Genomic DNA, 71,216 nt, shown 5'->3' on the forward strand with positions numbered 1-71,216 from the left:
ATAAGGTTTGTTTTTCCGGCGATGGCTAATAATGGATGGTTCCCCACAGTGGAGAAGGGAGACATCATTTTCATCAACCTTACCCAATGGAAGAAATGAAGCATATCTGGGGAAATGACAGAGATTTCTAGGGACCTGAAAGATGGCTTGATGATAATGGGATTTTTAAGCTTCCTGAGAGCCTCTTTCTCAAGCTTCATAGCCTTCTAGGTAAGAAAATTCCTTAAAACTAGTAAAATGATAAACTATTCATTAGTGAAATACTGACTTTCTTTCAGGCCGGTCCAAGAATTTACGGAAAAGACTTTGCTTATAGGCAAAATGAAGATATTTGTTGTTCTTCTCCTATTTCTTCAGCTTCTAAGCTCAGAGATGAGGATAAGGTGGTCAAATATATCCATGATAATTTTCATATTGATTGCGTCTTACATTAATGCTTTTATAGGATAGAGCTGTGGTGAAAATCTGTTTTTCCAGTCTTGTGTTGTTTGAGTATTATCAGCTGGTAATAAGAATTCCTTAATAAAAAAAAAAAATTATAAAAAATCACATGCAAAGGTCTACAAATGCTAAATTAATTATCTACTGTATCTAGAAACTAAAAATAATCTGCCATTGTGAAATAGTCCTCATTATGAAAACTCATTGATGGCCACTTCTAATGCCATTATTGACTCCATTGAAAGATCTATAAAATCAAGCATGGCTAATTCTCCAAATTTTCTTACCATGGAACCAAAAAATAACCACCATTGTGAACAGTCCTTATTATAAATGAAAGTTGATGATTTAGGAACTGATTCCAACCAGAATTGATGTTATATGATCCCCTAAGATCCAAAGCTATTTGTATATATCATAATAAATTCAAGAGGATAATTGGTTTTCATCAAATAGAGTAAACTGAACAAGCATCATATGTGAAGAGCATATTAATCAAGCTCCAAAATGCTGTTTGAGCATTGCAATCCGTAAAGAAGCCACCAGATATATTACTAGCAGAAGTAAGAAAAATCCAAGGAATACACATCACAAATCCAACCACCAAGGAAATCGAGACTGGAAATAGGAAACAATAACAAATTTGTGAACAATAATAGTCTTCTTTGGTTGAATGAATCTTGTATCACATGGCAAGTAAAAACTCGATAAAACTCAATATAAATTAAGTGAACTTCCAGCTAGTGAATAAAGCCTTGTCCAGGCCTGATACCATTTTCTGGTTCCTATAAGTTTCAATTGTTTCTAATCAAAATTGCCCCGTGATACATCCATGTGGAAGCCTTTGTAACTATCTGTGTTGGGAAGTGTAGAGCAATAACCATTGCTGGGCTGCCAACCCAGGGAACTCGTGTTATTAAATGATTAAGACTTTGATCATGATTACTGGGAGACGTGGAGCTTAGGAAATACCTTTGTAAATGAGTAATTTTGGTGGAGCCTGAACAACATTACCAAATTTTATTTCTTCTTTCAAGAGGAAAATCTGTTTCATCATTTGTGTTTGCTTTATGTTTTTCTTTGCTTTGAAGAACCTTCATATATTGTCTACAAATAAGTGAGGTTGAAATGGAAAATGGATATTGTAGAAAAGATTCAAGCGAAAATAGAAAATGGTAATTGATAACTATTGATCAACAAAATTCAGAGTACTTGTGAGAAATATTTGAATCTTCCATCATCCTTACCAAAGCAAAAGAAGCTATAATCCATATAAATCACTCAAAATGTACAAAAATGTCTGGCCATTATTCCACCAGCTATCCGATGCCATGAGAAATCTCACCGAGATGCCGGGTCCCAAGAATCACTCTCTCATAGTTTCCAAGCCAAAAAGTCTTTGTAAAGGGGCGAAAGCGCTGGAATGCTAACGAATGCTGAGAGGTTGCCTGAATAGAGGTCCCATTTCTATGCCCCGCTTGCCATGGCAAGAGGGGATCCCTTTATCTCAGCAATGCCAAGACTAGCGGCCCGCTCAGAGGCTGCTGTGAAGTAAAGGTAATCAGCAATTCAGGTGTCTCCAATGCTCCAAGGAGAAGCTCTGAGAAACTGAAAAGTTAGGTTCAAAACTAAGGCAACCAAAGGGGAAGTTTGCCCGAGAGTTGAGGAAAGGTTGGTTTGCTAACGTTTTTATAGGCACTTAGCAAGGCCCCACCACTCAAATCTTGCGCATGAGGGCCCCTTTGGAAAAATGGTGGATCTTATGGATTTCACATTGCTGACCTCACCATGGACACTTTTGATCCATGCCTGAATGAAATGCAATGCAGAACATCTTGTTTTGAAGGGCCATGCCAGTAAATGGGCCCACCACTCCCAGCCAACCTGTATGGCGACCTATTTTCTAACTGTCAGTCCATGCAAAGCTTCCTGATTGATGCGCCGGCTTTAACCTCCACTACATGACGTAAAAATCTGGGATGCTGAACTGCTGAGAGTGTCACGCCATCTTGGCCGACATTGAAGGTGGATGGATTTTATAACCCCATGACAGAGTAGATTCATGTGATTGTGCTCTAACTGACCTATCACAACCCCAAAGTGAGGGATTCTGGATAGGCAAATGACAGCCATCAAGTGCTCTTGTATTATACTCCACAACGCCTATCAACTTTTTACTTCTTATGGGTGGTGGACATGAAGCAACGATCTTCGCGCCACAAGCACCTCCCAAATGTTATTGCTTGATGTCTCGCCACCCGAGGTCGAGGCGCAAAATGGCGCAGTAGAAATGGCATTGACCAGGATGCTCACTAGGTTGTGCTGCTGCTAACAGTGGTTCAACCAAGGACAGAGATAAGAAGAGCTTGTGGAGGATGTGGGAGTTCAGGCCAAGGATGCTGTATCTTGGGCTGAGAAGGGGACACACGGGACATCGGACATGTAGGTGGTGGCTCTAAGGGTAGTGCCATGCTTATGGCCACGCATCCTCAAATCCTATCCAAGGTCGGGTTAGACCCAGGGCATACCGGGCGGCACTTCATTGAGACAAAAGACGATAATTTTGAGTGGGTACTATACTATAGTCATTTTCATTCTTGATATAAAATTTCAATTAGATGATTGATTACCCAACTTTAATTCAGGCTTATCGAGTATCGAAGGATCTTCGTATATATGCCGATTTGTAATTCTCAACATCAGTCCGTGGCTCATCCCCGGCATAGATCGGCTACATCATCAAAGAAGTCACATTACCATTGTTATTAACCACTTACGCTTACTGGCATGTGCCTGGTTTACCAAGAGGCTACGCCGCAGTTTCTTTGTAGTCTACGGTCATATCCGCGGTATGCAACGAAAATACCGGTGTTAACGGCAAATCTGGCCAAGATCAAATTCTCCGGTGATCCTCTTGGTACCATCCCAGTTGAACACACAAATTTCTGCTCGAGCGACCAAAACGATATAAATTTGAAAGTCAGCTGCTCAAAATGAAACGACTATAAAGATGACATATCCAATCGCTATATTTATCCGACAAAGGGACATGCAAATATCTACTCGTGGAGCATGTGGGTGGATGTCTACATCAAAAAAGAGGAAGGGTAGGTGGCTACCAGATGGCTCCAGCTTGGACTTAGCTCCTAAAATGGAGGAGTTGGACTAGAGGATTTCTCTTGAGAGGCTGCATGATCCGCCCCATCCTTTCAAAACGCAGGAGACAAGTGATGGTAGATGGTCCTCTCTCTTTTCAAATCTTTTAAAGATCGAATGGTTGTTCTTGTTGGTTATATTTTGATAAAGACTAATCTATATTCTCGTGGAACTGTGTATGTATTTCTAATGGAGATAATTTAAACGGGGTGAAGAAGCCATCTATGAACATGTTTACGATGCCTCTTATGAACAAAACAAGAGTATACAGAGATAAAGTATTTCGCTTTGTACCATGTCTGCTTAGGATGGAATGGGGCTTAATAGACAGGATGTCAGGGAGGAATTATTGTAGAATTGTGGGGATTGTCACCTAATGGTCTCCAAACACGCAATCGGCCCAGGCTATCCCTAAACCTTTATGGCTTGGACTGACCATGGTGTAAGGTCGGTTATAAATCTACAAACCCAGAGTAAACTTTGCCAAAGAATTATATACTTATTCATATTCTTAGGACCCCTGGCTCCACATTGAACTCTTCAATGCCGTTCATTCCTGGAATAAGTGCTGTGTTGATGGTCTTTAATCACCATGCTCAAAATCTTGCATGTTTAAAGATTTTATTAAGTCCAATGAGCTCCCTTGAAATTGCTTATAATGGCTCTAATTACAATCTTCCGGTGTAATGGCCAAGCCACCACAAATTAGCTTGGCTCACTTGGACCTTTTTGTGTATACTCTCCTGGCTCGAACTTTTATACTACTTATATGGTTTCTTTATTTGGCTAGAATTGTTCTTCAGATCATACCCTATGCTGTTAGAAGTTAAGGTACATTCTCACACTAAGAGCAAGATCTTCTCGCTTTACAATTATCGCTTGATTATTTAGAGTGTCACAAGACTGTTATGGATGCCTTTAACTCCAAAAATTAGGGCTTCCAATGCATGGGTTTGCTCAACGCTTAGCTAATGCTTAGGACCTTATCTGGAGATAGGCTCTGAGCCTGCTTTGCTACAAGACCTTTAGATGCATAGAGTTTAGGATCCATGCTTTGAATGCAAGAAAACACTGACTATAATAATATTGATTTTTCTTTTGACTTTTAGGAGCCCTCAAAATAGATATAATGCTTTACTTAGAATAATCTTCTGGAAATGGCCCAGATCCCTTTAAATACGGGTTCATAATGGGGACTTTAACCTTTAGAAATTCTTCCATAATCTCTACTAGGAAATCATAGATATAAGAAGTCACTCTTTCCACAGCTTTTATGGATGCTTCTAGGGAGTTTCTATCATGGTAGAGTATAGGGTAAAGGCAACACTCTCATACTAAGAGTTAAGGTCTTTCTAAGCTTGACAATTACCTAATTTGATTATCGGAGTGCCACAAGATTGTTAAGGATGCCTTTTAACTCCAAAAATTAGGGCTTCTTCAATGCACATGGATTTGCTCACTGCTTGGCCATCGCTAGGACCTTACCTTTGGAGATTAACATGTTTGAGTTTTCCAAGCAAGATCTTAGGATGCATAGAGCTTTAGATCCATGCTTTTGGAATGCAAGTGAAAACACTGATCATAATAATATTGATTTTCTTTGATTTTAGAGCCTTTCAAAAGTAATAGAGGTAATGTTTTGACCGGTGTAAATTAGATCCCAATAAGTGTGTTTCTTCTTGGATATTCTCCAAACCAAAAAGGGTACAAATGTTAAGGATCCTTGAAAACAAAAAATATTTTGTCATATTTACGTCTAGTTTTTGAGAACATTCCTATTTCCAAAATTTTCATCTTTGTGGGAAGAAAGAAATAAGCAGGATTTAGTTTCAAGAGGAGAGGGAAACTAGGAAATGTCAACAAAATCAAAGGATTTCATTTTCAATGAGCAACTTTCCAAGTGAAATTACTCTCGTATATTTCGGATTTTTTACTTATTTTAAATGGGACCTGGTGGATTCTCTGCAAGGAATGGGGTTTGATTTATAAAAAATTCTGGTGGGTTTGATAACATGGATCTTCATGAAAATAATTCTCAATGTTTTAAGTAAATGAAAATATAGATTCACCTAACATCAATCCAACTAGCACCCCAAAAATAATACTCATGAATGATTCGATATGCTCTTCTGGGCAAAAGAACCAAAGTTGAGAGAATCTCAATCGATAACTTGCAACATAATCAAGAAAACCCTGCTAAGCAACTCAAATTTGGTGTCTGGAATCTACTCTAAAATAATGATCCTGGATTTACCTACGTAATTTGTAGGCAAAACCAAAGTATGCACTAGGTGTCTCTATATCCATTGGGTTTAACTTTATATCATACAAATAATTATCTCTTTTTTTTTTTCACAAGCCCACACTAATTCTCAAGTATGTGGTAATTCCAAAGAAGATGTAAATGCAGGCTCCAGAATTTGAAAGAAGTGGGGCCTCCCGAGGAGATGAGAGCCTGAGGAAGAATGGGATAATGGAGTTAATGAACCGTCCAAAGGAGAAGAAATGTAGGGTGCAAGTGGGTGTCTATCAGAATTTAAGTCCGAGAGATCCCTGAAGATATAAGGTGATGTTTGGTTGCCAAAGGCTCCCGGAATTTATGGGATCGTGGCCATCAGAGACTTTGCCCGGCTATGTTTCCAACATACCAGGTCTTCTTCCATTGTGAAATTGGATTGTTGGTATTTGGTAAAGAATCTAGACATCAAAACCGGTCAAAATGGTGAGTTGGAAAAGTGTTTTGCTGATGCCCAGTTCCTAAGACAAGTTTGCCCTAAGGTGTGTAGACTGAAAAGTCCCTTACGGTTGAAATAATCTCACGAGCATGGCCAGGCCGTGTTGTTGAGGATATGGGTATTCATAAGCTCAAGCAACTATACTTGTTCTTAGAAGATCAAGGGGGAAGTATAAATTTATTGGTTCATGTAGATGACATTATCTTGATAGGTGATTATACAAAGAGAGATGGCTCCTACAAAATTTTGGGCATGAGTTTGAAATCATATCTGAAGTCCCAAGTACTTCGGTTGATGGAGATAAGGGTTCCAAAGAATAGAAGTAATCAAAGGATACATATTTAGACCTCTTTAGAAGACATCGTACCGAGCAAGCAAACCAAATGAGCAAATTTGTAGTTGATCCCTAATAAAAAGTTGGGAGATAGTAAAGAAGATAGTACATACTTAACAAAGACCTGCTGGCAGACTTTATTCACCTATCTCTGTACACGGCCCGACATTGCCTTTGTTGTGGTTTCAGCTGCTGTCAATTCATGTAATTTCCTCAAGATACACATGGAAGTGAAATTTATGTATTACTCTTCTTTATATCTTTGGGTTCCTCCAGGAAAGGGCCTTCTGTATTGTTCAGAAACAAGAAAGCGGAGTATTGAAGTTCGTGACTTAATGCTGACTGGGCGGGTTCTTAATCACCGAGTAGAAGGTCTACAACTAGCAAATTGCGTTCAGGGAATTGTTACTTAAGGATAAGAAGCAAATTGTTGCTCGTAAGTAGCAGGCGTGAGGCTGAATTTAGAGCTTGCAGAAAAAATGGGATTATATGATTTGATCGGCTACAACGAAATACAGGAGACGAAATTAAAAATAGAAGCTCCAATGAAACTCTATTGCGATAATATGCGTGAATTAGTATCATGACAATCCCTAAGCAAGAATAAAGGATCAACCATGCATGTGTGGAAATAGACTGGATTCTACTGGTGAGAAATTTGAATCAGGTAGCTTTGTTTACTCTTTGTGCCTATTGCCTCAGTCAGATAAAATTACATCTTTACAAAGGGTCTATTTAAACCAAGTTTTGATTTTTTTGTGGACAATGTTGGGTCTTTTGAAAGATATCTCGTAGAACCTAACTTGACGGGAGTCTTGAATTTCTAGCAGATTAAGAAACTATTCCTAGTTTAGATTTTCCTACTTGATAAAATCTTTTAAAAATCTTCCCGGTTTGGATTTTCCCATTTTGGCGCATCTAGTGAATTTGAAAGTTGACAGCTCCCTAGCTAATATACCGCTACCCATTAGGCTGCAAACAGTCAGCCGATTAGATGAATTGAGAGGCATGAGAGACAGGATTAAAGGACTTTGATCCAGATGTACTAATTTAACTGCCTCCCCGACTTTAATGACACTGAGGCTGACTGATTCTGGCGCCCAGATCATACCAGATTAGTCCATAGAAGATAATCATCTGTAAACCAAGACGCCTACTCTTCCCTCGTGCTCTCTTTGATTTCTCATTCAAGCTCAGATCCGTAGTTGCACCTTTGTCACTCATCCTAGGTTCATGCTTGTTCTCAACATCTATAGTTTTAGTCCTTATTCCATTTCTGCAAATAAATTAGAGGTATCTACCTTCAGCATCACAATCCAACAAACCAAACATGTTGCAAGATGATGCCACAAAAATTAAACACCATATCTTTTATAATATGGTAGAATTATAAGCAATCCCTAGTCCCTAACTAATAGGTATTTCTTTATAGTTGCCACTTCGCTTGGCATTATTGCTTACAGTCTAGAATTTGAACATATCTTCGCTTCATATAAGGCATAAATGCCCTCCACCCAATTACATGAATAATGGAAAAGAACACAAAATCAAACAACCAAGTTGATTTTGGAAAACCAGTACCATCTAGATTTGAAGCATTATTCTAACCCAATAAATAAAGTAAGATGTCACCAATATGGGGTTTTTTTAACGATCTTAGGCTATTCTCAAAATCAAGAATATGTATTGCATGCAACATCACAAACCCCATTTACAGTTTTTAAGCAATTCCCATTGATGTTGAACCCACAAATTCAGTTGATTGGCTGACACTAATCTGTATTAAATTAAAGCAAGATAGCTCAATCAACAATACAGATTAAACCAAGTCGCAGATCCAAACTGAATTCACATCAGTGCAACCTCAATCAACCATATTTCATTTCTGGATAACACCGTATCCAAATAAAAGAAGCCGTTAACAGTGCTTCTGAGAAATAATGAAACTGAGAGAGCCCTCACCATTTCAACAGCAGCAGCTGCCTTCCTCTTCTCGGCGGCGCATCCCCAGGACTCTGAACCCGAGCGGAGAGGGACGAGAGAGTAAGCAGATGGATCGAGTACTGAAATGACAAGGAAAAATAAGAGGGAGCTCACCGGCGCCGGAGGGAGGAGGGTTCTTGAACAGCATAAGCTTACGGAGCTTGGAGGAACGGCCTCTGAGCTCCTTAGGGTTGGGAGGGAGGAGGGAAGGCGGCTGGCGCCGCCGTGCTAGCCAGGTAGTTTTTCTCCCTGCCGCTGCTGTCCCCTGCCGCCCATCGCCGACTCTCTTGATTCCCGACGTTCCAAGGGAGGATAGAAGGATAACAATGGACGGCTGCGATTTATGGATCCGTATGGGCTAAATAGATAGTGAAGTACGGAAAAGCCCTCGCATAATTCTGTCTTATTAGATAAACCTCGATTTTCTCATTTATTAAATACTTGCACACCACAACCTACGGAAGTGGTGTAAAAGACAAGTACCACCACTACAGATCGAGCTCAGTTTCCTATAGATGATGTAGATTGGACAAGAGATACACAGGAGTGAAAGCTGTGAATCCGTGAGATCTGGAATCGTGACTATCATTGTAGAGAGTCGAGGTAAAATGTCAAAAACTATTTCACTCAACATGACAATCTAGATTCGATACAAAATCGAGCGATATCGACTTTTTAATTAAAAACAATTGTACATATAACGCTTATTTAAGCACAGCCCCGAGCTTAGAATCGCCATACGTATGAGTGACGCTACTCAAAAGAGAGAATCAATACGATTTTAGCTTTACATTTTTAAAAACATCGCGAATCACCCTCATCATATTACTAGAAAACCCTCTTCTCAATATAAAGCAATCACGATTTTGCTATATGATTTAATACTAAACATTATTTAGTTATACATACATTGTTATAATCCATGAGTACATATTAATATTTGATATTTGATATTTTCAACATTTTAACCTCATTAAAGTATTTAATCAAATACTATCTAGGCAGATATTTATAAAAACGAAGTTTATCATTCATGTTCTATTTATTTCACTCATAAATTTTATACATTCATTCTCATTTTCAATAAAAAATAATATATGATCGAATGATCCAATAATTTAAAAAAATAAATACTAATAAATAATCTAAAATACTCACTAGTCACTCCAAGACTCCAAGTCTCCAACCAACTTACCAAATTACTCTTCAAAATTCAAATCAGTATAAATATGTTTACATGATTACATATGACTTGGCCCAAACCCAAAGAACACAGGCTACTGGGCTGGCCCATAAGCCACAACCCATAGCTTTGAGTCAATAAGTTGGTTGGAGTCAAAAAGCCCAGCTGCATAAGCTTTGAGTCAATAAATCAATTTGCTTTATTTTTTTTCCCAGTTTTCTCCTCCCAAGCTCCCACCACTCCCATCAGGCCATCATCTTCAACCTCAAGACTTCATGAGTCATGACTCATGACCCGCTCCGCTTGTCCAGGGCTACTGGCCGAGAGCGGAGGCGCTGAGGTCCGGGAGGAGGGTCGCAGCTCAGCCGGCTGGGTCTGCCTGTTTTCCACTAGCAAGAAGAACTCCGGTGCTGAGGGCGGCCTCTGCTAGGCTAGCCCCCTCTTGGTTCCGTCCTTGGGTGGGAAGCCGGAGAGCTTAGAGGAGGCCTTGATAAAAAGGGTTGGGGTTTCTAGATGCAAAGAAGAATCTCTTTTATAGTTATATCACATAAATATTTATTTATAAGTTAAATTCATAAAAATTAAATAGTCATGCTTGGCGTCCATTGTGATTTTTATTTTTATTTTATTTATTTTATTTTTGTTGAAAATGTATTTATAATCATATTATTTACTAATAAATTTATAATACCAATTTAATAAATATTATTTTTCCCCATTTATATATACTAATATTTGTTATATTAAAATAAAATTTACGATTAATCTTTTCAATAACTCTATGGGCACCATCTAAATAAAACTTTTTAATTAAAATTTTGTTAAAATAAAATTACTTTTTTTATAAATTATTAATGAATTATGATAAAAGTAAATTTTCAAGTGAAATTATTTATACTATCTATATATATTAGGTATAATACCCAAATTGGTCCCTCTATTTTTCTCTTTCTTCCCTTTTGGTCCCTCTACTCAGAAATGCTCCCAAGTAGTCCCTCTACTTTTGAAAATGGTTTTATTTAGTCCCTTCTACTCTAAAATAGATTAATTATTTGGTTGTATTTTCAAGAGTAGAAGGACTAGATTGGAAGAGATTAAGAGTAGAGGGACTAAATTGGATCATTTTCAAGAGTATAGGGATTAATGGGGCGCATTTTTGAGTAGAGGGACCAAAAGGGAAGAGAGAGAAAAGTAGAGCGACCAATTCAGGTATTATACCTATGTATTATTGAACTAAATTTAACTTCGTTGCTATAGCTAAAATTTTGGCTTTAATTGCTTGAAAGCTCATTGGTAAATTTGAGTAAATCAAAACTTAAACTAAATACTACTCTTGCAATTAAAGAATGCCATTTTATTTCTCTATAAATCAATAGTTGAGCGTTCAAATCCCTTTCAATTCTAAGGTTGAGAGTTAATGGTTTGTTAATGTCTCTAACAGTTCCATCTTGGTTATATGATTTCAAAATTTTTAGTTGAATATTTTATTGAAAAAAAGTAATTTTTTATTTAGTTTTTTATTTTTCATTGAAAATAAAAAATTCTTAAAAACACAACTCATTTTGGAAAAACTATTATAATAAAATATGTTTGACTGCCCTTGCAATAGGGTAATTCATTCCCTTTGATAAAAGTTTTGAGGGTTCAAATCCTACATATCGCTTATCAAATGTAATATCTTGCACATATTTGATAACTGATTAGTGTAATGGACAGGGGCAGAGCTAAGTAAACAATTGTCGGGTCAAATGGCCCTACAAAATTTTAAAAAATATTTATATTATATGGGGTGTATATATATTGGGAAAATTATCAAATTGACCTCATTAAATAAGAAAATTAGGGGCTAATAAGCAATATTAAAAAAAATTATGAGAAGCATGTGGGTCATTATACAAGTAATAAAAGTTTAAAATGACCTTATTATAATACCCATATTTTTTGGTTGTGTTTTTTTAAAAACTTCAGAAAAAATAAAACTAAAACTACTTTTTGTCTTTTCAATATCGATATTTTTCATCTACTTTCCTAATATTTTGTTCAATTAGACAAAAAATCACCATGACACCTCACTCTTAATTAAAAATTAAACTCTTGAAAGTCCAGTTTTTTCTCTTCATTTTTCAAGTTACATTAAAAGCATGCTCGTTAAGCTCTATGATTAGTTTTTAATTTCTAGTTGTTTTTGCAATAGTTTCTTAAGTATAAAATTCTTTTAAAAAAATTCATCCTTATTTTAGTATTTTTCTATTATTTTAACTATTAATTATTATATATATGATATATATTACATTATAGGTAATAATACTACACTTGTATAGACACCTCATCCTTTATAAATTATCCGCTTCACCACCGTGAAGTAGTATAACTCAAGGTTTTAGAGCCTGTTTGGATGCATAATAAATTTTTCCGTAGGAATTTTATTCCATAGGATTCACAAATGATTCATGTGGAATTTATTACAGGAAAAATTTCTACGGAATGGTATTTGGATGCACACAGAAATTTTTCCATAAGAATTTAAGTTTGAAAATAAAATTAGCTGTTAGAGTTAAAAAAAAAACTAATCGTTGGGGGTTTTTTAAAAACTAGCTGTTAACAATTTCCCTCTATTTAAAGCCAACACTCTTTATACAATATATAAACTTATCTCTCTTCATCTCAAATTTTTATGTCTCCAAATTTTTTGTTTTAATATGGATTTGGATCAATAGAGAAAGATTAATGAAGATGATGAAGAATTCATGCTCACCATTTTACCAAGTCTATTTCCTATAAGTTTAGAAACTAGGCCTTGTCATACATCAATATTAACAGGTGCTACATATGTACAAGACATTCGTGAAGGTCATGAGGCACGTTGTAAGAGTGAATTTTGTATGGAGTCTCATATATTTGAAGCACTTGCTAATTATTTAAGAGAAAGATCTCTTCTTCGCAACTCGAAAAGAATTACAATCGAGGAACAACTAGCAATATTTGTGTACACTCTTGCGCACAACGTTAATAATTGTGACGTGCAAGAACATTTTCAACATTTAGCAGAAACGGTTAGCCATTATTTTAATAAAGTGCTTAAAGTTATTACTACTCTTGCGAATACATATATAGAATTGCCACCAACAACTACATCACCCGTTATTCAGAATAGTAGACTTTTTTTTTTCATATTTGAAAGATAGATATCTTTATATTGTCTTTTTATTCATTATTTATTTATTTTTAATTTTCTCTTAACATATGTTATGAGTATTTTATTTTAGGCTTGTATTGGTGTAATTGATGGAACACATATTCTAATCACTATTTCTTTGGCCTTGCAACAAGAAATAGATAACAAACATTATCCCATAACGTTATGGTCGCATGCAATTTTAACCTACATTTTGTATATGTTCGAGCTGGTTGGGAAGGTTTTGCTTCTGATGTTAGAGTATTTCAGCATTCATTCGACCAAGGCTTTCATGTCCCACCCAGTAAATAATACCTAGTGGATACAGGATATGCAAATACTCTAAATTTTATTGCTCCATACCAGGGTGTGCCTTATCACTCATAGGAGCAAGGACGAGCCAGATGTAGACTAAGCAATTACAAAGAACTATTTAATTTGATACATGCTTCATTGCGGAATCATATTGAACACATTATTGGTGTCTTGAAAATGAGATTTACTATACTTAAAGTTACAATCTTTCATCTACTAGATTCTCAAACTGATATAATAGTTGATGCATGTGTCTTGCATAATTCATACGGATACACAATGGCATAGATGAAATTGAGAAAAATCAGTAATGCAGCTGATGAAGTTACCGTCCTAAGTGGAGGTGACACATATGAAAATGATGTCTATGTAATGAACTCTGAACATATTGCAGGTGCTCGCAAAAGAGATGAAATAGCTGTGCAAATGTGGAATGATTACTATAAGTATCGTAGAAATATAATACAAATGATGTGTAAGATTATCAATGTTGCTTTGTTTTGGGGCTACAATTATTATTCATAAAACTCCTTTGTTTATTACGTAAGAGAATATCTGCAAATAATTCAAAAACCTACCTGCAAATTAACAAGTATATCTCAAATAAAAAAATAGATCTCATAAACATAACATCTTATATAAAAGATTCAAGTCATTGTAATAATAATAAGCATCCTCAAACGTAAACTGCATGTAACTAAATATAAAAAACTTAGAACATAACAATGTTTTTAATTAATTATTTGTTGAAGCCACGACACATTCCAATCTTCCTTGAGACTCAATAAGATTTCACGATTATCCTTATCTTTAAACAAAGTTGTAGCTTTAACCATTTCTTCATCTAAAAATAGATCACACATCACATTAAATGCCGCCATGAATTCTCCTATGGTGTACTTCTCCTTTACTTGGTTCATTTTTAGCATCAATATATCTATCAGTCTCAGCTCGACGCATATCTATTTATTGTTCTAAGAATGCATCTTGAACATTTTACCACTTTCGATCCTTTTTCCTTCTCTGCATATATCTCCTAACCTTTGTCGTCTTGCACTACATGAAGTTTATGGTTGTGAAATATATGGTTGACTGCATAGAGGTTCCATTTGTGCAAAATCACGAACCTCTGTCTCTATTTTGGGTGTACACAATGATTGGATGGGATCATTTGGAGCCGGAATGCTTGGAGATGGAGTGTCCATTGGCATGTTTGCACAATAATCTACATCACGAGAGTGTCTTCTTTCTGTATATCTCCCTGTGTAATAAATGTACAAATAATTAGTAAATTTATTACAAATTTTTAAAGCAAACATTAGTAAACAACACTTTTTACCCTTATAAATCTCCCGCAATGCTGTAAAAATATGAAAAGGGTTTTTGATGCCATCTTCTTGCTTCTTTATTTCTTTGTATATTTTGATGAAAATGTTTAAGAAATTATTGCATAAAGTTTGTAAATTATGTGATAAAAATATAAACCTTAAGTAGTGGTGTCCAAACTTCCGGAGGGGTAAGTGTGTAAGGTAAACTCTCAATCTCACAAGAAATTAAACACACACATACAAGAGAAAGAAGACACACAAGTTAGTTACCCAGTTCGGCACAACCTTGCGTACATCTGGGGGGCCAAGCCCGGATAAATAATCCACTAAAAGAGGTGATAAAATAAAGAGTACAACACTCCCTTATTCGCTCAAGACAAAGAATACCCTATTAAGATTGCCCGATGCCCACTCTCTTCAACCCTCACCGAAGGGTCTCTCACTCGTGGCTCATCCTAAATTTTCAAGCAAGATATCTTATATAGACACACCTACGTCTATTAGATCATTTCTCTTTTAGAATTCTCCGCGGCTTCCTAACTTGGACATCTTCCAAAGTTAGATGTTGCAACACTCAGTTGCAATACTGCTCACCTTACTGAACATGACTGAGTTCTGGCCAATTATAACAGAACTTGCGACATCTTCAACCCTCCCGGTTCCTTCAGTTCGCTTCGTAGCGGTTGACTCATCCCGAGCTCCTCCTGCATGCAACCGCTTCCTTTCTTACGTCATTTTAGTAGGTCCCCTCTCTCGAGGGATGCGCCTACCAAGGCACACACAACCATCTCACCAAAGATAGTCACCGAAGATCTCCCGATCTTTTTTTCAAACTTGGTCCAAGTTTGGTCTTCCCATGTGATCTTCATTTGAATCATGGAATATTGTTACTAAACTTGATCTCATCTCATCCAAGTTTAGCTTTAAATATCTTCAAGCATGATCTCCAATCATCCATGCTTGGATCTTCAAATTTCAATCAAATCTCAAGTAATCTTCAATCAATCCTCCATATATGATTTGTCTCCTTGAAGAGCTCCATCCATAATTAGCATTAGATCTTCCTTCAAATTGTATTGCTAATTATGGTCTTGAGAATCATATTGGCTTGCCCTTGCCTTTCTTAGTTTGTGCTTCAAATAGCTTCACACCAAAATAAGCTCCATGTAATCTTCATGATGATATTTTATTCTTGCCAACAATAGATTATTCCTCTCTTTTAAAAATCGATCTCTCATAAAAAGAGTTTATCAAAAATATGATTCATCATCTTGGATCTTACCAAAGATAGATAAAAACATACTTAAGATAAACTTGCTCTTAGAAAGATCATTTTTCCTTGATGCTCTTTCCAAAAATAGTTATTTTTCATATGAACCATCAAGAGGAATTTCTCTAAACATAGTCTCCCATCATGATCTTCTAGCCCTCATATCTTCATATACCATGTCACCATGCGTTAGCCACATCCTTATGCTTGTCATCACTTCTTTTGCCAAGTCATCACTGTCATATCATCTCTCTTTGCCATGTCATCTCTTGGCTTGTCATATAATACCAACTCAAGTCTTCAGACCTAACACCCTGTTTTGTTTCCTAGTCATTCTAGTGGCTCTTTGATAAAAAAAAACAAACAAATAAATAAACAAACAAAAGCATGTACACAAAATGAAATGCAGGTAGCAAGGGTGGATCTATAGTGGGGGCAATTGTCCTCACTCAACTTTGTAAAATTTATTAAGTAATATTTTAAAAATTTTATTTTTTCAATTTACTCCTACTAAAAGTAAGAATTAAAACCTATATAAAAATAATTAAAAAAATTATATGGGGACTTACATAAAAAATCTATTTTAAAAAGTTAATTCCCTTTCCCATCTCTCAATTTAGAACCCTATTATATTCCTCTCATTCAGTTCTCCAATACCGAAGATTGGAGATGTGAATTAAAGAGTAGCCTTCAATCCTCGCAAGTCTCTATTCAGCTGTTGCGATCCAGCAAGTATGTATTTTTTCTACAAGTATGCATTTCAAGAACGTAATAATCAATTTAATGAGGTGAAAATAGAGTTACTTCTTTGCATGACTTCTATAATGTTTTTGTGATTCTTTTACCTCTTTTAATAAGGAAAACTAATTCATCTTGCTCAATTTTATCCATAAGAGTTTTCTAAAATAGAACTTCTTATTATAAACAATCAGTTTGAGACTTATGTTATTTATTTAAGATCTCATGGTGAGTTTAAAATATTAAAAGGTATCAATAACTTTTCTATAAAACTTGTTGCAGCAAAGAAACACATTTTGTACTCGTTGGTGTACTTGTGAAATTAACTTCTATATTGCCCATGTAGTATTTCGAGTTTTTCTTTCTAGTGTAGAGTGGTGTTTTTGGTCTTTCCTTGTGTTGTTTGTTTGATGTCTTAGTTAAGTCCTCCTTGTTTGTAGTCCGGGGCTTGTTGCCGAGGGTTTTGAGATGTTTTTCGGGGTTTAAAATGTGCGTGGACTATGTACGGGCCACACAGAGTGTGTGCGGGCTGTGCATAGGCCACACAACCCTTCTAGGGGCATGTGCGGACACCCTAGGCAGAAGGGTGTGCGGCCTAGTATGCGGGCTGCACACCAAGCCGTACATCCCAGGCAGCGATGTGTGCGGGCACTGCGTCGCACACCAACTTGCACACGTGCGGTTTTGGCCTTTTTTAACCCCATTTTAACTCCTTTTCCCCTCCTTTCTTCTCCCAAAACCCCCTCATCCCCTCTCCCTTTCTTCCTCTACTATTCTTTGGTGTTTAAGGGCTGATTTTCGTTGGATTCGTGGGCTTGTTCTTGGATTATAAAGTTTGATCATCTCTTTACTCAAGATAAGCTTCCATCCTTTCTTGTTTCTTCTTTGTTCCTTGGATGAGTATAGCTAGGGTTTGGTTGTGGACTCAAGTGGGAGCTTGATTCGTGCTCCTTTTTTTCTTCTTTGATGGTAGAGTTTGGGAGAAGTATTTGTATTGATTTTTTTGGCTTTGATCCAGAGTAATCCTTGAATCCTCTCCTTCCTTGATTTCAGATTTACTGTAGCACCTGTGAGTTACCCTTGTTTTCTTGGTTTCTTTGGGTTAGAGAGAAGCTTAAAACCCTTTAGGATCTCATTAGCAACCTCAAGAGTTAGTTTGAGTAAACCTTAGGGCCGATTAGTGTTGTTTGGTAGAGAAACCTAGGGGTTTCTTTGCTTGGCTTTGTGCTAATACTTGTTGTTGTTTGTTGTGCTTTGTCAAGGAGTTGATGATGTGGCTCAAAGTAAAGAGCTAGCCAAGGACCAGTGTTCAAGGAAGAGAAATCGTCAAATTTTGTGAGTGGGACTATTAAGCATAATTCTATTAGAAGAACACCAATAGTGATATATACATATATTTCATTGCATAATTAAAGTTTTATTGGTTTTATAATTGAGTTGCATTACTTTGAATGATGGTTTAATTATTGTTAAAAACTCTTGAATGGTCTCCTTTGGTATTTTAAAACTATACATGGATCATGATTAAGTTTATTCTTTGGGTTTAGAAAGGCATCATATTGGTCTTGAAAACTTTATTATTTAATCATAATTTTCAAAGTGAATGTTTGATACTCTTGATATAATATCAAAAGAGTTTATGTAAACTATTTATCCATCACATTTCGTGTTATTGTTGATGTTATGATTGAAAGGTTTATTCAAGAATTTCTTATCCTAGTTATGCTTGGTTGATGAAAAAAAATATCAATTTGAGATGTTTTGGATCTAACATAAAAATGGTTTTACATTTCCTTCAAATGAAGAGTTACCAATGTGAAAAGTTATTCAAATGTTTTCAACAGTATTTGGAAATTATGTTGAATTGTGATTTGGCTTATTTCAAAGGACTTGATAAAGAACATGTTACTTGTGAAAAGAAACCATATATTTTGGTTATTATGTTTCGAAGAGCATGTTTCATGAAATTTGATATTCTTGTTATGATGTTAGAGTTGTGAAAAACTAAGTTGAAATACATTTTGATGATGTTATACTTGAAATGTATTTTCAAGGATTATTCTCGAATTGATGTTTTCTTGATGAAAAGGGTTTCATTTAAGATGTTATGAACAGCTAACTCACTCTTTGAGTGAAAGTTGTATATGTGAAAATTCGTGATCTCTTGATGAGAATATTGCTATCATATTGATGTAATCACTGAGCCTACAGGTTGGATTGTTATTTAAATATTTTGATGGTGACATGGGGGGATCCCCAGTACTTATGCAGTAAGAAGTGAACGGTTTCCATGGGCCGACCTAGTTGAGGTGGCGTGGAAAACTGTCAAACCGATTATGTCATTTAAGGTAGAAGTGTAGAGCCCTGACTTGGATATTGTTGGGTTGTTCAGAGTCATCACACGAACTTCCCAGCGGCCAACGCCAAGATATGCGCATCTTGCTGGCTCCTAACCTAACTGAGGCCACGGTTAGAGATGGAGGGTTTTGGAGGCTATTTATTATGATGACGGTTATTCGTTTCATTATTCATAAAACTTTGTTTTATCGAGTTATTGAAAAGAATGCATGAGTATGCATTTATACTTGATTTTCAATCATCGATGTGTTACGAAGATAATTATTGGTATAATATTTATGCAAACATGATTTCTTGTTTCACCCATTGTATTCATGATTTCGTTTCTATTGTTGAACTTGTGAAACTTTCAACAAATCAGAATTGTTAAACCTTGTATTTAAATGTTTTCAATATCTATAATTATTTTAAACTATTCGGATTTATTTGCAATATTGCAAAGTTTGCTTGTTGCTTAACTTATTTTATAGCTTGAGCTCGTGTTTGATATTTCGTAAATTTGAGGTTTTACTCTAATCGGAGTAGAAAAGCCTCTTTGTACTATCTATTGTTATATTAGGTTAGAGGTAACTCTTGCATGATGTATATATATATATATATATATAACTATGTTCTAAACTTTTGGTGTTATCGGTGAGGTATTATTTGAATGATTTACATCTTGTATTTTGGTAATCTATACTTATTATTTTAGTATAATTCTGGTGGAGTTGTGCTAACCTCCCCTCACTGAGAAACTTTGGTTGCTCACCCTCCTCTTTCCACTTCCCAAGTGTCAGTTCAACGAAGCGATATGGACGTGGAGTGCATGGCAAGAGTTGGTTTAAGAGTAGTTACTTGAGTTAATTGTGCATGTTCTCAGTATTGGCGTGTAGAGTGTGGAATCCCTTAATATAAGTAACTTGTTAACTTAGATATTCATTTCTGTATCTTTAGAACACTTGAATTAGTTGTGGTCTAAGTGTTGCATTAGAGACCATACTCAGTGTTTGGTTTGTATTAAGATCTTGTATTTTGAAGTGTGAGCACTATGTCCCCTATCTTTAGTTTGTCAAGTTAGTCTTGTGTAGAGAATTGTTACATTTAGTTTATTGTTGAGTTTGTACAACGAACAAGTTAGCTTTACGATGATCCAAGGTTGAGGTGGTGTTTAACCTCCCTTGAATTATCGTGGTGGTATGTCACATGTGAGACCTGCGGGTCGGGGCGTGACATCCCATTTCTATTGCATCAGTTGAAAGAGTTGTTTCCACTATGAAGATTGTAAAAAATCACTTGTGCAACTGAATAGGAGATTCTTGGATAAATGATTGTTTAATTACTTATATAGAAAATGATATATTTTGTAGTATTAATAATAAAAAAATCCTACATTATTTTCAAGCTATGGAAAATACGCAAATAGTAATTGTAATGTGTTATTTTCGTATGACGAAAACTTTTGATGCACTTGTGTTCCATTGTTTTTTTATATGTAATATTAATTTGACCCCTATGAACAAACTCCTGGATCCGTCCTTGGCAGGTAGGTTATAAATGTGCCACATAAGTGTGCACATTTTTTATTTTTTTCTTGACAAAATGTTTAAAAATAAAATATTTTTATTTCCTTGCAAGTTTTAAAAAAATCCAGATTTAATCAATACAGTATTTGGGTCATGTTTGGATGACAATATTGATTCCCCTTTAGAGGGGAACTAGTGCTTGTCCCAATGCATACCCATGTTTGGATATTTGGGTATGCATTGGTGGTTATGATTACCCTTATGAGGATATGCTATTTATTAATACAACAATGTTCATTCTATTATTTGAAAGATAAAAAAAATATTTAATCTTTTCTTTTTACGAAAGGAACAAACACTATATACATAAGGGTGTGTGTATGAGCTGGGAATTAATCGTCCAACCCGTGCACCCTCAGTCGGGGACAAGTGGTTTGGGCTCATATCCACAACGGGTGATTTATTACCATTTATTGCTTCAAACTAGTTTTGAATTTGAAACTTTTTGAATGTCTCATTCTTGTTTACCGCAATAAGACCAAATATCGCTAGGCTATGAGCCCTTTGGTTTTAATCTTTTGATATTATGTTTGATCGCTCAAAATAAAAAAAAAATAGATATATTGATTTCATACAACAATATAATAAGTAGGATATATGACTTTTTTTAGCATATATAGTTTGACCCATTTTAATCTTTAAACTATTGTTGAGAGAGAGATACATTCAAATTATCATGAAGAGAAAAATGAGGTACAATTTTTTTACTATAAAGTTGTTAATCATGTGATGCCTAAACAAAAATATACAAATCAGTTAATTTTTTGTAAATTACTTAACATATACAAGAAAAAGATAAATTGCAGAGTTAGTCAAGGCAATACAGCAAGGATCCCATTCTGAAGCCTGAAGATTTAACCTCCAGATACAAGCCATAAAAGAACTCTTCGCTGAGATAGATAATCCTTCTTTACATTCTATTCCATCGAGCTGAAATCGGCCCCTCTTCTTTAGCTTTTCATCGCCTTAATCATCATGAATTGTCCCTGTTTCACTTTGGTAGGGAGCTCCCCAAGTAGCTGATGAAGAATCTTAGAACTAATGGCTTTGTATGCTAAATGTTTTCTGTTGTTGCTTTGTCTTTGTGTTCTACTACCATTTTCTGTTTTCATTATTCAGTGATTTGTTTGTAATAAAATAGCTCTGTGAACATTTTCTCTAATAAAAAAAAAAAAAAAACCGATGCTAACGCGTGCGTACCAGCGCGGCGCTGGGTTCCTTTTCGCTCATGGCCTCATCCCTCCAATGAACAACAGCAATAGCTCCACTAGATCCCCTGTTTTTATGTCGTCATCTCGCTGTGAAGCCCCTTCCGTCCCACCGACTCACACCATCACCCTCGCCGGTGGACACCACGTCCAGATCGTTGCATCCCCTGGGCTCTCGGAGTCCGATCTCAGGTCCATCCTCTCTCTCCTCACAAGACTTTTTCCATTTTGATCAGAAATTCTTCGATGTTAGCGAACGTAGGATCATGAAATAAACTGGGAAATACAATCAAGCAGATTATAATTTTGAAGGTTTTTTTATTTTTGATTTTTGGGTTGTTACTCTTTCTGGATTGCGTTGATTGTATTAAAACATTGATTCTCCTCGTTAAGCATGATTTGAAGTGCTGCTGCTGCTGTTATTTTCAAATTCAGGAATGCTGTTGATTCGGCTTTGTTCAAAATCTGGTTGAAGAATATGCAAAGTGAAACAGGAATTTTAGCTGGTGGAGAGATAAGTTTGAGACAAGTGCTCATCCAGGTAGATGGAGTGTCCTCTTGATAGCATTGAACACAGTTTAGCAACTTCTGTTTGAGATTAAGCTGTTTATGATCTGTTCACTGAATCTCATGTCAAATAGTCCTTTATGGTATCTTTGATGCTGGAATTACATCTTTGTTGTTGTTGTTGTTGTTGTTGATGGCATTAGTAGAATTGGCTAATACCAAAGCCATGACACTACAAAATTAGTATGCATAAATGCATATCAAATGCCATATTTAAAGGATCCTAAGATATTTAGAATAATAAGCAGGCCTGCTTTCTTGCATGTTCTAACTTTGATAGCTTGGATATAAATATCAACACTGTTGTATTTGCCTGAAAGAATGCAAAATCACTTTTTTTGTTTGATCAAGGCTTTATATGCCAATTTCTGCATTTTCGGTTCTTCTGATTCTGAACTTTAACTGAACTTTAACTTCACCAGGGTGTGGATATGTTTGGAAGAGGTGCTGGATTTTTAAAATTTAAAGCAGATGTCGTCGACAAGGAGACAGGAATGAAGGTATTGATGATTATGAATGATTAGCTATTGCTTTTCTATTTTAAATTTAAGTGCCTGTCGAAGTTTCAGCAAGGAATGATTTTTTTCTCTGTGACAGTTATTCTCTATGAAGCTAAATGCTTTCTCAGTGTTTTGCTGGTTTTTCTTTTCCTTTTGTTATATATTCATCATGTTATTTATTATATTTTCTTATGAAATGCTTGCGCTTTATCACTTTATTTTGAGTTGAGTATACAGTATATATACATTGTGACACCTTTCGCCTTGTGTCTTCTTTGTTATGCCCTATATATTTAGAGGGTTAAAGCTTGGCAAATCAATGTTTAGTTTATTGATATAGGTGAATCCAAATCTACTTTATGGCGTGGAGCCAGAACAGCAGCAAGTGCGATTTAGGGGTTTGAAAATCAAAATTGGTTGGGGAACAATGAGGATAATTTTTATTGACAGGTGTACACCTTGAAGGGGACAATATTTTCACACATGTCTACTGGAGCATAGGGTCTCATTGCATGGCTTACTCTGTCTTTTATTTTTATTTTTTTACTTTTACAATTTTATGCTTTGCAAACCTTATGCTCCTTTTGACTGCTGATGGATATCCACATTCTTATGCATTGGTTCTTGTATGGAGCTACAGACTTCATATTATTGCGGCGAATTAGGTTTTATCATGCACCTCGACATTGAAATTTGTGTTTTTGTAGCATCCATTTCTATTGATATTTATGACAATAGGTTATAAGTTACTTATTGTAACTTCGTGATGGAAAATTGTTTATGTTCTTAGCTTTTCGCCTGTTTCTTTTTTTTTTTCTCGCTTTGGGGACTGGGCTCTTCTACTCCATCTCTTTTTTCTTATTTAGTACTACATTCGAGATGGTAAGATATCCAGTTTGTATTTAAGGTCTTAAACTATGTTTTAGATTCCAGGTATTGTGTTTGCAGTGGCCAATCTGTTGCAGTTCTGGTTATTTTGGAGTCAGGAGGGAAGGATTATGTAGTTCTTACTGAACAGGTTTTATTTTTTGTATTACAAACTTTGTTTTTAATTTATTATATCATCCATGTTTTCTTATGAAGTTATAAATACTAACCAATTTTTTTTCTTTTTATTTTATATTTAATTTCTTACGAGTCCCCTTTCAATATGCAAGGTTAGAGTTCCTGTAGGAAGATTTACTCTGGAATTACCAGCTGGGATGCTGGATGATGACGGAGGTGATGTTGTTGGTGCAGCTGTTCGTGAGGTTCTCTTTATCTCTCACTCACACATAAATGTACATATATGCACAACTCTTAAGTCATTAATAGAACATACAAACCCCATTTCAGTTGATGCAAGAAAATGGTTTTTTGTCGTCTTGTAAAAAAATAGATTAGCATTTTGGATATCAACATGAAATTATAAATCAACTAGCATAATCCTATATAGCTTTACAATAATTTTTAGAACGCAGAATGAATATAAGACCTGTTTTACTAGTTTAATGAGATGGATGAACCCGTAGGATTTATGCCATAGATAATAGATTTCACATGGTTGACATAAAGCAAGTCACCTTTACAGTATTTGCACAATGGAATGTGCCCATTTCTGACCCACTTCTCATGACTAACTTCTTAAGTGAAATGCAACTTTATTTTATTTTTATTTGGAAAGATTGAATATTTACTTTTCTTTAGTTGGTAATTGAGCCCTATATGTGATACAGGAATATGTGATTGCAATATTTTTCCCATGCACCATGGCAGGTTGAAGAGGAGACTGGCATATGCTTGAAACTTGAGGCTATGGTTAATCTGACATCATTTCTTGACCCAAAAACTGGTTGCAAGATCTTTCCTTCTCCGGTAGTTTACTAACTTGATCCCGTTCAACATCTCTCCTTGGTCCTTGCCACACTAGTCCCCATTTTATTGTCCCAAACTATGATATAATTTCATGCACTTGGGATGTTGTCTGTCTATCTTGAAATAATTGATGACATTTGGACTTAAGCAGATTGAAGATGTATATATTTTTCCAAAGCACTCCATATGTTTCACTGCCCATGTTGACAGCTATCAATTAGAAATTTAGCCTGGTCTAATTCTATTGAATCCAGAAATGAGATCTATGTTTTATTGTGTAACTGGTATTCCTTGGTTTGGACTGGACCGAGATATAATTCTTGTGGTTTGCAGGGTGGATGTGATGAAGAACTGAGTCTGTTCCTTTATAGAGGGTGTGTAGAGGAAGAAATTATCAACTCATTGCAGGGAAAGGAGATGGGTCTTCGTGATCATGGTGAGTTGATCAAGGTACATGTAGTTCCTTATGATAAACTTTGGCGTATGACTGCAGATGCGAAGGCCCTCGCCGCTGTTACTTTATATGAAATGGCCCAGAGAAATGGTTTTCTTCCTCTAAGAAGATTGTCATGATGACAGGCTTTATAGCGCTCACTACTTTTTCTTTTGGGGTTGCACACTTCAAAACTTTTTTAGAATTTTATCTGTTTGTTAGGAAGTTTGCTCACAAACAATTTTTGTATCCATTGCCTTGATAGGGTGTGCATACCCACTTCAGTTTGCAACTGTGAAATTGTTGTTTTACCCACTATATATGAACTTCTATGATGTGAACTTAGAAAACATATCAGCAGAGTGCCCAAATTTTATCAGGAATTTTATGGAAGTGTTGTCTCTATTTATGAAGACCATAGGCTATTGAATCTACAAAGAACTCCAGATGCAACAGGTAAAAATTTACTAGGAATTTTTTAGAAGTTCTGTTTCTTTTTATGAAAGACTGCAGGTGATTGGATCTATACGGAACGCCATATAGTAGAACTTAGGTTTTTGGATCTTTTCCTGTCCTTTTTGTGTTTCAACTTCTTTTAAGCATGCATTCCCACATTCCCTGAAGTTCGCCGAATAAGTATTTCGCTGGGAAGTGTTCATTTGTGAAATAATATTTATTTCTTCGTCAGGTGAAGCCAATACTCATAAAAGGTTAAGAATATATCGAACCATAGAAACAGACGTTTATTATGATCAGGGAGATTATAAACCGTAAGGATGAGATAATTTCTAAAATATGAAATATTTGGTAGACAACAGAAATGTCCATTTATTTTCTTCTTTGGTTTAAAAATGCACATTAATTTAAGCCCAGTGATCATTCTTATTTGGTCCAATCATCTTAATAGCTTTCAGGTATAAAAAATAGTATGACTCGTTTGGATTAGTAGTGAGATAAAAAGAGATAGAAATGAGAATGTCGGGGAATGAGAAAACATTGTTTAGTTGAAATGGATGAAAATTGAGAATAGAAAAAAAATTAAATAAATAAACGAGAGATATAGTAAAAGTTTCATTTATGCCCTTTTATGTTAGTAAGATAATTTTGTATAAGATAATGGATTACTAGTAAATAACTTAATATAATTAATTCACATATTTAATTTATATATTTAATTATAACAATTTAAAATTAATAATAATTAATTTTATTATTTTACTCAAGATGTAAACATGTTATTATTATTATTTAATTTATTATAATTAATTATTCAAAATAATAATTTTTAATAACATATTATTAACAAAAATTAAAAATTCTCAATTATAAATAATTTAAATATCATTTTTTTAATTATTATAATTAAACATATTAATTGATTATATTAATAAGGTAATAGAAACTCTATAGGATGGTCCAACCATTTCATCAAAAGAAATGGACTTCCTATTAAAGTCATTACACCAACCCAAACAAGGGTTAACATAGATGGGGGATAACGATTCCTATTCCTTGAGGATCACTACCCCCATCTAAATGGGCCCTACATTCAACTTTTGTATTTCAAATTTTCAATTAATTATAAATTTTGCTTAAGCATAAAACATGGGACACCCTAACCATTTTATTTCAGCCCTTTCTTTCTGAATTTAAAAAATTAAGAAGTTCTCCATAACTAAAAGCATAAGTACAATCACAAATCCATGATATTGTCAAGGACTATACTTTATAAATTACATTGTTAACAACAAAAATCATTTTCTTGAAAGTAAAAAGATGCAAGCTGTGGAGCATTGCAAAAACAAATTTATATATAATAGTAGTAGTAAAATCTATGAAATTTCGTAAAATTTGTGTTTAACATAGAGCAACAATGCAATCTATATTGCTTGACTGTTACAATAAACAATAAAACTTAAGTCAGATGATAGCAAGAATTATAGAATACCATAAAACGAAAAAGTTTATGGGGCAGTTTAAGCAAGGTAACAAAAAGGGGGAAAAAACAAGAGAGCAGGCAAGGCAATCCAAATTGAGCATGTTGCCTTAATTATGCAAATAATGGATATATGAATCACAAAAAAAAAAGGTCAAAAAAGGCACAAAATAAAATTAGAAATGTACCAAATCCTGATGGCCAACAATCCTTCTTTGCAGTCAGATATGTGCCTTGCAAATAAAAAGTTTGAAAGCAAATGAACTAGCAACACAACTAATAACATTAAACCACTAACAACCACTTTATACACTTTGCTTCGTTTGTTGTTGTTGTTTGTTATTTATTTATTTATTTTACTAAAACATTTTTTACACTTTGTTAATTATTACATATGTTAAGGATTTGATATTGAGTTCTATTAAAGTGCAAGTGATCCTATATTGAACAAATTAAAACCCATGTTCAGACATCATCAAGCCACAAATTGCACTTAAAAAAGTTTTAAACATGCGAGCAACAAAAATTTGACATAAGTGACATTGCAACAACTTAAACAAAAAGAGGATCCGCTAGAATAAAAGAAATTTCTACATTTTGTGTAGAGACTAAGTATGGAATCAGATATTCATCTAGCTTGATGGAAATATCCTTTTTCTGTTTCATAATAAAAGTAACTATTGATTCCCGTAATAACAAACATTATATCACAAACAATATAAAGGCATGTGATTTCCATAAAACAAGATTAACCTCAATTTTCAGATATTTTTTAAGAAAACCTCACAGAGCAAAGCATAAGAAACCAATTGCAAAAATACTAATCTAGATAAAACTAAAAACTTTAAAGAGTGAAATATTTCTGTCTTGTACAATAAAGAAGTTCCCCTTTTGTTCATTTTTATAACTGAAAGATTATGAACTACATTGAAGAAAAGTACGAGATCGAGAAGCTTGCAATATTTAACCAAAGTGGTTACATTTATTCCCAAAGAATTAACTACTTAAATGGTGTTACAATAAATAAAGTTCTCTTCAATGTATTTCAACTCAAAGTTACTATATTAAAAAAGCAAATAGACAAGACCTACTAAGTAAGATAGATGACAAATGCCACTTTAGACTACATTTGGTGAAATGGTGCTAGTTCCACATTGTTTAGGAATGAAGGAAAGAAAATCATAAGCACAACTTATAGTATGGGTATAAATGGAATGGCAGAAATAAGTTACAAAAAACAGAAAAGCAAAAAATAAATCTCAATAGAAAACCACTTATCCTACAATTCCCTTAGAAATTTGGTGGTGGGAACAATATGTTGCGGACAAAAAGAACAATATTTCTTTTCAAAAGCCACTTACAATAGAAAACTATGCATATCTCGCTCGTAGACATGAAACAAATTCCAGTTCTATCAAAGCATAAGCACTTGTTGACAATATAAAGAAAAGACTAAATTTTATGGATTATTAGCAATAAACCAAAAGGAGTATGGATCTACAACTTTTCAAGAAAGTCTCTGAGGGTCTAAACAACTTCTACATCTATCTTCCACAAAACATGTCTAATGTTCAAGTATAATGACCAAGAATAAAAGACTTCTAACCAAAACAATCCACCATTGGTTTCTTAAACACAAGACTTCCAATAAATAATAAATATATATATATACATACAACATCAAATATGAGCTTAGGATGGTATAGATAATGAGTAGTTCTAATTTTTCCCAAAAATAGTTTGACACTTTAGTTTTCCAGATGACATGGACCAATCATACATTTGCTAATTAAACTCTTAATGGAGAAGGCTAAGAGTTAGTAGAGAAACTACAGAGATGGTAGAATAGATGTTAATAGACAAGCAACAGATGATATTTTCTAAGCATCACATGTAATATAAAAAAATTACTACAAACACAATTCAATTTCCATTGCTAATAACGCAATATTTCCATTATACTTAAAGAATTGGAACATACAACATTTCCATTATACTTAAAAAATTGGAACGTACCAACAACATTATTTGGTATTTTCATCTTAGTGGTAAAAAGAGTTAATCATGCCAAAATTGAAATTTGATGAGATTCCAAGCCAAAATAGCAAAAGAGAGAAATCACATAGAAGAATAATGGAGACGTATACAAAAATCTATTAGAAAGTCAAAGATTGGGATACAAAACGATGACTAATCAAGAGGGTCATTACTCTCTTGCAGTCATGTAACATCCAAATGCCAGCATGCCTCCCGCATCACTGCCTGTCACATGGGTCTTCAGCCCCTTATTTTCCGCCTAGAATATGTTAGATGTATAGTGATAGAGATGCAAGTGTACATACCAATTGTGTAATAAAGTGCTCAAAAGCGAGGTTTAGATCTACAAGGAAGATTAAGAATACCAGTACTAGTTCCTATCCCAAAAATAATGATGTGTGTAAACAACTTCAAAAGCAATAGCAAGGAAATAAAAGAAGTCGAGAAATCAAGGAAGAAAGGGATGCCCGGGCATAGTATCCCTTTAGGATTTGTTAAGTATAGAACAAAAGTTTTATAAATATGCAATCCTAATTGAACCGAGAGAAATCCTAAATTATACTAAACCCCTCTAGCAAGAGTGAATAGTAACTGATTTAATACATTGCTGATACAAACACTCCACAGTCGCATTGCACTTTATGAAATCTCACTGTAGATTAACAAGAATTTCTAAAGTAGATAATTCTCCTTGTGAAGAGATTATCTTTAATCCCATACAGAATAAAAATGCGATTTCTCCTAAAATCTATTCTCTACGATTACAAAGATCATGGAAATAACTTGTTAATCCACTTGGAAAGATTAAGGGAGGAGAACTCTCAACTCCAAAGTACCCTAATGTTAGGGTTGCTCACAACCTCTCAAATCGCGGCATGTCTATGCTAAGTGGGTATTTCTACTCGTCACAAAGCACATTAAAAATGAAAACTAAGGCTTTCGCTTCGATAGCAATCAAGCCATACAAAATATGCAATTGGATTCAAATAATATGGATTGCAATAAAGAAACAATTAAAGCATTGAGATCCACAACCAATGTCAATAATAATAAAACCTTAAAGTTCAACTATGCCTGAACATCTACAAAATTAGCCCTCTATTAATGTAAGGAAATCATCCAAATGACAAGACACGAAGAGAATAAAACTAGATATGGAAACCTTACTTTCAATCGTGGTGGAAGATGATTGCCGAAAGAACGCCCAAAGACCTTCCACGGATGTCGCCAAGCTAGTCTTGACGGCTACAATCCTTCTTCTCCAAGATGGATGGGTTGAATCTTGTTCAAAAGTCATCTCTAAAGCCATGGAGATACGCCACTATTTTTGCCCCTATGCCTCACCTCCGAATAGAATAAAAAATACCCTAAAAATAGTCATCAAGGTTATTTATACTGTACCGCTTACTAGCATAAAGACATGACTGTAAGAACTAAGGATGATGGATCACGAGCCTTACGGGATCATTTACAGCCGTAAATCCCGTTCGTAAGGTCTTCTGTATTGTGTTACGGTCTAGCTTACGGTTGTAAACATTGGACCGTAAGCTTCTCTATATGCTTCTTATGACCACTCTTACATGTGTATTCTCTACTCGTAAACTCCTCAGGATAATTCTTACAGTCTGACTTACGGGTGTAATCTTGCCCATAAACCCCTCTGTGCAACCTTATGCTTCTTCTTACTGGCATAAGCATGCCTGCAAGGTTCTCTGAAAGAGGCTTACAACGGTAAGCCCAGTCGTAAGATGCCCATAAGAAATCTTGTTTGCCTTGTCCTCCTTCAATTGATGCCGAGAGAGCTTCTTCGTCGTTTTAGCTTTGGAATGCTTCTTTTGGCTTTCTTATCTTCAAGCACTGTCCGAAGGCTGAGAATATAAAACACACCATGTTTAACGTCAAATTCTAAAATATAGCTCTAATACATGTCTAATAAGTGTACAAAATGATATAAAATAATGAACAATTGTACACTCATCATATAGAAGGTATAACATTACTTACTCCTCTTGGATTCACCTTGTCCTCAAGGTGGAATTCTGAAAACTATTGTTGGATTATATCAGCGGACTCTTTAGTGGCTTCAAACGCAAGTAGATTTTCATACTGAATTAACACTTCACGACCATTAACAAAGGGGCACATCCCAAATATTGAAAAGGGCTTAACCACCCAAATTAATTCCACATCCAACATTGATGAAAGTTAACTCACTTTTCAAGTCTAGTGTAGAGAACACTGTTGCACCATTAAATTCAATTATGAGTTTATCAATTGCTATAATGGGGAATCTGTCTGACACCGTTGCACGATTTAAGGCTCGATAATCACCACAATCAACCGTTACTTTTCTTTTTAACAAGTGGCACCTGAGTTGAAAAAGAGTTTGTGGAAGGTTGTATGGTTCCCGTCACACATATTTCTCAAACCAACTGCTAGATTATATTCTTCTGGAAATGTGGATAACAATACAACCTGATAACAATACAACTTAACATTGACCGGTTTCGTTTCTTGCTTAAGACATATGGCATTGGTCAAGTCTTTATCTTTTTCTTTCCAGTTATCCTTTCCTCTAAATGGTATCAGAGCTTTATTTTACTATGTATTTCTAAGTAGATAAGATCTTCAAAGGAAGAAACTTCGGGTTCTACCTTTGCAAAATAATAATAAATGGTAATCTTCAGTAGTTTTATTTTGCATATGTTTTAATTTCTTCTTCTTTATATCGTGTTTGTTTTGGAAATGATCTTAGAAATGGGCTGAGCTATGGCAATAGCACACATAAGAATCTTCGTTTAATTAGAGGTGGCTTGCAATATAGCAGTAATCTTTCCTCAGTTTTCTTCCGTGTTTTTGTTTTAAGGCGGTTTTAGATTTCTATTATATTTTGTTAAGATATTAAGAGAAGGTCTATTGATTGAGTAATTATATAAAGTAGAATGCTTAAAGATTTGAAAGGTGGAGATTCTACAAGGATCGCCTAGTACCAATTCGTATGCGAGTGGTGAAGTAGGGAACGTTTAGTAGGCCCTAAGACGAGTAAGCCTAAAGGATCTGATAAAAATGTGTCTATGGTGAAATATTAGTAGATTTATTCTTTTAATATGTTAATAAACTTTAATAGACTCATTCTAAAGCTTTTCCTTAGCCTTCTTATGATTTTGTATACTTTGTGTGCGTTTTACATAATACCATCAACTTCTTTATTTGGTTTGAGTATCTTGTTCTTGAAAACCTTCTGGAGTATATTTGTACCTAGATTGATAATTTGAACAGAGGTTTATAGTTCAAAAGAAAGTCATTGGTTCGACTTACTATTCGTAAGAGGCCTGACCTGGTCCAACAACTTCTTATTTTCAGTACAGAGAACATTGCACTTTGACTTGGAGAACACGAACCAAAGTTCCTATGTCAAAACCCCTTCCAGTATTTTAGATTTAGAGTTAAAACATATCCAGAGTAAAATTACTCTTGATCACTATAAATATTATTATTTTGCAGAAGGTAAAAATCATAAACATAGGTTCCATTCTGAAGATCATCAATTAAATTTGTTGTGTGATACCTCTCATAATATCCTACCTAATCTACATGTTTGCAAAGAATATTGTCTTAAAACAAGTGAATGCTTTTTAGATCTAAGTATTAAGAAAAATCAAAAACTAAAAGAAATAGATGAAAAGCTTGAATACCTCAAGCAACAGAGAGAGATTAAGTTGCCTAGACAACTACCAACAGCAGAAGATATTCAACAGTTACTAACAGAAAAACAAAAAGTTGAATCTGACATTGTGTTAGTATTAAAAAATTTGGTAAACTACATGTTTAGCAAGGTAGTCAGACCCGGCCCGGACATTGGCCCGGCCAAGTCTAGGGGTCAGGGGTCGATGGGTTTGACCGGGTCGAACCGGGGTTGAACCGGGGTCAATAATAAAATATTAAAAAATATATTATAATAATTAATAATGATAAAAAAAATAATATAACTTATATTTTTAATAATTAAAAAAACACACTTAATTAATATGTTCTTTTAAAATTTTATTTTATATATATTCATTGATTTTAAAAATATTTAAAATATAATTAAATTTAATATTTAAAGTTTTACTTTTATATAAAATATTTAAAAGCTTTAATCGTCTGCCACACTTCTCTCTTGGAACTCACAAAGAAGAAAAAAGAATCCTTCCAACTCTTGGGACTTACAACGAGGGGGGAAAAATTAAAAATATCTTAAGTGCTCTCTCTTTCTCTCTCTCGCGTCTCTCTCTCTCTCATTTCTTCTGGTCTAGCAATCTCCACCGGCATATCTCTCTCTCATTTCTTTCTTGTTCTTCTCCGCTTCTCCCTCGTTTCTCTCACGCTCGCCGCCGTTGGTTAAAGCCACTCGCCATAGAAAATTTTCATTTTTTTTGAAATTTTTAATTCTTTTAACTCGGTAGATCCGGCCGGGTCAACCGGTTTCCGGGTTAACCGGCCGGGTCACCGGTTTTTGGCCGGGTTATCTCAACACCGAGTCAAAGGGGGTAGCCGGACCGGCCTCATGGTCGGTTCCCGGTTTTTCCGGTCGGACCGGCCGGGCCGGTCCGGTTTTGACAACATTGATGTTTAGTCACTAAACTATTCATGTTTTCCTAATCTGATCATTGAACTAAAAAAATTTCAATTGGGTCACTAACATTAGCATTTCCTTCCAATTAAGTCACTCGCTGCAACGTAGTTACCCTGATGCTGAACGACTCCGAAATATATTGATCCTCTGTACAAAGAAGAATTTGTTGAAGAAACTCTTCTACTTGAACTGCTCTGAAATAATAATGATCAAGAACTAGATTCTGAGTATCCAATCATCCATCAGAAGGAGCAAGTTTAAATGAATGAAGCAGAATCTTCAAATAGACCTGCAACAGTTGCACCACAGACAAGAGTTTCAGGAAACCCTTCTTTTGGACCAGCTATCCTTATGCCAACACCTATTGCTCAAATACCAATGATAGTAGGAAATATGAGAGCAACAACCAGAGCATACAGGTATGATTCAGTACCTACGCTTTTATCTGCAAATGTTCATACTGGATCCATGTTGCCAGAAATTGCAAAATGAGAAGAAACAATACAAAGGTAGGAAAGTAATACTATTACTCATGTAGCCACCAAACAGTTTGCAGATAATACTGATAAAGTATTATACATTGAGAATTTATTAGGAGAAACAATAAAACTATATTTTCAGAATTGGAGAACAACATTCCCTAATGAATTCCAAGCCCTAATTGAAGGAGCTGAAGACACCTCAAACATCACATCCCAAATTAGACAGATTATCTTAGGATATGATGAATATCAAGGATAGACAAAAAAATGCAAAATCAAGCCCTCCTAGATCTGGAATTGTTACAAATTAGTAACATGAAAGATATAGAGGTATACTCTACAACATTTTTGGCATTAGCTTCAAAAACAGGCTCAGTCTTTTTAAGCCCAGAAATTAGTGCCAAATATTTTAGAAAATTACCACCTCTTTTCAACACAAGATTACAAGAATTGTTGGATCAAAAATTTCCCAACATGGCAGTCGGTGTCTCTCCAAGAATTGATTTTACTTATAAAGTTTTACAAGAACTTTGTAAGACTAATGAGTTACACAGACAGGCAAAAAGAATGTAGGAATATTGTAGTTCCGGGACAATACTTAAGAAGTCTACATCTCATTAAAAACATTAAGAAGATCTGCCAGATATAAAGGACATAATGCTAGGACTAATCAAATGAGAAAGTTTAGAACATATAAAAAGACTGGCAAACCTAGTAAATGCAGATGATTTATTTGGGGGATCTAGGCCATTTTGCAAAAGGATGTCAAAATAGAAATGCCAATAGACAAAGAATAATGATTTATGAAGAATTAGATTTAGACCCACAATGGGATATTATGAGTTTAAATGATGGAGAAGATCCCTAATGATTCTGATATCTGTTCTTTCTCAGACGATGAAGAAGATCAAAAGGAAATATTATTATTTCTCACATAATCTTTACTTATGATTTTAGCAGGTTTCATGGACTAGAACCTAGAAAGAGCCAATAAAAAGCTCACAGAAGAACAACAACAATGCATACATATTTGGGACCATTATCCAAATGTTGATTATATCAACAACAATTGCTACTTCTGTAGGTTAAAACCTCCCAAAGAGAGCTCGAACTATATGTCTTAATTGTAGGATTTTATTATGTTTATTTTGTGCATAATTGAAACTCAAAATAGAAGTTCCATTAGGACCTAATCTTTTACCAGCTACAAAAATAGACCAAAGGAAACTCATCTTAGAACAAGCACAACACATTATAGAACTGGAACATGAATTAGGTCTCCTCAAAACAGAAAAAGAAAATTTAGAGGCAAAGATCGTAATTGAACGACTGTCAGGATTACAATTAAGAGAAAGATAGTGGAACAGTCCATATGGTCTCCATAGAAGAAGAAGAAGAAGAAGAAGATCATATAAAGTCATTAGCAACCATCCAAAATAATCTTCTTAACTTCATAGCAATAGTAGAAATTAATGAAAAATCTTATCCATTAAGAGCAATATTAGATATAGGAACCTTGCGCTGCTGTGTTAACTATTCTGCCTTACCCTCTTACTAGTATGAACCATTTTCACAGGCCGTAAGTTTACCTGGTCTCAATAATACTGAAGAAACTAAATTATGGGTAAAACCAGGAAATATTATCTTCTACCAAGGAAAATATCCTCTTCTACTTACGTGACTTCAGTAATATCAGGAGAACTACAACTTGTAGTAAGAATGAATTTTGTGCATTCATTTAAAAAAGGAGTTAAATAGAAAGAGGTTCAGTAACCTTCTACAGAAAAGTTGATATCCTTCAAACATCACCAATCGTCAACAAAATCTTTGGTTATGGAAGAAGAAATGACGATCAGTCTAATTACAAAATTTCAGGTACAAGATTATTTGTTTTATAATATTGGTATTCTTACTGATTTTAAACAACAAATAATCCCTATATTCAAAATACTAGAGGAAACCCAAATCATTGGAAATAATCCTCAATAGCATTGGCAGAAAAATAAAATTTTCTGTAAGCTGGACATTATAAATCCTGATATATCCATCCAAGGATAAACCGATAATACCTTCTCCAGAAATGGCAGAAAGAGTATAAAAAAACATATTACATAATTAATAACATTAGGAGTCATAAGGCCATCAAACAGCCGCCATAGAACAACAACATTTATAGTCAACAAACATTCTGAATGAATAAATAAGCCTCCTCCCTCGCATTCACCGCCTGGCCTCCCTTCCGATGCTCCACGAAGCTTGTTTTCCTGTTCTCTGAATTATGTAACTTAAAAGGAGAGAGTTTTTTTTTTCATATTTTTCAGGAGGAATGACATGTTGACCTATGTGAATTTTATTTTTATTTTAGAGAGAGAAACTGGGAAATTATGACAGTTGATCAATGAAAATCTCTTCAGCTTGAATTTAGTTTTTCTCATGATGAAATTATAGTTTCTAATAAATAATAGTCACTAAATATCCCCATATAAAACATTTCTTTTTTTATTTATAATTTAATCTTTATATAAAGTAAGGCGACGGGTGGCATCAGAACTATCGAAAAACTTGTTTTTCAAGGACTACAGTACACTCCAAATTACAGAAGAAAATTTCTCTATATGTTTAATAATTAAATGAATATAAGATAAAAGATTAAGCTTTAACAAATATCAAATTTAAATTCTAATTAAAACATAAAAATCAAATAGAATTTCAACTCCAGATCAATGTACCGAACACAAAAACAGGAGAAGAACAATAAAGAATATAGCAGCTGTACATAATACTAATAGTAATTATAATAAACTCCCAAATACATACTATTAAAAAGTGAAACAGATCATTTACATGTCCATAATAATATCATTTGGATGGAATGATCGTAGATAACAAACAAGAAAAAATATAGGGTTTTTGAAATATATCTACCCCAGGAACCTATAATATTTGATCAACAAACAGATATATAGATCAAGAGCACACTCTTAAACTCTCACTAAGACTTTTGTGACAGCAAAATGACAAAGAAACCTAGGGGGATTATACAGCATCAAGCTGTGTCACTTGGACGGAACTTTGGCCTGGCCCTGACGGAGTTAGTTGATGGTTGTTCTGTCCCCGGGAGCGCCCAACCCCCCGCTGCATGTTCATTCCGTCTGCTGCCGCCACCTACACTTACAACCAAGAAGTCTTACAACCAAGAAGTTCAGATAACAAAGAAAAGCTTAGTAGAAGTAGAGGCATTAGCAAATGGTCGACCGGTGTAAAATGGAGTACATAGCAGAATCCTTGGTCTAGTAAACAGTATATAGTAGATCCTCGGACATGGTATGCAGTATGGTATGCAGGTATGAATGGATTCTATGTAATTATGTTATGCATAAACTATCAGCCTAAATGATTGAATAACCAGAAAGCATTCTGACAACACTCATGTTTGAAAGGCAGGTATGATGAATTCCAACTGAACTAAGAGCATGATTCACTGGGCATGATTCACCAATTGTAGCAGAAGATGCAAGCTCCACGATATTGCAAGTTGAATATGAAACATTTGCAAACATAAAAACGAGAAAATTTGAGGGAAGACAAAGTGGAAGATATTCATAATTACAAGGTGGCAAGAAATGAAGCATCTATAATGACAGCTTCAGTAAACAACATCATTGGAACTGCAACATGCAGCAGAAAGTAACATTATGTTTCTCTATGTATTGTAAAAACGCAACTTAGACTTACCAATATCACCATTGTGAATCATATCAAAACCCTGGTTCCAACCAGGCAGATGCTCTCTAGCACTCCCCTTCCATGCTTCATTAAAACCAGGCAGTTCGTCTGAAGATAAAAATGCATACATGAAAAGTCAACACAGAATGGATTAAAAAAGGGAAAAATAAAAGAAACCATGGAAAACTCTATCTCAACAAACCTTGATTCAAGTTATGCAACATTTGCACTGTCTCCACCCTCCCATCAGAACTAAGTTTCCTTGTAACAGCGTGACCCTGCAGAACCAAATGAGAAGAAAAATTGGTTAAATCAGCCATTTCATAATACTCAAACATATGATGCACAAAATCTGTGGTATGCCAACACCTACATAGACTATTGTTATGAATGCTTTGAATTTAACCCCAATTGACACATAACATAGCCAAAAGGAAAGATGAGGGAAAATTTGAGTGAAGAACAACTAGATGTCCATGGCATGCGAGGAAGGCTTGGGCGGATGACAGTATTAGGATTTGGTGGCTAGAGTTTCGAAGGAAAAGCATCAGAGAAAAGCTGTGAACAACACCTTATCATGAAGTCCTCTAGCGAGCCTGTGCCTAGCCTTGCCTGTGGTAGCATCAGCTTCTTTACTCTCTTCAACAGTTACCTACCCAAAGCCAACCAAGAAGAAGATTAATGTCACATTCATAAAGTGAAAGCAGAAGAACATTTACCAAACATGCAGCTATTTACTCCGTCAGCACCAGTCCTCCTGGTTGTAGATGCAGTATAGTATGCTCCATTGGGGCCACCATAAGTCACAGAAGAACTTGAAAAACTATATGTGTGGGCCTGTGGCTGCATTCTACTTGCACCAATCCTATAATCTGTGTGCTTCATCTTTTTCTCTGTAAGACAACACCTTATTAATTCAGCCGTTGATCTAGTATTTAGTTATTACACCATAAAGCAACCAAGTGACGGAGAAAATATGCATACCTTCAGCTTCTCCATCATCAGGATCTTGAACAAAAGGCTCTTTGCTCAACCTAGAGTGTTTTCGAGGATTTTTCTTGTCCTTATCAACCTCAGGGCTCTCTTCTTCAACATTATTCTCATCATCAGAAAGCTCCCTAATTATCGGGCCCTTAGATTTGCTGGACTGTGGAGCTTGCTGTTCTATAAAGCCACCATGATTCATATCTAAGAAGGCTCTCTCCCCAAACAAGCTGGGCCCAAACATGCTTGGACGCATCATACTCCCAAATGGATGAGTGAAGAAAGGGTCATCAAACGGATCTCTTCCTCCAAAGAAGCTGGGCATCAGACTCCCAGGCCTGCCAAAGCCACCAAAACCAGCAAATGGATCTCCAAATCCAAAGAAATCATCCCTGCCACCTCTACCCCTCTGCATCCTTGCCTTTTTGATTAAAAAAATCTGCAACACTAATTATAAGAAAGCATCCTATTAATCGAATGAAGGTGGCTCCACTTCCACACCGATACCAAGAAATATGGATCAAAATCATCAAGGAAAAAAGTCAATTTTAGATCAAACATCACAGACAAGTGACATACGAATGATCCCCTCTTAGCAAGAACCAACTCAAAAGGAGAAATTCCAAGAACACAATAAAATCCTCAAACTGACTAACAAAAATGTTAGGGATAATCATTTCATTCTTTATTGGCAATTTGCTATATCTAACAAATTGATAACAAACATGGTAGGGATAAATATTTTGTTATCTATTGGAAATTGTCCTATCTAACAAAAATAAAAAATAATGAGAACATTAAGGATAATCATTTTGATCTTTATAGACAATTGCTAAAGAAATGAATCCTCAAACTGATCAAACAAAAACGTTAGAAGCAATCATTTCCTTCTTTATAAGTAATTGTCATATCTAAAGGATGAATCCTCCAACTGACTAACAAAAACATCAGAAGCAATCATTTCCTTCTTTATTAGTGATGGTCATGTCTAAATGAATGAATCCACCAACTGACTAACAAAAATATTAGGAGCAATAATTTCGTTCCTCATAGAAATCTGTTGTATTTAAGTAAATAAATCCTGCAACTTGCCACGAGGAAGAAAGAAACCATTTAATTCTAGATTGGCAATTGTAAAATTTATATCTGAAAATTTTCTAAGATGCTTTAAAAAGACTGCATTGATAAGTCACTTTGTCTTTTAAACTTGTCGAGACAATAACTAAAATATCATCTCGAGCAGAGATATGCATACACTTCATCGTGCAAATTAAAATCATCAACAAAAGCATCACTTGAATAAACACTTGTTCAATAAATATGAATAAACACTTTCCCAAAAAAAGAGGTGAATTACAACATTCTATCCCAAAATCCTCCATTCACCAACAAAATGGGGGTTTTTTTCCAACTCCATAAATCAGCAAATTGGACTGCCGATCAAAAAAAACAAACCTAGAAAAATACAAATAGTTCTAGAGCACAGCATCAAGGACAAACAGAATTGATGATCTAGAGAAAATTATTAGTAACTTTTACTTTCAGAATCGATCAAATTAAATCAGGAAAACGAATTTTCTACAAAGAGAATTTTCTACTAGTTCATTTGCCTTTCCCCTAACAATCCCCCTCAATCAAAAGAACCCTAAATCCCAAACAGAAATCTAAGGTTAATAAAAACACCAAAATCAGCATCAAATCTTCAATCAAAAAATTACAACAAAAACCCATCAATCGGACAAAAAAAAAAAGAGAAAAAGCGATAGAAAACGAGAATATTACCTCAGATCGGATCAAATTAGTGACGGGTTCCGATCAGCGAAACGTGATCTTCGTCGCCGACTACAAAATCGAAAGGAACAAATTGAGGGGTAGTGAGTTTAGGGATTTTATAGTTCTTTTTTAGAGAGAAGGGAAGATACAAAAAGAGAAACGTTGGTGAGGCGGTGATAAGGGAGTGCTCTAGAAACGTGTCATGTGCTAAAGTACACCTGTCAATTTAGGCCAAAGCAAGAGAACCTATGTATTTATTTGTTTATTTGAATGTTATTTTTTAGTACTTGATATTTTCATTTGTTTATTTTTTTAAAGCTATCGTTCATTCTAGGGAAAATAGAGGAAAGTCACAGCTGAAACGTTATTATGATCACTCACATATATACCATCCCTCATACTCTCAACAAGAGAAGTCGCAGCACTTCACCCACTTCACGATCTCTTCAAAAGAAATTATACCCAACATCTATCACGATATTTTTTTCATCTGAAGTGTGGCACGTACGTCAATCTAATATAAAAACTAACTTCTTTTCACTTCTAAATTTTTTTTAAAACTTATAAAACTTCATCCAACAACTAAAATTCTTCGGTTCTATTCTCACTTTCTGATAAATGAACACAGAAGTTCTGGAAGTGATATCACTTCCCCCACTTCAGAGTAGTGGCACTTCCCCCACTTCCTGACTTCCCCTCATTTACAATGAAATGAACGCTCCCTATAATTCCATGAACTTGATTTTGTGGTGGTTGTGACAGAACTGAGATGTGTCTCATCCTCACCGCTATCATATGATTCATATTGCCTTAGTTTAATTATTTTTAAAATAAAAAACAACAATAATTTTCAACATATTCCTATATTATATAAAAAATAAAAAAATAAAATTTATATACTCATAATTAAGAATCAACCATGTTTTGATGTGTGGTAATTACCATGAAACCGAGTACATTGAATTATTTTTTATTTTTTTAATATTTTTATAAAATATTAAATGATTATATGTAAAATATATAAGATAAACCCAATGAATGCCTAGCCTATTTGCATTGGTCTCCTGCATATGGTGTTTGTCCCACTAAAAATATGAATTTAAATTTCAACTCACACAAAGTGAAGGGTACAAGTGTGATAGAACTTTACCTTACCGTATGTGAATTCCTTGACATGTGGCTTCTCCATGTGTAAATATATATAATCTTAAAAAGAATCTCACATATAAAATTATATGTTTATAGAATATCACGTAGATAAACCATTGGTAGTTCAGTAGTAATTCATACAAAATTTGTGAGCTTGTCTAATTGGGGAAAAAGCTACAACTGTAGCTAATATCTTGCTTGTGTAATATTGTTCAATGTGGAAACCCACTATGGATCATGTCTAGAGGGTATATTTGAGCCGAGCCGTTCGTGAGCGTCTCGGTGCTCAGGCTCGATAAAGGCTCGTTTCGTGTTCAGCTCATATTGTAAACGAGCCAAACTTGAACATCATTTTCAAACTTGAATAATAAACGAGCCAAGCTTGAGTAGCTTAAAGCTCGGCTCGTTTTGGCTCGCGAACACAACTCATGAACAAGCTCATGAATAAGCTCGGTTATATATATATATATATATATATATATATATATATATATATATATATTAAGGTGTATATGTGACTATGTCGTTGTTGTCAATTTGAGTCACACGTATAGGGCTCTAAATTACTATTTGAAGTATTAGCTCGTTAAAAGCTCGGATCAGCTAGTTCATTAAGTTAAATGAGCTCGTAAGATAAATGAGCCAAGCTTGAACATTACCAAGTTCGGCTCATTAAATCTTGTGAACAGCTCGTTTATTGTATAATTAAAAGCTCGTTTATAGTATCATTTATAATTATATTTGTCACAATCATTAATATAATTATTTATAGTGTCATGAACAAGATTATTTACCGGATTGTTAATAATATTACAAAAAAATATTTATAGATAGTTACATCACGATGTTGATTTTGTTATTATTGTAATTATTTGTTAACTTATTTAATGAAGATTTTAACAAGCTTGAACTCAAACCGTAATAATTCCATAAACAAGCTTAAATTATTCTTTTACTAAAATGATCCTCAAACTCAAATCGAGTTGAGTCACACTTGATAATGATTCATTAAATAAGTTTTAAATGATACTTTACTAAATAAAAAAATAGAATATAAAAAAAGTAGTCAAGCCTTAATCAAGCTAATGAGCCAAGTCTAAGCTTCGAATTTTCTTAACAAGTTGAGCTCGAGCATGAAGTTCGAAATAAGCTCGGTTAGAGCTCGAACTCGATTAAATAGTAACGAGCCAAGCTTAAACAAGGCACAGTTCGGCTCAGCTCGGCTCGTTTATAGCCCTAATCATGTCCTAGTGTGGAAAGTCATATTTTTATTCCTTTAAAATTGTATAACAATATAATAGATCTACGAGATTATTAAGTTATTATAATTAGTGTATCTTTTTATTTATTTGTTCTTTAACTATGCTTGCAACTTTTGTAAAAAACAAAAAAATCATGCACATTATATTTGTTCTTTAACTATGCTTGCAACTTTTGTAAAAAACAAAAAAATCATGCACATTATATATATATATATATATAGTCAATCTTCACAATTCGTTTTGAAAGGTTTAATAAAATATTTAATACAAAATTAATAAATACAATTAAATTTTTCTATTATTAATGTCATAATAAATAGTAAACAAATATTTAGTTACAATAATATTTTTAAAAATATTTATAATTATTCTTTGAAAATACTATCGGGCAGATTATATATTCATATATACACATATATATTATATGAGTTCTCGTTATCTGCGAATGTTTGTATATTTTGAAATATTTTTTATTTATATTTTTATTTGTATTGTCATTTGGAAACAGTATTAATAATAATTAATGATTTAATTATTATGATATATTACTTGCTCATCAACTTTAATCTATTTTTCCAATTTATTTTGATATGGAGAATAATTAGTAGTTAACTGTAATTTACTAATTTTGTATGGGAATTTAACCCACCGTTCATTTCAATCACCCTAAGTTGTCATGGTTGCTAAATCAAGTTGCCTATGAACGGCAGATGATAATTTTACATTGATTCCTTAATTTTAGTGAATGAGTATTCTATTGTGATGTTTATGATGTCTTCGCTCTAATTGTCTCTAATGTATGTACTTTCCTGGTTCTTGAAAGACAACATTGGCTGCCGGCTAACCTTAATTTTAGTGAATAAGTATTCAATTGTTCCTTTTTTATGAAGATGCATATGAGATTTATTAGGGCCTTGAAAGACAACATTAGCTGATGAAGTCACTGTACAGTGTATGGCCTCAAACAAGCTCGTTAGTAATAGCATTACTGTTGCACACATCAATTTATTTCCTATTGCAGAGGTTGCAGGTTGCAAAGAATTTGCCCTTTGTCAATCAAATTGATAAGATAACGACTCAGCGTTGAGCTCGAGTTCGATTATTCATAGCTTTTTCCCTTAATTTAATTATTAAAAAAAAAAAACTTTGACATTCCACACCAATACACCTAATAAAAAAATGCAATATTACAATGACATCAATAAATATCATCAATAATATACTTAATAGAAAAAACAATGCCGTGATGAGATGGCAAACAAACAATAATATACTTCATATTTCAAGGAATATTCATTAAAAAAAAAATAGATATGGAAACATAATACATGGAAAACAAACAAACAAAAGTTAAGGTTTGTGTTAAGAAGTGTTGCAAATACAAACTACAATGATCAGAGGCATTATCATTGCCTCTTTTATGAATTGAAATACCTAACCACCTGAAGTAATATCCACAAATCTCAGAGAAATTAGGGTTTTACCTAAGATTCTATAATGGCTCATACAATTCTGTACAGCAATAGGGTGAACAACAAAACATAATGCCAGCTAAAATCATATGCAAGCATCATTAACCACACCCCACAGGGCCACAGCACCAACAGTTATGACACATCGATAATGACCATTCATATTTTCGTATCATATGATGAACCATTATCATCAGCCTTTGAATAGTTTTACTTCATATCCTATCTTCAGCCAACCGACCTGAGTTTTCATAGTTGCTCCAATGTGACACTGGATGACATCGATGAGGGTATCAGGGAGCCTTTTAATATGCTCTCACACCATCGGAGTAAGAGGAACACATAATTGCCAATTAAAAATCTTGTGCATCGAAATCAGGTTTTGATGGATACTCAAGGCCCTGTAGTGATGGCATCCTTCTCAAATCCTCATCCGAATATGCTGGGATGAACCAGTATTTCTTGCTGGTGCCGAATACCTGGTCAGGGATGCATCAACAGGGGAAAGACAATGCAAGATCTCAATTACAAGACAATGTTGGGGGAACAAGAACAAACCTGCTCAAAATTTTTTCTTCGGCCCAAATCATACCTCCATTTTGGAGTGGTTTTCTTCTCGTACGCCTAAATTTAAAAGAAGAATTCTTTAGTTTGGAGAAGCATAAAGATGTCGAATTTGTTAGATTAATAAACATTGTCTAATGGCAAAAGACAGAAGCATAAAGCACTTGCCTCGATGGTTGTTGTATTAGCTGCTACTAATGATGCATGCATGATCAAGAAGCCAAGAACACTTAAAGTAAATGCCAAGTTCAGTACTAAAACAAACAAAGAAACAGAAGTCAGCCCACAATTTTTTATGTTAGGAACTGAGTCAATTAGAATAGTTAATAGACTGACCAAATGTGAGAAATGTGGTTGCGAGTGTTCCGGGTGTTCCAGGAATCTCCCCATCACCAAAGAAAGCAATAAATTGTGACAAAAGTGATAGAGTAACAAGAGTTGTCTCAAGAAGTGTGTAGAACTGCCATCATGCAAAAGAAAATGGTTAAATAAGGATATCTGGGTAGCAGGCCAATGTTTGAAAAATGAAATTAAACATCCCACGTAGTGTGCCAAGAATGCCGCCCCTACTTGATAGACTATTATAATGGAATATAACCATTAATGCATTTTTTAACTGTAACTACTTCACCCTCAACCTTTTTGTACAACAAGTTTTATTTAAGTCGCAGGCAAAGAAGTATGCATTTTCCATCCTCCAATTAGCTTGATAATTATTAAGAACTATATTCACCAAAAACTTGCTCAATAAATTGACTGAAGCTACATCTTCTCCTAATCTATTAAAAATAAACACATGTTGTAAATAACACACACTAAATGGACCTCCTTAATAGGTTCCACACTTGAGAAAATTTCAAAATGGTCAAAATGGGTTGAAAGGTGAAAGATATCTAACAAGTTCACAGAAATAGAAATCAATGATATTCTTATAGGCAATTGTTCATAGAACCAGTCAGCCGGAAGATTTTGAAGTCAAGCATCTGTTTCAAATGATTGGGAAGAAAATGTCATCATGCATATCAAAGGAAATCCCTTAATGTTTGTTGGGCAAATGAGATCTTAAAACATACGTAGATTTTTTACGTTAACAAGGGCGAACTTAATCAGTAATAATATATTATATTCCACAAAGACTAATTAGATTCATTGAGAGTTGTAATTACAATTTTAAAGGAGTCTACGATCTCATTTGGTATAATAACCTTAAAAATTCTAACTGATATAGAGATTTAGAACCAATCTCGTTGTGATAACTTAGAGCTCAACTCCAACTCTCATACTGAAATTCTTGCATAAACACACAAAAATATATTAAACCATCCTTATTCCATACATGAAAGCAAAGTTGCCAAATTGTTTTTGCAAATATCAAACGGCCCTCACTCGAAATTCAGCCCAAAAAATAAAGAGTTTTCTTAAAGGCTGGTTGGCAGGAAGAGCAAACTATTTTACTGGCCAAAATGGTTTAGAATGCAAAATTCGTATAGCAAGTATAAAGTCCAATATATTACTTGACAGAAATGAAATGACACAATAGTTAGCATACAAAATCACATGAATATTTGCAAAGGGTTTATTAATCTTCGCATAATCCTCCAAATATGTGACATACATAAACATTCAACTTTGGGAAAGAAAAAAAGATAATGAATGCATGGCACCGTATAGTGAATAATTTGGTGCCAAATGCAACGTTATAAGCATAGACAAGCGTTTTACTATCAAAGATAAAAGAACTACCAAATGAAGAGAACAAATAAATTTATTATGCAAGCCACCAAACAATCTAAGATCCACATTACTGTTAAAGAAGATGACTAAACTATGGAAGTTAATGTACCAGAAAGAGAAGGAAGAACTTGTAGTTCAATGCTCCCACACAATTTACAACCCAGACACAGTGGTGATCCATTTTCAGCACACATCTTCCGCCTGAAACCAAACAACAACAGATTATACAACGGAACAGAGAAGAAGAATCAGCCAAAGATTTTATTCAGAACAACCAAGAAACTTCTAAAAACCAGCAACAGAAAAGAGGGATGGGCTCACAAACAGAACAGTGATGGCAGCGGGGTGGCTTCAGCTGGTTGCACTTCCGGCAGAATCTGATCCTTGGGTGTCCTGCATCAGCAAGTGCTGCAGCTTGCTGCAGACTCAAGATCGGGCCACTAAACTCCGAGGTGGTCAATGGATCATTTTCCCCTAGCTCCTCATCAATGTTAGGCCTCCAATTTGGTGGAACACTGCCAGGGTCTGTCAGGACCACAGAAAGAGTAGCACCAGAGCAACATCACCAGCTGCACAGCGAGAAACAATCTTTGAATACTTAAAAGCCAAATGATACTCCAAGCCCTTGAACCAACACCAACACCATCACCATCACCATTACCATCACCATTTATTGTTTCCTAAAACGCTCCAGAAAGATTCATATGCTTTAAGCGCCACACATTGAAATTTAGGTTAACACAACTAGAACTATCTAATAAATCATCACAAAGTAACAATCTTTCACACGAACAGCACAATTTCACATTCAAAAATCCCGATATAATTATCAAGACTGTGACTTTCAGACCTAAATCCCCCAAGATCAGCCTATGCAGCTTCATTTCTTTTCCACATCAAAAGGTGGCAGCTTTCAAACGCACGCAACTCACCTCAAAGCAACACCGATGTAGATCCTAAAACCCCCATAAATCCATCACAATTCCAACATTTTTCACACCCAAACACTCAAAAATCAATATCAGGACATCAAGAAATATATTAAACCAAGAAAGAACCAATCCAATAGACACCAAGGAATAAGAGAACGTACAAAGAAGTGGAAGAGGAGGAGGACGGCAATGGGGGGTAGAGCGTTGGGGGAGAAACCGGCGGTGAGGAGGGCAGGGCCATAGTTAGCGATGACGACGGCGTAGTAGGTGACGGCGGTGATGGCGAGGACGAGGACGATCATGACGGAGCCGAGAACACGCAGGGCCGTGCAGAACCTGAAGACGTTCCACGCCATCGCCCCCGACCCAGTTCGGCGCATTCCCCAATCCCAATGGCGATGAATCCCTGTTTCCAGATTGAATCGAATGCAAGAGAGTTCCAGCGATTTCAACACTTTAAAACGAAAAAAGCAATCGAAAAAGAGAGAGAACAAGAGAGAGAGAGAGAGAGATCTGATTTGGTGCTGCAGACTTGCAGCTAAAACTTTAGTTTGGGGTTTTATTTATTTATTTATTTGTTTTTCTGATTTGAGTTGTAACTAATTATGGCTATAATTTTGTTTATTTTGCTTAATTATATTATCTTGAGAAGATTATGGTTGAATTATATAATTATTTTTAAAGTATAAATATATTTTTTATTTTATTGTTTTTTATCTTTTAAAAAATCACAACACTATATCTATCAGGACGCGCATATACGTTGAAAATTACTCATCTAATCCAAATGACCTCATTTGGCGATAAAAAGTTTGGACAAGTAATTTATACTCACAATTAGGGACTGGTTACTATTATTACGTCCACCAAAATTTAAATTTCGAGATCTTTTAATCTGTTATTTCACAATATTATTTAACTTTTAAATGCAGATATTCACATATAAATCCAGTACCTTGGTTTATATTATTTAAGATTAAGATATACAATGCGGAGATTTTTAGTTTGAGCATATAAATGATTATTTGTTTTGCATTTATGTTCTTCATAAAAATTTAAAATTAATATAATTTAAATATAGATTTTTCCCCTTATTTAACAATAGTTCTTTTGGCATTTAGAAAAATAATATTTTCTAGTATAGTATGGATATATAAGTCGATAAAAAAATAAAAAAATGTTAGAGAAAGATGATAATTTTTTGGGTCCATTTTACAAGAGATATTCTTTTGACAAATTGGCCTTAATCATTCAACGCGTTAGGTATACAAATTAGTTAGGTATAAACATTAGTAGATAATATGATTGATTTTTATTTTATTTTCAATTCAGCACATTTATTATTTTATGAAATAAATAAACAAATCAAAGTTTGCAAATAAATTATATCCGTTTCATTTTGTGATCATAAATGTAAAAGAAGGACAAAAATACATTTCCTAGCTTAATTGGTCAGCAAATTTTTTAAGACTTCCCATGTTTTGAGAGAAAAGTTTCTAGAATGGTTTAGTTGGGTGATGAAAAAGTTGTTGTGACTTGACCTCTTCTAATTGGTCCAAGTTTCATGTATAATAATAATAATAACAATAATAATAGTGATAATAATAATTAGAAAGGTATTAATATTTTGTATAATAATATAAAAGTTATTAATTACACGGTTTAATATCTTATTTAATTCCCTCTATTATAATCAATTTATTCTTATAGTTCCCCTATATATTATAATTTGTCAGCTGTCAATCTCTTTATTTTTATGTGTAAAAAATGTCAGTCTTCTCTCATATGGTCGTCTCTTTTATCAGTTTTTCTTCTCCTAGAAGCCCTTTGTGACTAGAAGCATCAAAGCCGGTAAATGGCCATGAGATGAAAATGTAAATGGTCTTAGATTAAAACCTGGTAAATTTTAGTAGTTTTGTATATTCTTCTTTCTATGTTTTCATCTCTAGAGGAGAATGCACATGTTTATGCTACCTGAGTCAGCTATTGTGTAGTTGGCTATTACCACTCTTGGTTTTTGGAAGATTCATTAGTTTTAGTTTAGACTTCAGAGCACTATGACTATTAGAATACAAAAGGAAAAGGAGGAGGTTCTCTAGTTTGCATTAGGTTTCTAGTGGCTCTATGAATGCTCTTTTTAATTACGGGTGGTTGTATGAAAATATGTTTTTATCTTTGCAATCCTGCTTAAAAAAAAAAAAAGAGAATAGATTAAAAAACCAAAAAACTATTAAACAAATAATAATAAATAATAAAAAAAATGAAAGATATTGCTTGAGAAAAAAAACAAATAAAAGATATAGGAGGGCAAAATAAATAAATAAATAAAACAAAACAAAACAAAATTTTTCACTTGACAAAAAAATAGAATAGATAAAAAACTAATAATAATAATAATAATAATAGCCTTAATTTTATACATGTTATACAATTAAAAAAATTATCAGGATGTCAGTTTATTGGATGTAAGTTTTCAAACTTCCTACCTGGGTCATACATGATATTGATAAAATTAGGAGAGACTTTCTTTGGAAAGGTCCAGACCTGGGATCTAAGGGGATAAGATTAATTGCTTGGAACAGAATTTGTCGCCCCAAAAGCATGGGTGGCTGGGGCATTCTTAATCTTCAGGAATTCAATAAAGCCTTACTTGGCAAATGGTGGTGGAAATTCATTACTACACCAGATTCATGCTGGTCCATGATCATTAAAGCCAATTACTTATACAGTGATTCCCCAACCTTTCTTTTCTCACAACCCCCAAGAAATAAATCTTTCTTTTGGGCGGGAATTAATACCATACTTCATTCTTTTCGTTCATGCCTAACCAAATCTATTGGCGATGGAGAAAAAACTTTATTCTGGTTTGATAGATGGCTAGAGGGCAGGTCACCTAGAAACTGTTTTGAATCTCTCTTTCTGGACTGTCCTTACCCTTGGATTACCTTAAAACAATTTATTCATATTGTCAACTCCCAGGGTAATCTCTTTAGATCAGCCACTACAAATGATCTTACCAGACTTCTAAATTCTTTACCGGATTGTTCCAATGATCATGATGATTCTTACTCCTGGTCATTAGAAATGAATGGAACTTTCATTGTCAAATCTTTTTACAATTTTCTAATTGATGGAGGACTTCGCAATCAACTTTATCCCAATTTCTGGAAAACTAAGTCTCCTAGCAAAATCACCTTATTCTGTTGGCTTGCCTGGGATAACAAAATTCTAACTCTTGAGAACCTATTCAAAAAAGGGTGCAACCCTTCTGCCACCGACACATGTACCCTTTGCCATAATAACACTGAATCAGTGGACCACCTTTTCTTAAACTGTCTCTACACTGAGCGAATTTGGTCATTCTTCAAATGTTTATTCGATACCGAAACTCTACCCTCCTCAGTATATAACATTTGGACCATTTGGATTCCCTCTATTTACTCTCCCTTCAGAAATATCTGGGACCTCTGTTCCAGAGCCATTTTCTGGAATATCTGGCTGGAACGCAATAACCGTATTTTTAACCAAAAATGTTCACAAACTTATGTTACAATTTATAATACGGCTATTATGATTCTTTCTTGGATTACTGCAGACTCTGACTCCCACATTTTGAATGTCTCGGAGGGTACTCAGAAGATCAAGCGTTCCTTAAACTTCCTCGGCCCGGATCCTCCGTCGACACCGGTGATCCAGCGATCGATCGATCTCGGGGAGTAGTCCGTTACCTTCTCATCCGAAATGGTCCGTGTCTCCATATGGTTGACTTCACGGCTTCGATTGCTCCTCTTTTTTTCTTCCTTTTCGCTTTCCTCGTTCTCTGTTATTCTCATCTCCCAGTGAGGATAGAGACTCGCTCTGCTCCAGGTGTTTATTGTATTTTTATCTGTACTTTGTTGCTTCCAGTTGCTCTTTTTTAATAAATTTGTGGTTTATCCACTTTATTCAAAAAATAATAATAATTATTATCAAGCGACATGTTATACATGTTTACATGTTATACTTGCATAGGGCTCATCTGGGGCAAAAGAGTAATAATAGCTTTCATTTAATCTTTAACATCATTGGCGGATTTAACAGAGCATTATTGTTCTATTCACTCTATTTCTGTGTTTATATACATTGGAAAAGAAAAAGAAAACAATCATAATATATGTTTACCAAGAAAAAGATATTGTTTGAGAATCAAATATAGTAGAAATTTTAATTTGAAAAATAAGGAAATTAATTATCAGTAATTATTTAAAAATTATTTTTTTGATAGAAAATTCAAATGGGTTTTTTTTTACTTACGACATATACATTTATGTTTATGATAAAAAGTTAGGTCGTCTATATATAATATTTATTTAATAATCTATAACATTATAATTTATATATTCATTGTTATCATTATTATTATGATCTTTTGTCTACTGATCTTCTTGAAACTGCATGCCATAAATTAAATTGAGTTCCCTTAGTGCTTTTTCATATGTATAAAAATTTGAGACTATTTAAATAACATAAGTTTTTACTATTTAAACCAAACCCTTCTACTGAATCAAGCTTTTTGAATTTTTTTTTTATACTTATACTTATCTATTTTAACTAAATTTCATAGGTTAAGAAAATTAGTCAAAATTTGTTAGTTTTCTAAAATTAATAAAAATTATAATAACTTTCTAAAGTTATCCTTATTTAAAATATAATTTAAAACATATGTAATTAAATATAATTTATTAAAAATTGTAGAATTACATTAAATATAAAAGATAAATTTTAAAAAATAATATTTACTGATTTTCAGTTTTATAAATGGATAAGTAAAAAAATTTTAAAAAAAATCCTCTAAAATATAACAAGTAAAAAGGAGAGATAAATAAGATCACACATACTAAGGAGCTAAAAAAGAAAATTGAGTCACATATCTGCAGTCAATTTGAGAGGCTAAACAGACATCTAAGAAGCCATAGGGATCTGCACTGAATTTTGAGAAGTTAAAAAGAAATTTAACGGCTCTTAGGGATCTACTGTCAATTTTGAGGGTCTAAAAAGAAAATTACCAGGTCATAGGGACCTGCAGTGAATTTTATCTCCGGTTGGAATCCTTTCGCAAGATCCTTCTTTGAAATCAATTTGTTTCTCCTGCGACACGCCAATCGCTGGTTTGGTCTCCTCTTTTGAGGGTTCCGAAAACCCTAGTTTTCTTCCAGAAAATCTTGGCAGGTTAGGGTTTCTTCAGCTCCAATCTCTTGTTTCTGACCTGCTTTCATGTTGTTCTCAAGTTTGACGCTTTGTAAATGTTGGATTGCTTTTCGATATTTGCTTGATTCTGTTTGTTAATTTTTCCAATGATTTCATGGATAATTCATGTTTATGTGGAAAATGAGAATGGAATGGTATGTAGATGAATGAGGTATGAGTTTGGTTGTTCTAAAGGATGTAGGAAAGCTTGAACAATGAATTGGATCCATTAGTTGTTAGAATTGAGGATGAAACGGAAGTTGAAGAAGGATTTGTGGCGTTTGAGGGATTTTTTATGATGATCTTGCACTTTTGTGGTTTAAGTAAGGAAATATGAGTAGGGGTCCCAACTCATTGAGGATTCAAGCATTGGTGAACTTAAACCGGCTTGATGTTATCTGCAAAATCATTTAATTGACTTTTTGTTTAGATGAAGGCTTTGATGATGCAGACAGTGATGGATTATGGACAAACAGCAACGAGTCTTATTTATACAGTTAAAGGATGTCCTCTAAATGCTCATAGATTCCATAGTGCGGCAATGTATTCACATTATTCATCCACAGACATATGGAAAAAAAAATTAGAGGCATTTAATATCTTTTGGATCAAATTTTTAGCTTTGAAGAATGCTTTGATTTGTTTTTCTTCTCTTTATAGTTTTTGAGTTTTTATTTGAGCCCATAAACAGCCTTAATTCAAAACATCTATTTTAAAAAAAATTAGGTGCATACTGTAGCATGCAGGACATGCTTGAAAAAAGCTTCCTTTTTTTATTGTTTTGTAGATGATAATATTGTATGGAATCTCGTAGATGATGGGCTTAGGAGCCCGTTCTGTCTTTTTTAGGCTTAGTAGCTGACACAATTGTGTATTCCTCGTTGCATCTTCCATAAGAGATCAAGAAAATTTCTTGTCTATGTTCCACATATCAATTATTTTCTTAATAGCTATGGTGATATGATACAACAAAAGATAAAGGGTGGAGGTTCTCTAGTTTAGGTTAGGTTTCTAGTGGCTCTGTGAATGCTCCTTCTGATTTCTTTATCCTCTTACTGGTGCTTGTATGAAATGATGTTTTTATCCTTGCAATCCTGCTTAAAAATATGGTGTTTTGTTTCACTATTATGAATTCAATTTTTTACAATGTCATAATCTCACAAAAATTGCTAACAGACTTGTTTTAACTTTCCTTGTTGTAGTTGATATAAAATACATTATAATTTATTCTACTGAAGTTCCATCTAATTTATTAGATGTTGCATTATGCCTTGCGTTTCTGAACTTATATATTGTACATCAATTACTCATGTTCTGCAAATCACCACAATCTCACACACGGGACATATACATGGACACATGCAGAGATTGAACCTTTCACTGTGGAAGTTTTGAGAAGAACACAAATGATTCTCGAAACTCTACTCACCAGAAACACCCAAAACCAATGAATACTCCAGATCTGTTAGAAAGAAAAAGCTCTGGTAGCCTATATATATATATATGTATAGTTTACATAAATTTAAGTATAATAAGAAAACAAACTTTGCTGTTGTGCAATGAGTAGGGACGTATCCCATCAAATCCCTCCACTGCCACCACAATTTTCTTCACTTTAACTTTTCCTCATCTTTCCTTCAAGCTGGGTGTTTCGAGCTGGGCCATTAGTCAGTTGTCTAAAAATCCAAACATGTAACTATTGCTTTAATTTCTTTTTACTTTTGGGGAGTAAAATTTGAGCTATTATAGAGCTCCTGTTAGATTTACTAATGTCCATGCAAAATGGTAAACTAAATTCAATCTATCACGTGGCAGCTATTGGCTTGTGTAACTTTACTTGAAAAGGCAAGATAACATTTGAACCAGAGGATGGACAATGTATCCCCATCTGATGAATGTATTTGTAATTTCTTTTTACTTTTGGGGAGCAAAATTTGAGCTATTATAGAGCTCCTATTAGATTTACTAATGTCCATGAAAATGGTAAACTTAATTCAAATTATCACGTGGGAGCTATTGGCTTGTGTAACTTTACTTGAAAAGGCAAGATAACATTTGAACCGGAGGATAGGCAATGTATCCTCATCTGATGAATGTATTTGTAATTTCTTTTTACTTTTGGGGAGCAAAATTTGAGCTATTATAGAGCTCCTATTAGATTTACTATTGTCCATGAAAATGGTAAACTAAATTCAAACTATCACATGGCAGCTATTGGCTTGTGTAACTTTACTTGAAAAGTCTAGATAACATTTGAACCGGAGGATGGGCAATGTATTGCCATCTGATGAATGTATTTGTAATTTCTTTTTACTTTTGGGGAGCAAAATTTGAGCTATTATAGAGCTCCTATTAGATTTACTAATGTCCGTGAAAATGGTAAACTAAATTCAAACTATCACGTGGCAGCTATTGGCTTGTGTAACTTTACTTGAAAAGACAAGATAACATTTGAATTGGAGGATGGGCAATGGATGATGAATATATTTGAATTTTTAGGTTGTGAGAAATTTATATAATTGTCATCATTGATTTTGTTCCATAAGAGACCCCATGAATCTTGCAGCCTAGTATGTTTTGCTTGCCAAGTTTTTACCAGAGCTTAAACAATGACTGGAAATTTTTATAATTGGCAGCAAGAGAATTACGTTTTGCTATCGCTGTCATTCTTTTGATATCCTCTTATGAAGCCTTGAGTTACTTGTTCTCACTCCAACGTGCACTAATTTGAACAATTTGAGTGCCACTAACCTGCTTTTGGTCTATTTAAATTAAGCCAATGATCTTGTATAGGAATTAATGCATATCTGTATGCTCAAAATATATAATAACCTGCATCGACTAAAATAAAGCTCTCTTTTTACAAATACTTGCATCTTGATTTTATGTAGGTAATTCTCTTCAAGATTACTCTTGTTTAACATGGCTTGTTCAGATGCTGAGGGAAATGGTGAATGGATTGAGAGAGTGAAAACTAAAGGTGCAGTTCCACTTTTGGATCCAGAGAATTGTCCCAATGGTTGGGCTACCCCACCAGGTGACAAGTTTATGGTCAGAGGTCCTGATTACTTGTCAAATAAGGTGAAAATTCCCGGTGGGGAATACCTTCTGAAGCCTCTTGGATTTGATTGGATCAAAGGTTCAACGAAAATTAGTGAGGTATTGAACAATCAAAACCATCGTGTGAGGAAAGCTGTCGATGATGAAGTTGTTGCTGGTGGCAGACCCTTTGTCTGGGCTTTCAATTTGCAAATCCCATGCAAAGATAATTACAGTGCTATTGCTTATTTCTTCTCACCTGATTCGGTAGAAGAGGGATCTCTTATGGATAAATTTCTAAAGGGTGATGATTCTTTCCGGAATTCAAGGCTTAAATTGATAGCGAACATTGTAAAAGGTCCTTGGATTGTCCGGACTGCTGTAGGTGAGCAGGCCATCTGTATATTAGGAAGAGCACTTACCTGCAAGTATGTTTTTGGTGCAAATTTCATTGAAGTAGATGTCGATATCGGATCATCAATGGTTGCTAATGCTATTGTCCACTTGGCGTTTGGTTCTGTCACTACATTAACTGTAGATTTGGCATTTCTCATTGAGAGCCAAACAGAGTTGGAGCTCCCGGAAAGAATTCTGGGAGCTGTAAGATTCTCAGAACTAAATCCGGCTTCTGCTGCCCTCTATGAGCCACAATCTGAAGAAAGTTTTGAAACCCCGCAATCACCTCTTCCGTTGAGATTGTGGAAATCGATCGGGCAAGGTTTCTCAAACCTGCTACACACAGGTAATCAAGATAGTCCAACCTCCCCAGAAGCTGTCAATGGCAGTCCAGTTGGTGAAGATGGCATTGAAAATATGAACAACACAACAAGAAATGGTAATACTGATGCCACTTATACATTTCATACTCTCACAAAAACCAAGCTCTATTCTAAATTCACTTTCATATTTGCTTGTCTAATTTTCTTCAATTTCTACGCATGTTTTATTGATATTCGATACGTTATAATGTTTCAGTAAAATTTTCTTGCAGATCCTTGATTGCTTATCCTCCAAGAACTCACCTTGCTGATCAATCAGTCACATGTAATGTTAATTTTCTTCAAATTGATTTGGCAAAGAATCCCTGTGCTTTTGTACGTTATTTTGTGATGATTTACTCATTCTAGGTTTAGATTCAGAACATTGAATTATTCAGTGCATTATTATGTACAAAATCCCCCCCAAAAAAAAAAGTTTGTTTATATGGTATTGTTCCAGTGGTGCACACTAAGATTTTTTTTTTCTTCTTTTTCTTGAGACTGTAAATGAATTATTATTATTTTTTTGACATAAAAGTAAGACAATGTTGATTATTTAATATTTTCCCAAGTAGATACAACATTGACTATGATTTTAACATAAAATCACTCTGTTTCTATTGGACATAGAATTCTATTGATCATAGGTTTTGGTTCTTGGTTTTTAAGGAAAAGAAAAATTATAAAGTTTGAAGATTATTATGACTATAACTCTCTATGGCAGGTAGCTCATAGGTGATTGAGAAAATTAATGGAAATATTTGGATGAAAAGGATTGGGCATAGTTTTGTTCATCAATCAAAAGTTCTTGTTCTTCAATCACTGTAAATTATAAATTATAAGTTTTTGATAAAAATGAAGAAAAATGTCTACATCTCTCCACTGTTTCTTTTTTATAGAACCCCATCAGTCAATAATATAGTTTTTTTTTAATATTTTTTTTATTTAAACTTTTCTTAGTCTAGGAAAAACAAAGGTTGGAGTACACAGCTAGGAAAGCCAATATCTTGAAATTATAGAAAATTACACTGCCTTTAACAATGGTCTTTGCCATAAGGAGGTGAGCAGTTTTAAAATAATAATAATAATAATTTTCTATATTCATTTTTTAAAAATTTGGAAAACTCTCTGAACATCACTATGGGGCTCTTTCTTTTATTTCTGTTGAATTAAAAAAATAATAATAATAATTTGATGTGTGGTTGGAAAATAAATAAATATTAATGAAATAATTTAGTTTTTTTTTAAAAGCAAACTTAATTAATATTTTTTTAATGGATTAGAGGGTGAAAATGGCAAAATGAAAGAAAGACAAACGAGAGGACAAGAACCTGCAAAACATTTTTCAATTAGAAAAAAAAAAATGAGAAATTGAGAAAATGAACCATTTGTTCCTCTTGATTAACTTCATTGAAGCATGCCAATAAGTTGTGTTCTTTCAAACCGAAACCAATAATACTTTGCCAATCAACTCAAATTACTTATTTAACTAATTAAAAGATATACTGGGTATATACTTGAATAACACAATTTTCTTTTACCAAATAATTTTACTGATTTGACCTTTTGAAAGTTGGTAATGATATGGACCCGGTGAAAAAGTTAAAAAAGATTAACAACAATTTGAATAATCCATTCGGTAAAACCAAAATTTCAGAATTATTTGTTATATGTAGTGTATGGCATATACATACATATTAATAATAGAATCTATATATAATTATGTGATCTTCTAGAGGATATACAATTATGGGAGGGTTTGCATGCTCGGCAAACTCTATCTAAACATTAAATTTTATAACTATATATATATAATAATAATATGTTTTCTAAGGACGTTCCCACAGACAACCGTTAGATCACTCATCTAACCAATATTGTTTTATTACTATCACTAACCCTACTTTCAGGGTTATAGTTATAATAAAATAACAGTCGTTAGATGATGATGATCTAACGGTTGATGTGAAACATCCCCAGATTTATTAAATCTAAAAACATCCCTAGATTACTGGCCCTCTATATGTATATATATCTTTATTTCATTCCATATTAGTAAACTAGGGAAGATGAACATATATGTCAGTGTGAAAGGTGTTAATTGCTAATAATTATACAAATAAATTAAAATAAAATATTAATTCTCAAAATAAATAAATTAATAAATAAATAAGACTCTTTTATGTAACAAGATTGAGACACACATTCATCAAAACTAAACACACGAGATTAGAGCCCATTAAAGGTTGTGCATTCAGGGAAAAATGCAGGGAATGAAAAAGGAGAAAATAAAAACACATGAAAAATGTTGGAAAGGAAAACAAGATTTTTTTTTTTTTAAAGTTATGATAATACATATTTACACATTTAAAGTTTAAACTCAACTGTCTTTCATATTACAAGATTGATGAAGTTTTACTGTACCAAAAAATAAATCAATAAATAAAAAAAATATAAAATAAAATAAAATATCAATTTAAATTCTTCAGAATTAAACATGTAATATCAGTACTGCATAGGAGTATATGTGCAAAAACAACAACAACAACAACCAAGTCATTGCTAGAAGCAAATAGGAACTTAACTTCCAAAATATCCCCAGGTTCCTGCTACAAACACAATCAAGTCCATATTTGAATAATTATCATTGAATCCATCGCTAATGAAGAAGAATAGTTTAGTAACCAAAAACAAACAAACAAAATGAACTACAAAACTCATTAAACAATCAATCAAAATAATATTTTGATCCCATTTATTCAAACATTTCAAAAGTGCATGCAAACATGAAGAGAAGCATATCCTGTGCATATACTTTTTTACCTGAACTTCTATATAAACCACTGCTCTCAAATTTTCAGTTAGTCTCCTCATTTGCATGCATGAAGACAATGGGTACTCTTCAAGAAAAAGGTAATAAAGAAGAAGCCAAGTCATTGCCGTTTCACAGGTTGCTCAGCTATGCAGATACCTTGGATTGGTTGTTTATGTTGCTCGGGACATTGGGATCAGTCGTGCATGGCATGGCGCAGCCCGTTGGGTACTTGCTGCTTGGCAAGGCTCTCGATGCATACGGGAACAACGCAGGTAATGAGAAAGAAATGGTGCCTGCACTGGAAAAGGTAAGCATTTCTTGTGTATTAGTGTTTTAAGAGAAGCTTCAAAGTTGCACTAATGGATGGTTGAGTTTGATGATTCAAATTAGGTTGTGCCCTACGTTTGGTACATGGCCATTGCAACTCTTCCTGCCGGAATGCTAGGTAACAATTCAATCGTCTTTTTTTTTTTTAAATAAAATAGTGCCGGCATAAAATCATAACACATAAACACAAAAGTCTCAGATTTCTTGATTTCAGTATTTCCACAATTAGATCTAGATTTACTTTGGGAAAAACATGGCTTCATAAGTTCAGAAGTCTAACATGAAATGTCTTGATTTGGATCATAAATAATTTAAAAGATGAGGACATCTGATGCATAATTATCAATCTCAGCAAAATGATGGTGCAAACTTTTATAAACCGGCACAGTTTTGGTACTATCAAAGGTTTGTGTCTAATGCGTGAGAATACAAATATATATATATAGAAAGCAAGAAAGAAAGAAAGAGGAAACTATCTCTGAGAAACAATTTTCGCTTGTTATCTTCTCTCATTAATTTTATTAGAATTTTGTGCATGTGGAAGCTTTAACGTGACAAACATGAACATTGCAGAAATATCATCATGGATGTACACAAGCGAACGACAATTAGCACGTTTGAGATTAGCATTTCTAAGGGCAGTTCTAAGTCAAGATATAGAAGCTTTTGATACTGAATTGACCATGGGCAAAATAATCACTGGAGTAACAAGCAATATGAGCATCATACAAGATGCAATTGGTGAGAAGGTGAGCTATTTACTATGCAATAGAACTAATCATGAACTCCAACTTGGTGAGCATTATCTCAAGTACAAAAAATAAAAATAAAATAAATAATGAAGAAGAAGAAGAAGAAGAAGAAAGTACCTTCTAAATATTATAGAGAACTGATATGCTTAACTTTTTGTAGTTGGGCCATTTCATCTCGAGCTTCTCGACTTTATTTGTTGGAATCATCATTGCTTTTATCTGCTGCTGGCAAGTAGCCATGCTCACTTTGATTGTGGTGCCCCTGGTCCTTGCTGTTGGAGGTACATATACTGCTAAGATGAATAAGATTTCAGCAACAAGAATGAAGTATCTGTCCGAAGTGACAACCATGGTAGAAGAGGTACTTACAGCTTAAAACAAAATGTACTCAATACATCTATCATCATATTCGTATATAAGAAAACTATGAACCCTTCAGTAACAGGTGAACACATCAAAGTGTAGTGTTCCCCAGAGAAAATTGGTTCTTATAGGAATTTATATTTCATCATGAAGCACCTAACGTTTTGAAACATTCATGCATACAGACATTAACTCAAATCAAGACAGTTTTCTCCTTTGTTGGCGAAAATAGCATGACCAAGTCCTTTGCCATGTTCATGGAGAAGCAATACACGATGTGCAAGAAAGAGGCAATAATAAAAGGAATTGGAATGGGCCTGTTTCAAGCAGTGACATTCTGCTCATGGGCATTGATTGTTTGGGTGGGTGCAGTTGCAGTATCAGCACATAAATCTCAAGGGGGTGAGACATTAGCTGCAGTAATGAGCATCCTCTTTGGAGCAATGTACTTGTCCCAAAATCAATTTTTCATTTGTAACCAGTGTAAATTACCATGCATCTGAATCTTGCTAAAATAAAATTGCAGATCGATCACTTATGCAGCTCCAGATCTTCAGGTCTTTCGTCAGGCCAAATCTGCAGGACATGAAGTATTTCAAATAATCAACAGGAGACCAGGTATTTGTCATGACACAAAAGGACAAAAACCGGGGAAGATTGTAGGAGACATTGAAATAAAAGATGTCTATTTTGCCTATCCATCCCGCAAGGATAAGCTCATCCTTCAAGGACTCTCATTGTACATACCAACAGGAAGAGTTGTTGCGCTGGTGGGTAGCAGTGGATGTGGAAAAAGCACTGTAATTTCTCTACTTGAACGGTTCTATGATCCATTATCAGGTTAGCTGCATTTTACATGTCTTACAACTACAAAATCTTATCTGACCGCAAACAACAAAAGTTTGTAGATATTTATTAGTACCCTACTCTAGCAGGAATCAACAAGAAATGGAAATAGTGATTAAACACTTGATTAACATAAGAAGGTTCTAATGGCTAATGTTCTTATGTTCATAGACAAATGTCTTTATGTGGAGTTTTGAGGTCTGATGCTAGACAATTTCACAGGTGGAGTTTTCATTGATGGTTATAACATCAAGGATCTTGACCTAAAATTCCTGAGAAGGAACATAGCAGCAGTTTCTCAAGAGCCATCCCTCTTTACAGGCACTATTAAGGACAACTTGAAGGTCGGAAACCTGGATGCAAGTGATGACCAGATTGCTCAAGCAGCATTAACAGCTAATATACACTTATTCATATCTCAGCTTCCAAATCAGTATTCAACAGAGGTAAAAAATTTGGTTAATACCAGATAGTCAGTGGCAATACAGTTAAGCATATTGAATTCAAAAGATGAAATCATCAACTGATATAACTTTGCAAATTCAGCTCTACTTTCAAGCATTCATTCAAAGAACATTAGAACCAAATAAGCAAAAAATAATTTGAATAATGAATGACTCACTGTAGGAAGCAAGCATATATGGATAGTTCATGATGATTTTCTTCTTCTAAGTACATACTTGAGATAAAAAAACACTCGATGATACAAAAGTGTCAAATTATTCACTGCCTATAATCTTGAATATAACTCACTATCCAATGTTTATCCATCTATGTAATTCAGCTGACATGGCAATTGCAACTCAGGTAGGAGAGAGAGGACTGCAATTATCAGGAGGACAAAGACAAAGAATAGCCATAGCAAGGGCAATGCTAAAAGATCCACCAATTCTTCTACTTGATGAGGCAACAAGCGCACTTGATTCAGAGTCAGAGAAGTTGGTTCAAGATGCTCTTGAGAAAGCAATGCAAGGAAGGACAGTAATTTTAATTGCCCATAGAATGTCAACAGTGATCAACTCAGATATAATTGTGGTGCTTGAGAATGGAAAAGTAGCACAAAGTGGAACTCATCATGAATTGCTAGAGAACAGCAAATTTTACAGCAATTTATTTGAAGCTCAAAATCCAACAAATTTTAAAGAGAGAAACTCCAGGTATGCATACCACTTATATAAAAGGCATAGGCAAGTAAACTCCTTTCCTTAGAACCACACTTGAGAGTTTCATCCTCATACGGCTGAGCAATTGATTCTTTTGACATCACAATTTAATCAATATGAAAAGAATTATAATTTTACAAAATCTATAGGGAACATTTTAACAGCTATGATACATCAGTGTAAGAATCCCACAATCAAAATCAAGGGGGAACACCAAATTAATAATTTGAACTACATAAAGTTGTCATCAATTCTTGAGCGCTAAGCAAGTGCCATATATATAATGAAAAACTAGCTGACAATATTCACAACACAAATGCACCAAAATGTAGAATCCTAGGAAAAAGGCAAAAGCAACTTATTTTTGCCAAAAGTTCCTAATGATGAAGAATATATTAAAGATCAAATCACAGAAAAATGACATGATGTGTATGCTTAAATCTGTATACAAAGCATTGCACATATTTGGTTCAAACTCAGGGAATTATAGAACATAGATTCTGATTTCAATCATTGTGTACAAATATAAATAATTTGCTGAAAACATCATTTTTTTAATGTTAACAGGGTCATAAATTTTATCAATGAAGGGCAAGATTCCAGCCAGAAGACTTCAGCACAATACAATAAGAATATTGAACAGTCTATGGAATCAGAAGCCTTGCTCAGGAAGTTGCCAAGGAAAGATGTACAAGAAAGAACGGATACTACTTTCTTCAGAATTTGGTTTAACTTAAAAAAAATCGACCTTCTTAACATTGCTATAGGTTCTTGTGCTGCAGCTCTATCTGGTATTTCTAAGCCATTATTTGGATTTTTTATAATCACAATAGGAGTAGCATACTATGAACATGATCCAACAAGGAAAGTAGGGTGGTATTCAGGAATGTTCTCTCTGGTCGGACTGCTTACGTTGTTTAGCCATATTTTGCAACATTACTTCTACACAATCATAGGCGAGACGGCCATGAAAAACCTTCGGGAATCTCTATTTTCAGGTAAATCATCTAGTTTTAACATACTGCCCTTTGTTTTGGCCGTTCAGTATCACATAATACAGACATACTTTGACAATTAGCGAACAAATACCAACTCATCATCCAACCATGACCTAAATGGAAGAGAAATATCAATAAATTATATCCTGCTCTAAAAAATGCTGAACTAAAACATTTATGTAGCGCATGTTCCTAAAGATTACATCATGGAAACACACCTTGAAGACATAAGATGATGAAATTTTCGAAAGACCCAGAAAAACATGTGATCTGCTTGCATTGAAAAACAAACTGAGAATTTAAAAAATGAGGACTTACAGAAAAATCAGAGGAAAGAAACTCCACTTGATTTTACAATAGATATCATCAGCAAATACAACTATTGGTGCATAACCTAAACTTCCATATACACATTATGATGAAATCCATGAACAAGGCAACTGATACTACCAAAAATAACAATTATTCTCTACATTTAGCCATAAAATTTTTAACAAATACTTTGAAATAAACTGCATGCCCACCCAATAGTGCTCTTTTAGCTTCAATTTCTAACAAAACAATTGAAAGATGTATTCATTTTTGTAACAACTTAGCATATGAAGAACTGCCACAATATTGATTTGGGTAGTTTAAAGGGCTTGATATTTCAAATGTCAATGGTACTAATAGGATTTATTTCTCCAATATCTTTACAGCTGTACTTCGTAACGAGCTAGCTTGGTTTGAAAAACCTGAAAATGCTGCGGCACGTGTTACTTCAAAAATTATCAGCGATACCTCCATGATCAAAACGATTATATCTGACCGGATGTCTGTGATCGTTCAGTGCGTCTCTTCTATTTTAATAGCAACCACTGTAAGTATAATAGTTAACTGGAGAATGGCATTAGTAGCTTTGGGCGGTTATGCCTTGTCACTTCATAGGTGGTCTGGTACAAGCAAAATCAGCAAAAGGCTTTTCAGCAAATGCTAGTGTTAGCACTCAAGAACTTACAGCTCTCACTTCAGAATCAGCTAGCAATATCAGAACAATAGCTTCCTTCATAAATGAGGAGCAAATACTAGCTAAAGCCAAGGTAGCAGTAAAAGAGCCAATGAAAATTAGCAGGATAGAGAGTGTTAAATATGGGATCATTCAAGGGGTGTCACTTTGCTTATGGAATATTGCGCATGCTGTTGCCTTGTGGTACACCACAGTTTTGGTTAAGAAGGAACAAGCAACATTTAAGGATGGAATAAGATCGTATCAGATTTTTTCACTGACAGTTCCATCAATCACTGAGCTATGGACCTTGATCCCCATGGTCATGTCTGCCATTAACATACTCAAACCTGTTTTCCAGATCCTTGACCGTGAAACCCAAATTGCACCAGACATCCCAGATATTCCAGACAATGAACAAATTGAAGGCAGGATTGAATTTGAACATGTCAGCTTCAACTATCCAACAAGACCAGAACAGCTTGTACTAAGTAACTTCAGTTTAACTATTGAAGCTGGACAAAGAGTTGCCATAGTTGGGCCAAGCGGGGCAGGCAAGTCCTCTATTCTGGCACTTACATTGAGGTTCTATGACCCTTCCAAAGGAAAAATTTCTATCGACATGATAGATATAAAAGCATACAACCTGAGGTGGTTGAGAAAACAGATAGGGTTGGTGCAACAAGAACCTCCTCTATTTCGTTCTTCAATTAGAGATAATATATGCTATGGTAATGAGAGTGCTTCAGAAACTGAAATAGTTAAAGCTGCAATTGAAGCAAATATTCACCATTTCATTACCAACTTGCCTCAAGGATATGATACTTTGGTGGGAGAAAAGGGCTGCCAACTTTCTGGTGGACAAAAGCAAAGAGTAGCCATCGCACGAGCTCTGGTGAAGAGACCTGCTGTTTTGCTGCTAGATGAAGCTACCAGTGCACTTGATGGAGAAACAGAAAGGTCAGTCATGAATGCATTAAGACCACAGGAAAGGAGGAAAGGTAACCAACAAGCTAAGGCAACCCAAATTACAGTCGCACACAGGCTTTCTACAGTGATCAATTCAGACGTGATCATAGTGATGGATAAGGGAAAAGTGATTGAGATGGGTAACCACAAAAGCTTAATGGAAGAATCAGGTAGTGCCTACTCGAAATTATTCAATCTCCATAGCCAAACATGTGCAGTTGACCAATGAGGTCTTTTAACATTATGAAGCCAAGACAATCCTCAACACAACAATCACGTGAGGAAAGTACTTCACATTGTAATCAAATGAAGGTGTGCTTTTACCTTGTTGACTTCCAGCCAGCTTAACTAGTATGATTTTAAAAGAATTGCAATGTAATAATAATCACCTGATGTGAGGCACACCTTCATAATATCCATATCCACTTCGTTTAGAATTTAATTAAGATGCTATGAATAACCTTGAGCTGCTCCATCTCCTCTTTATGGGCAATTCCATGATCAACATAACACAGCTGAAGCAAACAAGAGATTTTAAGTTATTCGTACAACTAGCATTAATAAGTTTAACCGTTTCACCTAACCTGGTACTGTGGCTTTCTCAAGGTATGCACCCCTCTTTTTATCAACCTTTGCCATCCACTGCTAGCTTGGAGAGACCTTTCCAAATCTTCTGTTCTCTTTGGCAATACAACAAAGCCATAAAGGTGTCAGTATTAACACAAGCAGTTCCTTAACAGAAAAGCGACAAGATCAGAAAAAGAAAAGGAACCAGTTCGGCAGACCCAGACTTTATTTGGCAACTCAGCCATGCTCATCAACTGGCGGTTGAAACTAAATGTGAGCGGGAGAAAATATTGGTTTAGTTTTGCATGTGGAAAGGTGATTGGCAAAAAAGTGTAGAGAGGATGGCATATGATAGAACAATAACATACATGGGTGCTATGTTGATGACTATATACTATTGAATAGAATTGTTCTACTCTGTACACTATCTGTTATTTCAAATTCCAAGTCTTTTGTATCTCACGTGTTCTCCGAGATTTTCAAAGTCCTTTCCTGAATAATTCTAAAGTATTCAAAACTAAACATTTATCGAAATCAAAACCATGATATAGTTTAAAGTTTAGAACAACAGGGTATGTATTATCTCCACCCATATGTCCGTTGCCCTTGGGCATCGAAATCCAATGCAGAAAATCAGAAGTTTTGAACAAACTCATGCTGATAGAAGTGATAGATTGGAATGGGATTTAAATAAAAAGATACAAGGAATGGGACCACGTAAGTGTTTGGGCAGAAATGTTTTGGATTGGATACTAAATGGTCAGGGCACAAGGAGAGTTTCTATATTTAAACAAAAAGTCAAATGGCTACGTTGTCAACTATTCCATGCTCAAAAGATTTAAGGATGATGTGAGATACAGAATTGCAGTCAGGTCCCTTCAAGTCTGGAAGTTCAATAATAACAATAATTAAATATTATGGCTGGGAACTCGTCTAATAAAAAGCTTAACAAAAATTCATGTATTCATATAGTAAAAAAATATTTACAATATCCACAATCCAAAGGCAGTTAAAATGATAACACTTTGTCCAAATGCCACATGTTGAATTTTTACGTGTGCATCCACAAGATCCTACAATGTAGTAGTCATAGAAACAATTGAGAAGGCAAAGAAAATTCCCCATTGTAGGTACAGACATTATAACTTAATGTAACATTCATGCACTTATAGGAAGTGGGTTATATCAATTCCCCTTCTGCCTGTACAGTAAATTGAGGGGCCCTCGACAGCGATGGAAGGCACTAGTAGTAATTAGCAAAACACTTGTACAAAGCAGAATAACCACATGTTACCTCAGAAGGATCAAGAACCAAAAGAAAATATTGATCTTGCAAGTTTCGCAATCCCTTGTGCCGTTGGATTCCAATGATGGTTCTTGAATGACCATTGTATTGAAAGTATAAAGGCCTAATCAACATAGAATTCAATTAAAAAAATATAACCCAAATGGGAAAATGTAATAAAAGATGTAGAGCATTTCAGTGCTTTATTTAGTACTGTTTATCAGTCACTTCTTTGGCAGAAAAAGGATTGCTTACGTTCTTTCACTGACAAAAACACCTTTAGAATCATTACGTGCATTGGAAAGTCCACTGTTAAAATAGTTCCAGACCCAATCAACAAGGATATGATGGCTCTTAATCTCCCCATTATATTGATTGCAGTCATCATCTATCAAGGTACCAGCATGAAGCACATGCTGAGAACTTTCACATGACAAGACACCCACTGAAGAAGCACTAGGCTTCCTTTGAATAAGAAACTTGTCAAGTGGCCCATAAACCTGTTTTGCTTTCCTTTTGTCTCTGGGGTGTTGATGATTTCCGTCCTTTCCTTTGGCACCAAGATTCACATTGGACAACGATGGTGATGGAGATGACAAACTATCAAAATCTACAACTCTTGCTCTAAGGCCAAAAGAACAAAGGAGTGCAGCACACTCAGTGGTTCCAATCCATTTCGTAGTGCCATAAATTTTATTACAAAATGTTTCTGAGCCATCTGAATCAAAACCTTTTCTCCAAGCAATCTCCAGCCACCTCTGGAGTGATGGAATATCAGGAACAAATCCACACCCTCCAAACATAACATCCCTCACTTCTTGATTCTGCATCAAAAGGTGGGAGCTTAACATTTGAATATTGCGCCATCCACAACCCCATCCATGATCTTCAGATTTCAAACTCTGATAATGGTCAATGTGGCCTGTTATGATACTTTTTGAACTACCCTTTTCCAATTCCAGACACCTCCTCAATAAAGTCATTAGACCACCTTCAACTTTATAAAATGTGCTTTTAGTTTGCAAGGAAACTAATGAAGATATGCCCAGCTGTAGATGAAGAGGTTCCCCATAATCATGTGCCTTCAACCTCAAAGTGCTGGATTCAGGAGTCACTCCTTCAACCTGGGAATAGCATGCGGCAAATTCTTCTTAAAAAAGGAAAATATCAGCATATACAATGAAGAGCCAATAATTGGAATATTTTGACCATTTAACATCTGTATTTCCTGACTCAAGCTTAAATAAACATTTTTCCCTATTTTTAAAGTCCTGCACAAGAAAATTATTTCCATCCGTGATCAATATTAGGTTAAAGAGAAATTTCATTTTTCTCCTCGTTGAGTAATGACACATAATAAAAGTAACAAAATACAAGACGATAAGGATTGGGTCCTACATACTAACATACAAAAACAAATGGACAAGTACTATTGAAGGTCATACCACAAAAATAATCTAACAAATATACCAATTGAAAATAGTGTCCATCAAGTTTCCAGGCATGCACGAGTGCATGAGCAACACTAATGCATTAGAAGAAAAAAAAATGAACATTTCAGCATATCAATGTACTCATCAAAAAATCATCAAATTAAAAAATTCATAGTAAAAAAAGGAAAACCATTCAAAGAGAAATTTGTTTGAAAGGGAGAATGTAATTTGGTTTATGACCTTGAAAAAAGCTATTAATAGTGATGGTTAAACCCCAAGATCTATATATATTGATAAAAAATACAAACATCAAAATATTAACCAATAACCGTTCTAAACTGAAAGATGCTGGCTTATGACAACTGAAAACTCAAGTAATAAACATTATACATCTAAATCAAGAACAAAAAATCATTATAACATACCAACGAGCCAGCCATTTGTATAGGACTGGGTGGAGCTAATGCAATTTGTTCTGCTAGTTCCATGTCCCGCTCAAGTTCATCATCTACAAAGTGATTGTTTACATGCCTGTAGAAGTTCCAAAAAATAATTTACTCTGGATAGGTATAACAAAATGAATCGGTCTGGTTATGAAATAGAAAGTGGCAATAGAGAAAGGTAATACAACATATGATAATTTAGCAAAAGGTAATACAAGTTATGATATTTCGCCCCTTAAAAAGTTTGAAGTGATACCGTTCCAAGTCAGATAGAGTTGGAAAACATGTGGAGCAGATTGGGCAAGATGAGAGCATCTTTTGATTTGCAATTCTCTGTTACATTAATTGGAGGATCAACAAGAAAACTAGAAAAAGCAATAGAACCATTCATTAATTGGACAATGCAGAAGATTGGTATGAAATAACCAGACATATAAATCAAAAAATAAGTTCCCTGATATGGTCAAATGAATAATCAACTTTACTCACATAAGGATATCATAGAGAACATATAAACAAGAAAAACCATCAAATATTTACAGGGAAGAACTTTATCTTATCTCTTGCTATCACTTTCCCTTGATTTTTATTTATATTTTTCAATTTCTTATGGATTCAAGTAATGCAAAGATAAAAAAAAAAAAACAAAGTTTCAATCTTTTTGAGATAAGTGAATATGACAGCATTTTTGGTAGACAATCCACCTAACAATCAGCAACCATGTAATATAATCCAAGCAATTGTATACTTTATAACCAGCAAAGCTAACAACAAGCAGTTTACTTTTTTTAAATGTTTGGCACCGTTCAAGCAAGTTTACTTATGCAAAATATAGTAAAACACAGGATTTACGAACAACTTGTTCGATTCTCTGAAATTATAATCATAGGCTTAAAATTGTTAAAACAGAATCCACAATCCATCAAAAATTTCCCTACTTTATAACCAGCAAAGCTAACATACATAAAAATATAACAAACAAACGATTAGCAAGTCACAAGTTCTATTCTTAGAACATGTTCTCTTGTGCCAAAGATTATAATTTCATTTAAAAAAATTACTTTAATCCATCAAAAACATCCATACTAGCAAGCAAAGCAAATCTAGAATATACAAGAATGAAGCAAAAAAAAAAAAATTCAAAAACCACACGTTCTATTCTTCGAACATTTTCTTTGATGCTAAACATCAAGACCCCCTTCACATTCAAGATTATTTAAAAAAAAAAACTACAAATAATAAAAAAAAATAAACCCATGGAATGAAAGAAAACCCTAAAAGAATCAATGAAACGAATGAAAAGAATCAAAGAATCAATCGAAAGTGGAGATAGAATGGCATCACCGAACAAGATGAGAGAAAAGTAGCACGGACCTATGAAGCTTCTCGTGTTTTTTTGAACCGAAGAAGGGGCTTTTCATTATTTTTAAACGAC

The 71,216-nt window shown here is 34.4% G+C and overlaps 5 protein-coding genes and 1 pseudogene across 11 annotated transcripts; 3 read left to right on the top strand and 3 right to left on the bottom strand.

The window, feature by feature from the left end:
* Nucleotides 1-21,401: 21,401 nt before the first annotated feature.
* Nucleotides 21,402-25,495, top strand: LOC120272610 (nudix hydrolase 14, chloroplastic-like). The gene is given in 8 exon segments (XM_039279477.1): nt 21,402-21,981; nt 22,225-22,330; nt 22,779-22,856; nt 23,783-23,801; nt 23,804-23,874; nt 24,014-24,106; nt 24,612-24,710; nt 25,044-25,495. Coding segments are annotated over 8 exon segments (924 nt in total). The 5' UTR covers nt 21,402-21,763; the 3' UTR covers nt 25,284-25,495.
* An 11,492-nt stretch (nt 25,496-36,987) lies between these two features.
* Nucleotides 36,988-40,893, bottom strand: LOC120272641. Of its 2 annotated transcripts, none has more exons than XM_039279511.1 (7): nt 40,709-40,893; nt 38,927-39,365; nt 38,681-38,835; nt 38,514-38,594; nt 38,145-38,220; nt 37,952-38,050; nt 36,988-37,381 (listed from the first exon to the last, which is right to left on the bottom strand). In XM_039279511.1, the coding sequence occupies exons 2-7, from the start codon at nt 39,339-39,341 to the stop codon at nt 37,263-37,265; spliced, it is 945 nt and encodes a 314-aa protein (XP_039135445.1). In that variant the 5' UTR covers nt 39,342-39,365; nt 40,709-40,893; the 3' UTR covers nt 36,988-37,262. The 2 variants fall into 2 exon arrangements, with proteins under 2 accessions (XP_039135445.1, XP_039135444.1); XM_039279510.1 differs by having other exon boundaries at nt 38,927-39,373.
* A 3,548-nt stretch (nt 40,894-44,441) lies between these two features.
* Nucleotides 44,442-48,354, bottom strand: LOC120272678 (annotated as a pseudogene).
* Nucleotides 48,355-52,875: 4,521 nt separating this feature from the next.
* LOC120272565 (protein ENHANCED DISEASE RESISTANCE 2) lies at nt 52,876-57,279 on the top strand. 2 transcript variants are annotated; one of them, XM_039279422.1, is made up of 3 exons: nt 52,876-53,020; nt 55,974-56,912; nt 57,069-57,279. In XM_039279422.1, the coding sequence occupies exons 2-3, from the start codon at nt 56,087-56,089 to the stop codon at nt 57,074-57,076; spliced, it is 834 nt and encodes a 277-aa protein (XP_039135356.1). In that variant the 5' UTR covers nt 52,876-53,020; nt 55,974-56,086; the 3' UTR covers nt 57,077-57,279. The 2 variants fall into 2 exon arrangements, with proteins under 2 accessions (XP_039135356.1, XP_039135355.1); XM_039279421.1 differs by having other exon boundaries at nt 52,882-53,020; nt 55,930-56,912.
* Nucleotides 57,280-59,561: 2,282 nt separating this feature from the next.
* Nucleotides 59,562-66,436, top strand: LOC120271963 (ABC transporter B family member 19-like). The gene is given in 11 exon segments (XM_039278657.1): nt 59,562-59,957; nt 60,041-60,095; nt 60,551-60,726; nt 60,890-61,090; nt 61,278-61,537; nt 61,619-61,932; nt 62,161-62,384; nt 62,746-63,095; nt 63,669-64,099; nt 64,798-64,997; nt 64,999-66,436. Coding segments are annotated over 11 exon segments (3,831 nt in total). The 5' UTR covers nt 59,562-59,621; the 3' UTR covers nt 66,283-66,436.
* Nucleotides 60,906-70,906, bottom strand: LOC120271962 (zinc finger-containing ubiquitin peptidase 1-like). 5 transcript variants are annotated; one of them, XR_005540097.1, is made up of 8 exons: nt 70,038-70,904; nt 69,764-69,869; nt 68,161-69,029; nt 67,915-68,029; nt 66,638-66,733; nt 66,443-66,568; nt 61,585-61,668; nt 60,906-61,019 (listed from the first exon to the last, which is right to left on the bottom strand). XR_005540097.1 is itself a non-coding variant. In XM_039278655.1 (7 exons), the coding sequence occupies exons 1-6, from the start codon at nt 70,094-70,096 to the stop codon at nt 66,485-66,487; spliced, it is 1,329 nt and encodes a 442-aa protein (XP_039134589.1). In that variant the 5' UTR covers nt 70,097-70,905; the 3' UTR covers nt 60,922-61,019; nt 66,443-66,484. The 5 variants fall into 5 exon arrangements, 3 of the variants coding, with proteins under 3 accessions (XP_039134589.1, XP_039134588.1, XP_039134590.1); XM_039278655.1 differs by lacking the exon at nt 61,585-61,668 and having other exon boundaries at nt 60,922-61,019; nt 70,038-70,905; XR_005540098.1 differs by lacking the exon at nt 60,906-61,019 and having other exon boundaries at nt 61,539-61,668; nt 66,638-66,726; nt 70,038-70,906.
* Nucleotides 70,907-71,216: the final 310 nt, after the last annotated feature.

Source organism: Dioscorea cayenensis, chromosome 11 (assembly GCF_009730915.1).
Source record: "Dioscorea cayenensis subsp. rotundata cultivar TDr96_F1 chromosome 11, TDr96_F1_v2_PseudoChromosome.rev07_lg8_w22 25.fasta, whole genome shotgun sequence".
NCBI lineage: Eukaryota > Viridiplantae > Streptophyta > Magnoliopsida > Dioscoreales > Dioscoreaceae > Dioscorea > Dioscorea cayenensis.

Bases quoted from the DNA above. Each gene is read 5' to 3' on its own strand.
- LOC120271962 (XM_039278655.1), bottom strand. From the start codon at position 70,096: ATGCTCTCATCTTGCCCAATCTGCTCCACATGTTTTCCAACTCTATCT. The intron at 68,030-68,160 runs GTAAGCAATCCT...TATGTTGATTAG, and splicing joins GTTTTTGTCAGTGAAAGAAC to GCCTTTATACTTTCAATACA. The intron at 66,569-66,637 runs GTTAGGTGAAAC...TGTTTGCTTCAG, and splicing joins TGAGAAAGCCACAGTACCAG to CTGTGTTATGTTGATCATGG.
- LOC120272565 (XM_039279421.1), top strand. From the start codon at position 55,961: ATGGCTTGTTCAGATGCTGAGGGAAATGGTGAATGGATTGAGAGAGTG.
- LOC120272641 (XM_039279511.1), bottom strand. From the start codon at position 39,341: ATGCAGAGGGGTAGAGGTGGCAGGGATGATTTCTTTGGATTTGGAGAT. The intron at 38,221-38,513 runs GTGTTGTTCACA...TTGGTTCTGCAG, and splicing joins CTAGAGGACTTCATGATAAG to GGTCACGCTGTTACAAGGAA. The intron at 38,051-38,144 runs GTTTGTTGAGAT...TTTTATCTTCAG, and splicing joins GTTGCATAACTTGAATCAAG to ACGAACTGCCTGGTTTTAAT.